This window comes from Denticeps clupeoides, chromosome 1 (assembly GCF_900700375.1).
Source record: "Denticeps clupeoides chromosome 1, fDenClu1.1, whole genome shotgun sequence".
Classification (NCBI taxonomy): Eukaryota; Metazoa; Chordata; class Actinopteri; order Clupeiformes; family Denticipitidae; genus Denticeps; species Denticeps clupeoides.
Genome location: NC_041707.1, coordinates 21,136,684 through 21,193,848, shown reverse-complemented (window position 1 = coordinate 21,193,848; position 57,165 = coordinate 21,136,684). Strand labels below are relative to the sequence as shown.

Sequence of the window (57,165 nt, the reverse complement as noted above, 5' to 3'; positions counted from 1 at the left end):
AATGGTTGTCATCTGTAAAAAGAACGTTTTTTTTTTTGTTTTTTTTTGTGGGCCTATTTGCTCCCTGTCCCAGTCGTGGGGCTCCCAGAGGCCCCTGGTCCTTCAGGATGCTGGGAGCGTACGCCACCCGCCTCATGGGCTTTTTCTCAGCACTTGCTCGTGTCCGTCTACCCGCCTCGCTCTTTGTGACGCCACCTTGTTTTTGCTGCGCCTTTTTGAGAGCGATACTTGGTGCTTAGAGGCGTGTTGTGTTCAGCCATTTTCACAACACCTACCCGGTTAAAACATTGTTACTGAGCATTTGAAATTGCTTATAGTGTTAGTAGCCTACTACATAGTGGTAGTAGCCTAGTGGCCTCTGAGTCTGAAGACCCAGGTTCAAATCCCACTTACTACCATTGTGTCCCTGAGCAAGACATTTAACCCTAAATTGCACCGGGGGGGGGGGACTGTCCCTGTAACTGCTGATTGTAAGTCGCTCTAAATAAGGGCGTCTGATAAATGCTGTAAATGAAAATGTTCTGTTATTTAAAAAAAAAAAAAAATTTTTTTGCATGGCATTTGCAGGCACCTTGATTCAACTCTTCAGGGAGAGTAATGAGTGATCTGTGGTCCACAACAATCTAATGTTATTTGTTGTGTAATTTTCATATTTTCTATATTTAATGTGCAGGCTTTGTAATTTAGGGAAAATAAATGATCTATGTGAAGTGTTCATTATATCCACTGCTGTAGTGTCTCACGGTTTCAGCATCGTCCAATACAACCCAGATAAGGGTAGCTAACTCGCAGTCCCATAATTTTGTCTGGATGATTGATTGATCTCATTTGAATGAAATGTGGTTACAGCTTAATAACGCTCCTGTGGAGAAACTGATAATTGCAACAGAAAAATGGATGAGCTATAGAACAAGCAAACACAGCAACACACAAACAGCCAGAGGTCCAGCCAATTTTTTTACAATCATACAAATATATTTGGTTTTATTTAATAATATCCAATAATATGTCTCCCTTTGACTTGTGTAAGATATAATAAGAAATAAATACAGATCCTATTTCAAATGCAGAAGCAAGTGTTAGGTAAATATCTGATGGCAATAGTTGTTAAATACTGACAAAGAGAAGAATCGCCTCCGTTTCATTTTTTTTCATTTAATGTGTCCAGTAAATGTTGCTGCATGCATGTATTCATTGTAGGCTCTGTCCATCCAACAGTCCATTAGTAACAATGCTGTTTTGTCCAGTTTGTGGTATTATTGGCATCTCTTTGTTAAATATTTGTCTTTCAATGGCCAACGGATGTACTTTGTGCAATGCGTCCATGACAAAGTGGAATAAGCCCTGTCACGTGTCCACAGAATCTGTCCAGTTTTATTTGTTGTACAAAAATAGTGTCATCATGTCATTGGCTGGAAGACTGCAACATTGTCTTAGCTTGGAAGACAGTTAAAAGGAACATGGAGAGTATTTTGGAAGACTTTGACCATCCATGCAGTGCATACAAAATTCAAGAGGACTCCTTTTCTCCAAGCAGACCCCCACTTTGGATGAAACCCAGAGCCTCATACGCCTGGCAATGAGCTGTACTTGAGGGTCTGTGTATGCGTGTGTTTGTTTGTGGGTGTGTGTCTCTTAGTGTCCAGTGTGTCCAGTGTCTTAGCAATCCACTTGCTGCAAGAGTTCCCCATGGATCAAAAGTCAGGGTCTTTTTTATAAGAAAAGGGGTCAGTCTGCCTTTTGATTGACAGCCCTTGGATGTGGATACCCCAGTGTTGGTGTCTAACTCCTTTTTCTGTCCTGTTGATTTTCATAAAGATTTACCACTCAATGCTGGCAAATGGTGTTAATCATGATAACACATGACAAAGCAGTTGTGGGATAACATAGACAGGGACATAGACAGACCCAACAATAAAAAAAACAATTTAAAAGTCAGAGACATTGTCACAGTTCCACTTACAGCTCGGACACCTCTTCACAACAAGAACTAGTCAGCAGGAGTATCAAGGGCAAACCAAACCCCAAACCCCAAGACACCCCACATCCACATGTAAAATGTACAATCTACAGAGACTGATCTTACCCTGGGCTACAGTGAACAGACACCACCACGCCAGTAAAATCCCAAAAGGAGCACAGTTCACAGGGCGCTACCTCCCCAAACTAAAGGTCACCTTAGCGAGGGAACTGCTGTGTGTGCATTGCAGATGTGTCCTCATCTGTGCCTGGAAAGCACTGCCTGTGTCGGGGTTGACAGGGTATCACTGTGGGGGCACAGTACCAGACAGGACTTCTCTCACCCACACATCTAGGCAGCTGAGAATCTGAATAACCTTGGAAGAGATCATTCCTTTTTCTTTTTTGTTGGGGAGGTTGAAATGTGCAAATTTTAATTTTTTTTTTTTTTTTTACTGCTGCATTGCAGATGTGGGAGGGGGACCTCCATCTGAATGTGATGCACACAGAAGCAGTTCTCTCAGGAAAAATGAGCATATTCACACAAACAATAAACACATTCATGTAAAGATTATTTGGACATTAAACACATTCCCCTGGTTTGACCTTGTGTGAAAACATGTATGCACATATTATTGCTTTCTCTCTGCGTGACATTACATTCATTTGGCTTCGTTTCAGCAGTATAGACCCACCCTAACAACACAGAGACAATAACACACTTTCACCACCACACACACCCACAGTATGAAGGAGCAGAAAGTGAAGTGTGGTAATGAGGACCTGCACTATCTAAAATCTACCTCCCTCTATCTCTTGGTTCTCTATGGACCCCAGACGACTGCAATTCTCTCTTGCTCAGCAAGCTGTAAGAGGTCTTAGTGGGGGGAAGCACAGGGCTCTAGGGAGCCCCAAGAAAATGGTGAATTTTAAAATTTATATCTGCCTCAAATCTTCAACACTTAACCCGGTTTATTATTCATAGTCCAACGTACAACTTTATCTCTCTCTGTCTCTCTCTGTTGCACACACACAAACAAGCAAATACTGCAGAATTATGCATAAGTTCAGAATAAGGCCAGAGTGATGATGCCTAAGCAAAAATGCCTTTTAAAATGAGCAATGCCTTGTAAAGACCAATTCTGGGACAGTAGAATGCAAACATGCCTTTGACTGTGTCAAAGGGACACTTTAAAATGAGTAGACAGTAAAATGCAGGTCTACTGTCACTGCAAAACACCCAACACAGCAAAATACACACTGCTTTTACACACTGGTTCATATTGCGTCACACCACACACAACTCATTATTTTAGTTTAAACTTCATAAATCTTTGAAATCTCTTAAGAAATAAGGTCATTGGAAAGCATCATGTCTTCCAAATTATTAGGTTTCTTGACTGAGAGCCTTTTTAAATATTACATCTTAAATTATCAACTTAAATATGTCATGACAACCAATGGCATTGTCATACACACACACACACACACACACACACAATAAACATATTTGTAAAGATGAGGATCCATTATGGTCCCGTATTATGCAATAATAATAATAATAAGTTTATCTCCACTTGTCACAGTGCCATTAATCATCTTTTACAACGGGAGAGCACAGGAAATACATCCAATGAATGGAAACAAAGGAAGAGGTTTTAAAACATGGCTTTTGAAATTTGGATGCAAACAATATTATACACACAGACAAAGACAAACGGTAAGTGTGGAGTCACACGTATTGTGGCAAAAACACAAAATGTGAAATAAGAATGATGTCACAAATTGCAAGAGCAAAGGTTACATTTTAGTGATATGTTAAAAGTAGAATACTTTTGAATTGCTTTGCATACAGTTGGTGTGCCCTGGAGTATCATTTGGCTTTAGTCAAAACAATTTTTGCACTGTCTGAACAAATAGTTTTAGCCCTTAGCTCTCCTGTCCAGGCATATGTTTTTATGGCTACAGAAAAAAAAATCCAAGTTTTATACAGCATATGCTACGCTTCGACCAAGATCTAACATGAGACTACCTTCATACATATATGAAACTCAGTCAGAACACACACACACAGACCCCCTACCACACCCAAAAAAAATGTATTAAGGTCACTAAGTTTATTTTTTTACTGCCCAACTCATCCAGTTTAATACAGAACAGAACAACTGGTTTTGCTGGTGACTTGCAAGAAACACACTGGACTATTATCAATTAAGTTCCAATTCAAATTATATGTAGTATAATTACATAATTAACATTTGAACACTTAATATTTTGCCTAGCATGCACTTACATCATGTATTTAAGCTTTATCCAGTAGGGTCACCAGCAAACCAGGACTAAGCTGCTCTATGTTGCACTATGATTAAATAAAATAAAGACTTTTTTTCATCTATTATTTGATCCTTTTAGCAGTTTACCATAATTAAGCTTTTCTGAAATTGGATTCCATGGAAAGGTAATATTGACTAACAAATAAATGGGTCATTGGATTTCTTTTACAAATTTACAAAAAATTGTTTGTGTGTCAGTGGTTTAATTGATTGACCAGGTAATGAATGACCAGCAATGAACTGGTTGAAATGCTCTAGGTTCTCTGTGGTCCTGGCATGGTTCAGATTTGGGGTGTGTGAATTGAGGTGGAGCTAAAATTGGACACATTTTGTCATTTAAAAGAATGCATAGATTCTGCAAATACCTATCTTAGGATCAATCACCAGGCACTGAAGTGCTGTAGCCAATGAGCCACAGAAGCGCTAATGGCAAATATCTCAGAGCCTTTTCTAATTGAAGGAATGCGGAACTAGCATGAATGCCAGCAGGAAGCAGTAACTTAAAATTGTAAAGTTCCTTTATACCAGAATGGGGGTTCTCTGTCTCCTGTGAGCTGAAGGAATACATTTGTAAATAAACAAATAAAAATAAATAAACAAATAAACTTAATTGAAGTAATTAGTCCAGACAGAAAATGTGTTAATCACAGTAAAGTCATAGCCTAGGAGGCCTTCAAATCCTTCCAGTGTGTTTAAGCCTAAGCTTGAACAAGCAGGCCACTCTCCGTCGGTCTGGGAGGGTCCGAGCAATCAAGCAGCTCAGCAAAGATGGAGCCATTGGGGTTTAGTGTAATTTTAGGTGATGGATTTTTACTGCAAGCTGCTTGGCATTGGTGATGTGAAATCATTACCTTCCGAGAGCGAGGAGAGGGAGATGGAGTGGTACGCCTCTTTTTCATTGTGTGTGCACGGATTACCCAGAATACTGAGGAAGAAAAGAACGAAAGACAGAAAGAAAGGAGTGGCTAGGGGATTTCCCCTCAGTGATGTCTTAATTTGCTGTTAAACTTTCCCTGCACCTTTTCCTGCTTCTCAAAGTGGCAATCACAGTGGTTTAGTATTTAGTTCCACTGTCAAAAAAAGAGAAATTAGTACAACTGTAATACCTAAATATTACTAAACATTTGAGGTTACAGGCTATTGCAGTAACATTGCTACTGCAGTTTGGCATCACTGAGCAGGTCCATTCCTTATTCCAAAAAACACAACAGCCCAATCACAGACACGGATCTTCATCAAATAAGGAGAAAAGACTCCAGAAAAGCCAATATTCTGGAGCTACCTCCACAATATTCTTTTATATTCTATATAAAAGAATTCGAGGCAATTTTTTTCATGCATGTATGGGTGTGGTCTGTGCACACTACCGACAAATCAGGACACTGCACTGAGAATGCTGCTGCATCTTGGTAGTTTCGGGTTATTATTGCATTGCCCCAAGTCAGGAGAAAACCTTCTCATTCAGGTGACAGTACCCAACTTCATACAGGCTTGTGGCCTTTGTGTTTGTAGCATTGCACTGTTGCACTGTTATGGTAGGCAGACTATAGTTACATCTGATTAAATAGTTTTAACTAAATAGATAGTTTTCTTTGCATATTAGATGAGTACTGCACTGCATACTGTACACACTAGTTCTCGGTTTGAGAATAAATAGGTGAGTTATTTTGAAGCATGCGAAACCCCATGCTAGGACACCACAGACATGTATACAGTACACAGGCATTGATTTCTGGATGTGGGTTACATGGTACAGCAAGCCTGCTCATCATCATATCTGACTTGGATGTAAAAAGCAATGAAAAAAGTAAGTGAGTAAGAGTTAATCATCTTTAATTCTGTCTGTGTTAGATGCCTTTTATAAGTGCCAATCAGAGCCAGTCATCAATGTTTGGTTGGTCCTTGTATACTGCATCCAAAATAGATTTTTAATGTGAAATAACATTATGGAAATCAGATCACAGCTGGTTTTACATTTATTTTTGCAGAATGCTGAAATGGAAACATTTTTATTGTTACTTTTCATTTGCCTTGGATGCTATATAAGTGGCATTTACAAAATTGCATCATAATTTGTTGTATGAAAACAATTATGAATGGACATCTTAACAAAACACACACACCCACAGAATGTAATAGCTGAAGTAACAATATCACATGAAATAAAAGATTTTACCTCTCGGGACCCAGGGAATCTACAACTATGAATAAATATTTTAGCATTTTTTCAGTTGTTTGGCACAGCCACTGCCAAGTGGCACTTATTTAAAGTCTCAGGCAAATAAAAAAGAAATGAACAGAAAAGTTTTCAGGTAAATAACCTGTTCCTAACATAATTAAAAATTCATTTCCGTATTCTGAAACTTAAAACTGTGATCTGATCTGGTGTTATGTCAGATTGAGAATTGATTGGATGCGGTACACATGGAACATGGTTCTACCTGGCACAGTGAAAAAAGGTTTCATTTGGACAGATCTTAGATGTATATTAACTCAGATGATGCTGCAACTAACCCCCCATTTGAAACAAAGTTATATGATACCATAAGAATGCACCACTGTACGCTGCTTATGATGGTGGTTGGTAGGAGAGGAAGAGTCACGTCCTGCATCGCATGTAGGCTTGAACACTTTCCCAGAGAACACTTATGGCATCAGAAGGAACGTTGACTCCAAAGCAAATTGAAATATTTGTGAAAAGGGATTTTTAAAATATGATTACCCTCAGAGGATTCTTCTGAAATGACAAGCTTCTCACAGGATCATGGCAGGATTTAGACGATTAAAAGTCATGTAGTGTTAGACGGTGTATCATCATGGACGGCAAGGGGCTGTGTGAAAAACCGTGGCTCACATTGGCCAAAAAAAGGATATAAAAAAAAAAAGATCAACATGTTTTGATAGAGTGACCAGGTTAATCTCACCCACCCCAACCCTTGTGTCATATTTTTATTGCTCTGAAATGCCAGGCTGACAAAAAAAAAGAGATGTGCTGGAGTTAAAGAGGAACACCTCAATTTTGGAGAGGTCAGGCTTCATGTCTTGCCAAGTAGGGTTGAGGGAGATCCCAGTGCAGTATGGGAAACAAAGTTCTTCAGGCCCACTCTCCTGTGTCCTACGGTGTATGCCCGCCTCCACTCATCTCCATGGGCTAGGAGGCACTAGCCTGGTCAGGCAGGTCTTTTTTGCCGTTCCGCAAAACGGGTGATTCTGAGGTCTTTGCTGTTTTCCGGGGCGGGCTTTGCTCAGCAATGTCGTGGAGTGAAGGCTCCCTGTACATGGCCACTGTGAGAGAGAATGAAAAAGAGAGAAGACTGAGAGAGACAAGCAAAATTTGACTGCTGCTATTGCTGTTACAGCTACAATTAAATGAAAACTTTGGTTATTTATGATTTACAGTTTGATGTCTACACTTTGGCACTGCATCTGCAGGATAATCTATCATGATAATAAAGCACCGTGAATCAGAGTGGGTGTGGCACAGGGTTAATCTCAAATGTCACCGGTAATGAACATCTACCCGGCCATTTGAAGGGACTGTTGGACACTGAAACGATTATACAAGAAAGAGGATGAGATGCTCCATTAGGTCTCTATACCTTCTATAAGTTTGGGTAGGAAGTGGGCCGCCCCCTTGGTTTTTTTGACTCGATTGCCTTTCATGACCTGACCGTCCCGGTTGATGCCGATGTACCAGGCTCGACCTGACTGGGTCTGCCGGTACAGGATGGAGGAGTAGGTGACGTAGTAGTTCTCAAACACACACTCCTTGAACTTGCACTCTGGCGTGAAGTGCTCCTGCAAGGCAAGTCAACAGACACACAAGCACACACACACACATTAGTTAGTTGCTCACTCACTCAGTCACTAATGGAGACAACTTTTTCTCTTTCAGACAGAACTAAATCTTTTCTCATAGGCCTTTAAGCATTCACACAACCTCTTCATCTCTCACACACACACAAACACAAACACACACACATGCAGAAGATTGGAGCCCATCAAAATACACAGATCACCAACTCTTCCTGTCTCTCTCTTTCTCACCCTCCCGCTCTCTCCATCATTTGGTAACCTTGTCAGTGTGCAGACCAATTTCCAGGATTGATTTGGTGCCATGGTGTGGCTGGTGAGCAGGAAAGAGGCTTGACTGAGGACCGTCCGTCTCTCAGCTCGCCGTTCGGGAGAACAGACATATATCTCGCAGCAAAGACTTTTTACACCCAAGAAAACTCACGCCGCAACACATTTGTTCTCCGGAGATAATTACAGCTCAATGACCAGTCTGACTCAATGCAAGGCCTGTCATAGAAAAAAACAACCCTGTCTCACGCTGGCCTCGTCAATTGATAGCCTACAGTATAAATCCTGAAGCGAAGTCTTGTGGCACACAGTCAGGCAAAAACACTTTCAGATTTCCCCAGCGTTCTCCACAAATTAACTGAAGAATGAACCTGATTTAATTAATGTTCCCGACAGGGCAAGAGAAGAACACAGGGAAACTCGAGAAGCTGCCCTATAGCTGCATTACAAGACCAGAGATCAGTTTATTTCAAGGCATGGAAACTTCTTTTTGCTGAGAAATCACAATGCACAACTGTTCTTACCCATGCAAGCAAGGCTTCTACAAGACATCAGAAGGTGTCCTGTAGAGAGACATTAGCAGGATACTGATCTGGGGAATTTGGAAACCAAGTCAACTACAAATCAACACATTCTCACGTTCTTCAAACCATTCATCATCTTGCAATGTGAGGGAGTGGCTGAAAGAGGAGTGCTGCAATCAGGGAAACATGGTCTAGAATAATTTTAAAGTCGTAGTGCATTACAAAGTGAATGAAGGTCCTATAACATCACACTGCCTCTACCAACCTGCCACCTTCACAGAGTGCATGCAGTCTCTTCCCAAGTGTACGCATGCACGCATCCAACCATCCACATCATTGTACTCTAGGTCAGCACATGAAAAAACAATAAGAATGTGATGTGTGTGTTATTTGTGAATGTCTTGAATTCACATCATTGCATCTTGCACATGCAGTCCACATGTGTATGTGTGAGTATGTTTACGTTCATAAACACAGTATTGCATTAAGACTCACATAAAGGGAATCCCCAGACCTCTTGGGACACACTTTAATATCTTCACATCCTCTTTAGTACCTTTCAATTAGCCCAGTATAATTAGGACCCCATCACATTGGCGTCTGTGCTGTGCCCGATCCTGTCCTTTTCTCCTCATTAAATAATGAAGACTCCAGGGTGGCATTTTACCCGGAGAGCCTCTCCAGGGGCCATCAATAAATATGAGCCACCTCAGCAGTGTGTGCAGTAGATGGGTAGAATACATAAACACTTAAGAGAAAGGAGAGAGAGAGAGAAATAGGGAGAGAGAGGGGGGTAGAAGGGATAGGATGTAGAAAAATTAAAGTGAGCGTTTGGGAGGGAAACAGAATGGGGAAGAGGTGGACGAATGGAGAACAACACAGGGACTGTGAATTTTAAGCAGTCTGCGGTGCCCTTCGTTTCGTACTGAAATGAATGGCTGTAGCACAGATGAACTCAACGCAGACTGGGGGGGGAGTCATTTGCCAAACCTGCGTGAAGTGAATTCTCAGGGCCACGAGAGAAGGTTTTATCATGCATGGCAGAACCCCGATCTCCCGCCTCCATCCGCTGTCTGACCCACCTTCTCCATCCAGCTATTCACTCCTCTCTCTCCCCATTGCTCAGTCTTTGATTGCATCAGCAACACCTAATGGGCTAATAACCCATGGCTGGCCATGATGCCACACCCACTTTATTATAAAGCCGCCAAATGCACAGAGGTAGGACTTGTAATTCATACACACACACACACACACACACACCTCTGCACACCTCTCTCAAAGTGATTCACAATATCATAGAAATAATTCTATGTGCTTATTTATTTAGGATTTAGCACCAGACAAACTCCCCACATCTCTAAATGTATACATAAACACTGCTTCATTATTGTGTTATTCCAGCCAGAGCAGCATTGGGGGGTTATCAGAATAACCCACCATTTGCTCCTCATAACGACAAGTTTGTGTACATGTCAGATCGTTGTGACTCGTTGCAGTTCTGTTCATGTGCAGCAGGGGTCGCACCAATCCTCTGGGCAGGGTCAGCAGCCCGAATTATAGCGGAATCTGATGATATAACATTACCTCACAGCTAATCTCAGCTTCCCCAGAGGTCTAGCCCATTTCATAACAAGCTACAAGCCACTGTGAACGTCTTCTGGTGGATTTAACTGCTGTTCCCCTGCCCTTCACCCACCACTTTTGCCCTCCTCTGTTGTAAAAACTGTGCTAGTAGAACATGTTAAGTCAGTGTTACATGCAAAGTCAGCTACCCTCAACTCTACTCAGACCCAGGAATCTCTAAAGCATTTGCAAGAACATAATTAGATATGAGTAAATTATGAAAAATAATTTATAATTGTTTTTAAATGTGTTGCAATAAGCATACATTTCAGTAAACTAATTACATGAGCCATGATTCTAATCTGTGATCTAAATGACTAAATATGTTCAAGAGCCAGAATTGATTCTGTGTGTCGATAAGCATTAACGCAAGAAAAACCCTGAAAATCACCTGAGTGGCCATAGAAGGCTAGCAGTGATGCATGAAAAGCCCCAAAAGTGCTTACAAGTCAATCTTGGGTTTACTCTCTGGTACTTATTGACTGTCCACAGGAGGACAAAGGCATTTTCAAGTGCTATAGGATGCATGTGAGAGTGTGCGCTGTACATCATACTGAAAGAACGTAGGGCTCAGATCATTTCCACACCCCAGTGTATGTCATAGATGTTTTATTCATCTGACCATCGCATGCAGGGAGTTATGATTAGCAATACCTGATATGAATGCAACACAGTGGACCTGAGAATTGGATTTTAACTGAGAAAGACTTCACATGATACCCCTGTAATACATTGAGCATCTTTCAAGCCCCACTTAACTACCATCATCTCCTCTTTTTCCAGGTAAGGAGGAATACCGGGTGAAAAACAGAAAATTTTCTTTCAGCAATGTTTGCCCTCACTGAAAGCTTTAAAATCGAATTTTTTTTTTTTTAAATATTCACCTTCCTGCAGCCATTTTGAATCAAACAAGGTGGCCAACAGGAACCTTTGCAATGAGACTTTAAGGAATGGAGCATGTGACCTCTTGTACTCAGGAGCAATGCCAGATCACCAAACATGCAGAGCAAATTACTCTTACATCACAAGACTTCACCTGATCTCAGAACAGCTGGACACATGCACCCTCCATCCTCTACCCTTCACCTCACCTGCCGGAGCCTGCGGCTGCTTTTTGGAGGTTTTCCAAAAGAGGCAGCGAATCGACCTCCAGTCACTTTTTTCACTCACGCTATTGTTCTCTTTTATCCTTATTTACCTGCAGAACAACTAATCTCCATACACCACCCCTCAAACTGTCTGGAGAACCACGTGTCGAATTGCCTTTGGTTGCGAAAAAGGTTAAAGCGTGAGTGATGGAGAGAGAAAATGAGATAAAATTAGAGACTTCAAAGGTTGGTGAAAATGCTGACTGCCTAAAAACGTTAAACAATTTTATCTCTTTCTTAACCAGGGTGTGGAAGGTCAAAAATGGTGTGTGGGGTCTGGTTTAGGTCATTAAGCTTACTGTTGGTTTTTAGGCACCAGTCATAAATTCACAGTTAATTACTTCATAAAAAAAGTAAAACCTTGGGTTAAGACCTCTGTTCAGGTCAGATCACCACATTTAACAGCATCAGCATAAAAATGACCCACCTAAAGTTGTGTAGGTCTTCCTTGTGCTGTCCCACATGATCCCCTGAGCTATCTTGCAACAAACCTTTTGAATGAGTTGACACCTTCATTGATTTCACTTTTTATTCCATAGATGCTCAACTAAGATCTTGAGAATTTAGATTCCAAGTCAACTATTTGGATGCATGGATCTTAAAGTGTGATAAGGTGCATAATCTTGTTGCAAGATGCCACTTCCAACAGGGAATACAGTTGCCATGAATGGTTCACAGCATAGTTTTTCCCACAGCATTAACAGACCCCGCTTTATCAAACCATGTCACCTTCTCACCTTTGATCTATGGTCCACCTTTTCATCATGACCAGTATTACAGTGTAAAAAAGACCATGTGGTGTGGTAGAAGAGAATAGAGTGTGTAGAAAAACTCTTTCTCTCTCCACACAAAGCACTGTATTCAACCACTCCAATTTGATGTTACCTGGCAGAAAGAGGCATGGCACAATAGAGGTTAAAAATGAACAGTTTCTAATTTATTAACACCGGTAAATAATTATTGTAGTTACATGTGAATATTGAATGTAAAAAGGTACCAAGGTTACAGAGAAGAAGAGAAGAGAGAAGAGAAAGAGAGGGGGAGAGAAAGGCTCAGAAGCCTTCCAGCTTCCGATGGAAAAACCTCTGAGCAAGAGAGCCCAGTTTTCACATGTGAGCAGACTTTTATACCCCTGGCCTACAGGAAGTTGTCACTGGCCTACAGGAAGTTGTCACTGACCAATCAGAACCTATTGTTTCTGATGTCACGCCCCCGGTGCCTCCCATTTGGGGAAGAAAAAGAGGGTGGGCGGTCCTGACGGCTGATACTTCACACGTTGCCGTCAGACAAAAGGCATGTAAAACAGAGGTGCCGAATCTTCACCCACAACCGTCGACGACAAAAGGCATGTAAAAACAGGGGTGCCGAATCTTCACCCACAACCGTCAACGACAAAAGGCATGTAAAAACAGGGGTGCCGAATCTTCACCCACAACCGTCGACACAGGAATGTCACACCTCCCCCTGCAGACATCTGTTATGCAAGGCAAAAGCAGGCTCCCGTGATGTCCATTCTTACAACAGCAGTTTGTGTTTTTCTACACAATAGGAGTTGAAACAGACTTGCTTCGATGAGACTATTGCCAGTTTATTAGTTGTCTCCCTCAGAGTTTTTGCTAGGTAAAAACCACTGCAAACTGGAAGCTCTCACGTCTATTTAGGAGAAAACCTTCACCAGCCTACTCTGCACTGGTCAGTTTTACACCTCAGTTAAAATGTTGTGCAGCACTCTACCTGCTGGGAAAAAAATATGTCCACTCACAAAGTCTATTGACAGATTACTGCAGGCTTTGGTATAATGTTAGCCGCAGCATATTTTAGTTGGAGGTGGAATCCTTTGGCTGTTTCCCTTGGTTTCCCCCTCTCTCCTTCTGGGGGATTGCGTGCGCAGAGGTGATCCCTATCTTGCAGGTAGTGCAACACTGAATCTCAATAAGGTCCCAGTAGACATAGAGAGAGAGAAAGAGAGAGAGAGTGGAAGGGACGATGGGAGGGAGAGACTGGCGTTGCATGACCCAGCGGGGTAGATCTCACAGCACGGTCAGCCATTCATCAGCACTGACCAACAGAGGGACAGAAGAGGGGAGACACACACAACACACACTCACACACAGACATGGACTTACACGGAAACACCCAGGTGCATGAACACATAGACTCAAAAGACAATACACAGCTGTACATATAATAACATGCATACGTTTCTTTAAAATCTCTGTTGCTGTGAATGGTTAAGTGAGCACTTTTGTACATTTGTATACATTTCAATTTCTTCCTTTGCAAAGACTTTCTTCACTTATCTTTCATGCACTAATCTTCGATGATTTTTAAACCATAGCAAAGCTTTCAGCTTGGCCTTCCTGGGGTATTCTATTGTAGCCGTGTCTTGGATTAATGTTGTAAAAAAATTGATTCTCGGATACTAATCAATATTAAGGTTTAGTATTGATTTCAATATCAACACTGCACTGGTAGTGATACTTAAATTCCAGTTTTGCAGATTTTCCCAAGAGCATCTGGCTGCAGCCACTGTGAGGTGTGGAGCTCCACAGTAGCTGGAAACACATCATCTTCAAAGTAAGCCGAAAACCCCACAGTACAAGGAAGCAGAGTACATGGTTAGGGTTAAGGTTTGGGATAGGTTTAGGTTAGTGGTTAGGTTTAGGTGTGGCTATTGTGAAGCTCCACACCTCACAGACCCTTCTTGAGTTTCTGGCAGACTACATTGCAGGCATTGCAGCGGGCAGTCGCTCCGGCGACCTGGAGGACCGAATGTTCACATGAGCGACACACTTTTCAAAGCTAAGAGCCCCGTCCCCGGGGGCATCACAGTGCGCACAATTTTAACACCCATAAACATAAACCAGTTTATACATATCGCATTTTGTTCATGTTCAGCCAATTTATTTTGCATGTTCTTTGAATGGGGAACATATTTTTATATATATGTGTGTGTGTGTGTGCGTGTGTGTGTGTGTGTGTGTGTGTGTGGAAAACTTTCAAAACACTATTAAAACAGATATAATTAGAATGAATAAGTACAGTCACAAGTCAGTAAAAATGTTTTATCGTTTGGTTTCTATATATATATATATATATGGTCCCAACCCCATTGATAAAGCAAGAAGTTCCACTAATTAATCCTGATAAGGCACACCTGTGAAGTGAAAAAAATCTTGAAGCTCATCGGCAGAATGCCAAGAGTGTGCAAAGCAGTAATCAGAGCAAAGGGTGGCTATTCCGAAGAAACTAGAATATAAAACATGTTTTCAGTTATTTCACCTCTTTTTGTTAAGTACATAACTCCACATGTGTTCATTTATAGTTTTGATGCCTTCAGTGAGAATCTACCAATGTAAATGGTCATGAAAATAATTAAAACACATTGAATGAGAAGGTGTGTCCAAAATTTTGGCCTGTACTGTATGTGTGTGTGTATGTATAGGTCTACTAGCCAGTGGCACAGGGAACAAGAGCTACCAGTTTAATGTTCCCTGTGCCACTGGCTAGTAGACCTATACAAAGCTTTTACCCATGCACAAATACATGCATCAAGGCATCAGGACCATCCTTTTTTGTAAAAATCCTTTTTTGTGAGGACATCTGGTCCTGTCTAAGATATAAATCTGTAAAATACACACACACACACACGCATGCACTCACACAGCAACTTACACAGTGAGCATTCCTGAGCAGAATCATTTGTCTTTTGTGGGATAGCCTCTGAATTGGGGATATTCCTTTAGTTAAATGAAGACAGAGTGCATTCAGGAGCTCATTGAGCCCCCTGGGGTCCTATTCTGCTTGTTATAGATAAGAAGCTCTTCTAACTACAGAGCACATACTTGTTCTTGTACTTATCCAGTCCTCTGGATAACTACCCCTTCGTTCCACATTTTTGAACTGTGTCATGAAAAAGCTGCCCAGTTCCCGGGTCTGAGCAGGTTCTGTCCCAATTCTGTCAGGCTACCTCCAGAATCAGTGTGTGTGTGTGTGTGTGTGTGTGTGTGTGTGTGTGCGTGCATGCATGCATGCATGGGTTTTGATACCTCCTCGCAAATAGTTTTCCTTTACACCCCCCCATCTCATTCCCCCAGAAGGAGTTCCCAGAACACACAGCTAATAAAGTGGGTCAGGACTCAGGCTGAACACTATTTTTATCAAAAAAGCAATTTCCTGTCACAACCCACAGGTACCGCAGGCCTCCAGCTATGGACCAATGACAAGGAGTTTCCCCTCACCATTAACCTCCCTGCATGGGGGAACGGAGCGAGGGTGAGAAGCAGGGATGTTAAGGAGAAATAGTTGGTTAAGGACTTTGACTTTTTTGGTCTCTCTTACTCTCTTGAAAAAAGTGATGCACATGTTTGTATTGGATGTTTTTTCAGGAGAAATATATGAAAGAGTACAAGAAACTTGGAAAATGAATACTACTAGTTTGTCACAATAGTAGTTCTACTAGTCTGTAACAATAGTTTGTTTGATTATCTAAAATAAATATGTCAGCTTCTAAGTGGAGTGTGACATATTAGTAATTATGGGGTTGTTGAGGGAGTTAAAGGGTAATGGAATGAGGGTTCTGAGGCCTGAAATTAAGCCTAAATGAAAGTCAAGGTCCTTAGGAAGCATGCCCACAGAGACATATTATTATTTATATTATTTATAAGATACACCCCGCTTACATAATTGTATGTTTTGTGGTCACTTATGACAGGACATGGAGTTTTATATTATTTATAGTCTGGGAAACCCTGTCTCAAATTAATCTCATCACAAGATAAAAAATGCAAGGCTAATTTCTACTCATCCCTTGAAGATCCCTTGAAGATGGTTTTAAGAATGTCCTTCCAAAAGCCTTCATAGAAATTGTGATACCAAGGTATTCCTTTGCTGCCAGTCACATACACACACATACAGCTGATGTTCATTTGGCGTGGGTTATTAGATCCCCTTATATGCTTGGTTTCTCCCTCACTTGTCCTGCATTAACATTGTTTTATGTGCTGTGCTTCCGTTTCTTTACTTTGTATGTTTCCAGCCATTGTGCTTTTTTCTGTTCATTCATTAAAACTCACGTTTGCACCTCATCCCTTTCACCCCTCCAAGGCATGACAGAAATGTGATTTTCAACATAATTAAAGAGCAATACACCAACCAATGCCTTCTCCCCATAACTACATCTTCTACACAAACTCCCTATTTGCATATTGGGGCTCCCTTTCGCGGCATTCTACCCTCAAACTCTCAGCATCTTATTCTTGGCTACTCCTTTGCCTGACTCCACATGAGAATTTCTATCTCTTTTATATTAATTAGTCACTTTCTATCACATCTGGTGGGTTCCAAGTGCTACACCAAAGCATGCATAGTGCTCTTAAGTACAAGGACTCTGCTCAGAATCAACAGTCTGAATAAAGAAGAAAGGTAATCTGGCTGGGGTGTGTCGCTGGGACTTGTGGCAGATGTGGTTGAAACTGTAACTGAAGCACAAGAAGAGCAGAAAGCGTTAGGCAGTGGTCATCTTTTAGAATTAGTTCTTTTGTAAAGATATGTACTATTCTGTATAACACAGTTAGTGCTTCAAAAACTTCAGCTGCTGGTTCAGTGTCATGACGAGGGCTGACGGGAATAATGGGATTTATTAAAGAAAGACAAAAAGAAATGGCACCAGGGCCAAAAACAAAGCAAACAAATGAAAACGGACCCGCAGGCGTGTGGCAATTGGCAGAAACTGAAAAACTTCACATCCATTAAGAACAGATCCGCATCAATATAGCCACGTCCTCCAGCGGCATACACTCTAGGGGCGTGGTGGCCTAGAGGTTAAGGAAGTGGCCCCGTAATCAGACGTTCAAATCACGATCCGCTGAGGTGCCACTGAGCAAAGCACCGTCCCCAGACACTGCTCCCCGGGCACCTATCATGGCTGCCCACTGCTCACCAAGGGTGATGGGTTAAAAGCAGAGGACACATTTCGTTGTGTCACCGGGTGCTGTGCTGCAGTGTTTCACAATCACTTCACTTTCACTCTCTCTTTATGGAGCCCTGACTGATCAGGATTATGCTGGATTATGCTCAGATGTGATCAATTAGGGTTCCCCAATAAGGTGACTGGATTCCTGATGACCCCATGACCTTGGGGTGTTACATTCAGACTACATCTTCTTACACTGTGCCTCAAGTTTGTTTTAATTATGTATACCTGAACACCTGAATAAATGTCATTTATAAATCATACTTCTTCAAAACATACTGTAAGTGTCATCACACTAACATATTAACCACTGATAAGGACATGTTTCCCATTAGCAATTTACATTGTTGAAAAGATGCAGGATGTCCATGGTTCACTGTTGTAATTAATTTCTTTTTTCCATCAGTGATTTGCAAGCTGCCGCTGGCCACAGGCAGCAAAACAGGCCCAAACCATGCTACCACCACATCTCACAGATGGAATGAGGTTTGCATTCATGCATGCACTGTCTCCAAGCAAAATGCACCTAATTTAAAGAGTTCATTTGGTGTCAACAAAAAGACACATAACAGCCTTCCAGTTTGTCCTCATGACAGTGGCTTCCTTCTTGCAGCCCTGCCATGCAGACCATTACATGCCATATACGGTTCTTTTGGTTGGTTAATCACGCCTTGGCAATGGTTTTAAATTGTTTCCATTTATACAATGAACTAGTATGAACTAAAGTATGAACTGGTGTCCTCCAATGATGCACTTTCGTAAATATTTCTGAAGATTACACTTTTATAGATGTCAGTTCTTTTAATAAAACACCTACTCACATCATTTTGGTGAAAAAACATTCACATTATTATCACAAATATGACTTAAAAACATTTTCAAAACACATACAATATACAAATCTTATCTGATTACTACACAAGTAACTACACAGGACTGCATGAATCTGAATTATCCATCATTTGGTCTGCCAGCACTGACGCCTCCCTCCTGAGTCCACATGTCAACGCACCTGTCAGAGCTCCACATATCAAAGTCACTAGACTCACTTTGAACCTCCTCACACTTCAGATGTGATTTTTCGCTGTCACACCAGCATTTGACATCCACCTGATTCTAAAACGCTCTCAACAGGAGGGTCTTCTACAGGGTAGAGCATGCAGACTGAGAACAGTTGGGACTATTCAATTTTGTCGTGGCCCAAAGTTTTGAGAATGAAAGAAATACTGGTTTTAACTATTGTTGCTGATTCAGTTATGTTACAATTTTTTATCAGTTGTTTCTGTGGTGTACTGAAGTACTGTATAATTACAAGCATTTTATAAGTTTCAAGGGCTTTTATTGACAATTACATCAAATTTATGCAAAGAGTCAATAATTGCAACGTTGACCCTTTTTTTCAAGACCTCTGCAATTCACCCTGGCATGCTGTCAATCAACTTCTGGGCCAAATCTTGACCGATGGAAACCCGTTCCTTCATAATCAGTGCTTGGAGTTTGTCAGAATTTGTGGGTTCTTGAGGATTGACCACAATTTCTAAATTGACCCCAAAATGTTTTGTTCCACAAGCCAAAAAGTTCTCACTTTGGCCTTATGGCATGGTGTTCCATCATGTTGGAAAAGGCATTGCTCTTCACCAAACTGTTCTTGGACTGTTGGGAGAAGTTGCTGCCGGAGGATGTTTTTGTAGCATTCTTTATTCATGGCTGTGTTCTTAGGCAAAGTTATGAGTGAGCCCACTCCCTTGGATGAGAAGCAGCTCCACACATGAATGGGCTCAGGATGCTTTACTGTTGGCATGAGACAGGACTGATGGTAGCTCCTACCTTTTCTTCTATGCAATAATTTTTTCCAGATGCCACAAACAATGGGAAAGGGGCTTCATCAGAGAAAATGACTTTACCCCAGTCCTCAGCAGTCCAATATCTGTACTTTTTACAGAATATCAGTCTGTCCTTTATGTCACTGGTGTCACCCCAATTCCCTAGCTGAATTGCTGGACTTTCTTGAGCATCCTGAAGCCTTCTTCAGAACACTTGGACTTTAAGTTTTTGAAGATCCAATAAATGGTTGATTTAGGTGCAATCTTAGTAGCAGCAATATCCTTGCCTGTGAAGCTCTTTTTATGGATCACAATGATGACATCACATGTTTCCTTGCAAGCAACCATGGTTAACAGAGGAAGAACAAGGATTCCAAGCATCACCCTCCTGTTAAAGCATCCAGTCTGCTATTCTAACTCAATCAACATGACAGAATGATCTGCAGCCTTGTGCTCGTCAACACTCTCATTTGTGTTATTGAGAGGATCACTGAAATGATCTGAGTTCATTTTCATGGCAAAGAGGGACTTTTCAATTTATCTGATTGCTCTTCATTACATTCTGGAGTATATGCAAATTGCCATAATAAAAATAGTAGCAGCAAACATTGTGAAAAACAGTGTTTGTGTGTCATTCTCAAAATTCAAAACAACTGTATATATTCACATGAAACATTGCTATAATAAGTTAATAAGTAAATATTAATAAGTTTTGTTGGGAGTCCATGTGATGGACTGTTCTTTTGTATGCATCCATAGATTGCTGGGATAGGCTCTGCCCCCAGTGCACACTCAACCCTGATTTCAATAAGTCAGGTATTGAATGGGTGTATGGAAGGATAGATAGATGGTTATCTTGATGATAGATAGATGGTTAAGAGCATTCATATTACAAACAATATAAATAATAACTAATGCATTGCTGGGATAGAAGAGTCAAAATGGAGAGTTTACTATTATTATTTCAATTATTTTTAGCAAAATTATGTGTACACTACTAGTCAAAAGTTTGGACACACCTAGTCCTTTAAATTATAGAATGAAATTGAATACATAGGACCATGAAATAACACACGTAAGGCAGAGAAGGGGGCTTGAGTTTCGTACTTGAGTCACACTTAAGTCACACAAACAATGACTTGACTTTAGACTCAACTCAGACTTGGATGTTGTGACTTGTGAGTCATAACTCATAAACAATGTTCATTTCATGGAATTATTTATGTAACCAATGCACGGGCAAAAAGAAACAAGTATATTTAGACCACCAACCCGCTCTCTCACAAGAGTACAAGCTACGGCAAGCCTTGAGGGGATAAAAGTACATTCCTACAAAGTACATTCCTCTGTAACATTTATTTTATTATTACATTCATTTCAGTGCAGGCAAACTAAAGCACAGACAGATAGATTTCCCCTCCCTGATAATACACGCCACCACATGCACGCGTGCAGTCATAGATTTCAAATCAAAACTGATGGTGATGGCAAGTTCACCTGTGCCCTCTGAGTCGATTGATGTCTAGCCAAAGAGGATATGTGGATTTTAGGGCTTTCTAAAAAAAATTATAGTGTATACTGACAGCTGGACAGCTGTTATTATTATTATTAAGGTTAAATATATTGCAGCAATGCAGTTAAAATATGATAACAGCAGTTTTTTATTTAATAACAATATTATTAGCTTTATCATCAATTAATTTCCATGTTCATAGCCCTCTGAAGTGCATGTTCTGAACAAAGCATGGAGCTTTTGCTGTGATGCAGCATTTCACACCCTTGGCATGAAGCAGCTTTTGATGCAGAAGATAATATATTGTGAAAAATAATGGATGAATATGTAAAATTGATTATTGGGCTGTGTGAAAGAAAATGATTATTGAGTTTTGAGAGCATGTGTGTTGAGTTCCTTCAGTTCTCCTCTATTATCCATTTCTCCTCCAACTATTTATGGGTCTGTCCTCCACACAGACCAGAAGCACAGAGGACAGAACAAGTTTCCATGTCTTACAAAGGAGTCTGAAATCAAGCAGAGTTCTGTAAGCTAAGTGATTTTAGGTGAACAATTGTTCACAGGACAGGAGAGTCATGGGGAAGTAAAGAGGACACTTCCTGTGTTTAAGGGGATTTACTCTGTGCAGGGTTTTTCTCATCCTCAGTGGATATTCCCTCTGAAATGGGTCACCTTTCTTCTGGGAGATGCCTGTGAAGCAAATCTTAACAGCTGTGCTCCCGACTAAATATGTGTGTCGCTATATGTGCATGTCCCTTTATACATTTTGCAGTAATGCCCCCTTTGTCTGTATGTGTGCATGTGTCTGCATATGACTATAAAGAGAATATAGGGTGAGAAGTTGTGTGAAAAATAGAAGCTGGCTGTTTTTTGGTGTGTGTACAGGTGTGTGTGTGTGTGTGTCCATGGATGTGTGGTGCCATTACTTCCACACCCACGCCATGTACGCCAGTCTACTAGAAAATCCTTGTTGTTTTCGCTGCCACAATGCAACTGCTGAATCAGGTGTTTCTCAGCAGCCTCCTACAGCACACATGTGAGCAAAGACTTTTCTTTGAAGTGACTGCCAAAGGATTGACTTCAACCCTTCTACAGAAGAGGTGAGGGTAAAAAAAATGAAAGCTCCTGTCTTTCTCCATGGCCTCGGCTCCGCATCATGTCCTCATTCTGTGCAGCTCAGCTCTGTTGTCTACAGTACTTGCCCGCTATCACAGAAATGTCCTTCCCCATAATTAGCACCTCGCTAGCAGTATCGACTGATATTAGTCTGAGGACCTTTGATTCAGATCAATCTTGATTAAAACCAAAGACAAAGTGGTCTGCAATGCAATCCATCAATATTACAATTGTTAATGGCAACAAATTGGTATCATCATACGAGAACTAAAGTCCCATTAGTATAAATGTGTACAGCAAAAGTGTATAATAATGAGTGAAAGGAGAACTGTTGACATACCGAGGTGTAGAGGTACCCCTCGCTGTTCATGCCGATGTAGAGCCCGGTCTTGGTGCTCTGAATGGCGACTATCCTCAGCCCCACAGGAATCAAGTTGAACAACACTGACAAAACCAGAGAACAGAAGCGGAATTATAATTAAGCCCACATTGCAGACATTAAGCAAAAAATAGTTTTTACTATATAATAGTTAGTTTAAGCTTCAGCAGGTGTCTGTGCGTTTTGTAGGCAGATTAAAAGTGACTAAACCCCCACCTTACATCCATTCCACTTCAGCTGAAGCACTAAACGCATTATGAAGAACTCATGTGGTAAATTATATAAATACTTACATTGGAAATAGAATATAAGTACTGTATGGGACACTGTGACATAGTCAAAATTTTCCATTACAAATAACATTAGTCTAATCCTGTGTGATAATGCCAATGAAGATGATGTCTTCATCATTACTCTCTCCTAACCCAGGGCTTCTTAATGTGTCATAATTATTTAAAGTAAGTTTTCCACAGGTCTGCCAATGCATGCAGTTGCACCCTTTATTACCAGATAAATAGTGAATTATATCCAGGAGCTGTCTGTGGTGCTGATTTGTGAAGTTCCATTAAAAATCAGGGTTAACAATAACCATGTTCCAGCCTACGAATTTACCTCTAACGTTATAATTGTTAAGGATATATTGTATTTTGTAAAATGTGCAATTGACCCCGTATTTGGTATTGATTTAGTTGTTAATTTTCTCTGTGCAGAATAATAGTCTTACGTGTACACATTTATTTGATTGGACCATTTGTAATGCACATCCTTAATCAAAAACATTTTTTTACACTTATATTTTAAAATTCACACATTGCGGTGTCCTTCGATGTTTGCATCAATGTTACAACATTCACTTGGCCAATAGAATTAATTCTGAATTAATTTCATATCACAATGCTTTCACAGAAACAGACCTGAGTCCCCAACTGCAAATTAGCCATAAATTACAAGGCGAGCAAAACAGCATTTTTGATGACACATGGACTAAAGTCTTCCCTTGCTGAAATTCCAAAAACCTATCCAGAACCTATTAAGAGCAGCAGGCATTATTTCACTAGTTACTTACCCTCTTCTTAACAAGCCAATGCACTGCAGACAATCTTAATCCTATAGGCACCTTAGCACTGACAGTCTGAGCAACTGGGATTTGAATCACTGAAAAATCTGCCACTTTTACTGTTAATGGAACAAGCCCAAATTAATGCTGTTCTCAAACAGTCAATGCCTTATTTAAACAGCACCACGTCGTTCTTTTACATTGTCTGCCAGCATAACGGAAACCTCAAACAAATTTGGTTTAAAAAAAGATCAGGAGGTAACGACCTCATTTGCTACCCCACTTAATTAGAGGACTTTAATTACCTTGCAGCTTTTGAAACAATACAAGCCTGACAGAACTGAGCTCCAGACTGTTATGCTTGTTTTGGTGTATCCTGCCCATGTAGATTAAAGAAAGACACATCTGAGCTGCAACTTCAATGATTCCCTGTTCTCCATTTCTCTCCTTCTCTTCAATTTTATTTGTACTATTGATCCTCAAATCTCAGCACCCTCATTCTGTAAATGAGAAGGCCTGAATTAAAGACTAAGGTGAAGACGCAGATGAATCAAAAAGAGAACACAGGCTGCTTGGGTGGGGTAGTGTGCATGCATGCTTGAGCCTGTATTCCTAAATTCTGAGAGCATTTGGAATTTCATACACGGCTCCTATCATTGTGCTAGCTCATATACTCTGCTTACTCCCTAGCTGTGTTATACTCTAGAATGTTGCAACCAAAATGCACACATAAAGCACCTAATATCTTGGATAACAGTATTGTATGGATAGCCTCAAAAGTTCCTGTCCTGAGGCCTAATTAAGGCTCATTCACGCACAACATTGACTTTGTCTGCCTAAGGCATGTGCATCCCATTGAAAATTAGCTACAAGCATCACTTTTAGGGTCCTAATGGCAAAAGTACCCTACATTGTGCGACCTAAATGAAGGGAACCTGGCTATCACTTTACAATCGAATATACATGTGTACTTAAATTGCATTTCACCAAAAGGACCACCAGGAGGACCATTATCGAAATAAAAAATAGTCCAGTTAAAAGGCTATTACAGTTCTGGAAAGTCTATCAGGCAAACGTTTTGGTCAGATTGTGGCATTCTGTTTCTCTGCCTTGTACTCACGCACCTTGTTGGTAATATGTTCAGGAAAGTTAAAAACATTTTTGAGTTCCATTTGGCCTTTGTGCCTTCCTTTCAGTTTAACATTTTAAGAATACATTTAAAAAAAATGTTATTCACTTTCATTTTGTCATACGTTTAAAAAACATGAGACAGAGATTGCTCACATACCCATGTTGTCATCTCTCTGTCTCCATCTCTCTGTCTCCATCTCTTTGTCTTGTTATTCCCAAATTATCTCTATCACTTGTTTCTCTGTACTGGTTGTATCCTGTCCAGTCACCATGAGATTAGCAATACTGAGTACATTGGGTACATATAACCACAGTAAATCCATTTCATCTGTACAGCTCTGGAACCTTGACTGACATTTGGCTCCAAAGATGCTTGTTTGGCTTGGGATGCCTAGGGCTCAGAGGCAAAGTCCTAGCTCTCCAAAACAAAAATCCCCCCCCACAAAACAAAAATCAAAGCCCAGTCGCTTATCGCCTGGATTACACAGCTTTGCGTCCTGAGAGTAGGTCAGCTTGTTTCCCTCTCCCTCACTCTGTCTTGACTCCCCTTACATCTTTTTTTTTGAGAGATGCTTCTATCGAGCACAGAGGAATTGCCTGATTAAAGCCTTTTGATTGAGAGATAGATTAAGAGCGTGAGACACAGATGTGGCGATTGAAAGAAATAGACAAGGGCTTTGTGGAATCAATTCAGCGCTAATGCAAGGCTTTGCTATCATCTCAATAATAAATAAAAGAGTAGGAGGAGAGGCAGGAATAGTGGTGGTAAAAAGGACAGGCGGACCATGGGAAGAGGGCAGAATTTTTGGATGTGGGTGGATGTTGCTTGATGTCACTGCCGCAGGCTTCTAAGGAGGAGCAAGAGGCAAAGTCACATGCAAACACACACACACACACACACACACACACAGAATATGTAAATAAAAATGAATGAAAGCCTGTGTTCCATCAGTTGGTGGTCTGGCAGATGGCCTCATGTACAGCATGATGGTAAGGGGGTGTAAACTGGCATTGCTTTAACCCCACTGCTGCATTGTGTTTTAAGTTACAGGCTCATCTGCCTGTCAGTCAACTTTGCTCACAGCTGTGGAGATCCCTCGAGAGGTGTGACAACCTTCTGGCCAGGGCTTACTCACATTCCATCTGTGCCCAGGAGTGTGTGAGATGGATGAGGGTGAGCATGATCGCGTATGTGTGTAAGGACCATGGTAGGGGTTGTTCAAAGCAGGTCAAAGCATCAAAGTCAGATGGTGTGCTATCTATCCTTGCTGTCTCTTTTTTTTACACCCTTCTCCTTTTCCCATCCTCATATCCCTCTGTCCTGTGGCTTAAGATGTTTACTTCTTTTTGTTTTCTCTTTCCTTGAATTTATTACTGCTTGTCAAATCATAATTTTTGATTTAGATATATCTTTCTTACTTTGATGTTGACTGCAATTAAATTTCCATGGACAACTTTGCTTTACATTTAATGACAATGGAACATAAGTGTAATTAAATGCATGTAAGAGTTTTCCTATCTTCCTAAAAAAAAGCTTGATCTAAAGCTCCCATCAACAACCTGATGTTCACCAGATATAATGTTTGATATTAAAACCTCAGAATCTCATTTCTTATGGTTGAGACGTCTTTGTCAAATGTCCAGTTGGCTAAGAATTGGGACAATTGCTGATGGTCAGAATGTGTTTTCCTTTTGACAACTTCTGATGTCACGTCGGAGAGTAAGCATGAGGCACAAGTTGACATAATGACATAATGACATTTTATTGAAGGAAATCAGAAAAGTCAATGGCTTGGTGGGGGGAAACATATACAAGGAAGTGAAATCTTAGGAAAGGACCACACTGTATGCAAGGCCAAACATAAGACCTTTGCGGAACTAGCACTGAGGTCATCAAGGTCCTCCTCCGCTGGCTGGGAGTGAACAGTCAGACCCAGGAGCTCGGAGGCCTTCTCTCCAATCGTCCAGTCAGGAAGACAGTTTTGCAGCCTCTTCGATCATCTCTCCTTTCGTCTTTGACTGTGAATACACCATCCTGCCTTGTCCAGGCTTTAGATTGTTGAGTCCACTCCACTATCCTCCATGGTGAAGTCATTGTGAAGCAGTTGGCAGCCATGACAGGCGCCTGGGGAGCAGTGTGTGGGGACGATGCTTTGCCCAGTGGTACCTTGGAGTCTCAGGAATCGAACCGGCAACCTTTCAATTCCAATGAATCCACACCCACATACATCGCCCATGTTTCTCCCACATACAGATAATACATGACTTTATAAATACAGTCCTTAAGTGTTTATTATTATTATGTTTATTTATAAAATGTTGTCAAATTTCAATATTTTTCAACAATATTTCACCATGCATAATTTTCAGTTTGTGTATTGCATAATGTCCTGTCATTGTCTGGATGCAAGGAAGACCAAGTTAAAATGGACAACCCCATTTCTCTCCCTCTCTCTCTGCAGTGAGTCATTTTCCCTTTCCAGTAGGGCTCATTTGAATGACAGGTTCTCTTGCTCTCTTGGCCACCATCCACTCAGAGGGAAGACTATGCCACAGGTCTGAGGCAGAACCATGTGGTCAGGGGCTGATTCCACTGACACACACACACTTTACAGCAGTCTCATTACCACCATTGCATAACGCCCTGTCATACTGAGGATGGAAGAAAGAACCAGTGAAATTGGACAACCACATCTCTCTCTCTCTCTCCCTCTCCCTCCATTTCACCCAGGCTGTGTGAAAATGGCTGAGGGGAGGGTTGATGATTGAGTACTCATGCGCTCCAGCCCAGCTGTTCTTTTGGCATGGTGGACCCTCTCTTCCTTGCCCTCTGTAGTCTGGAGCCAATCACTGAATCACCTGGCAAGGCAAAGTAGGCAGCAATTTCTGAGTGTTGAATCATGAAAGAGAAGCATATTTGCTGCTGGGAGGGAACTGGTCATTGCCCGTCCAACTGGTTTACCTGCTTTGGCTGCTTGCTTGTGGTGTGTCTCAGTGTTGGGGACAGGGGGGGGCCCAAGGTCTTGCCTAAGGGCCATAGGGATCAATGCAACAGGACAGCTTTAGTAAAATGAGCAATTAACTGGCAGCAAAGCCCAGCCGCAGTGTGTAATATGACTGGCCTCCATCCAAACCCAAGAGGCCTCTGCCAGCAACAGCCTCTCAACTTAATTGTCAGACAGAGCATGGGAGAGAGAGAAATGAGAGACAGGACACAGTGAGGGAGTCTTATTCTGGTGTCCTTTGAAAAACTTCAGCGGTCGGTTGCACTTTTGAAAGAGTTTGAAGCTGAAGACATATTCAGCAACATCTTGAAAATTAAACATACTTTCATGTATTAAAATCTACAGTTAGAAAGCAAGAAGTGCAAAACTGCTGTCTAGTGTAGTTTTGTTTTGTATGTGTCTGCAAATGTACTAATTTCTCTATGTTCTTCAGTATAATTAATATATTATTGTGTTTACTTTAATAGAAGCACAATAATTTGTGCTAATACTTTATAGTGTATATTAAGTGCTTTAAGTCCAAATACAATTTTGATTTCTAATTAAGCATTTTTAAAATTTTAAAATGTCCTAAAAATAAACTAGTTACAACTACATTTCTACCACAGTAGCACTCCATCCATCTTAAACCTAATGCACTAATTAACACAAATATTTTTCAGGCAACATGAAATAAACCTCATGAATCATAAACTTCAACAAGTCAGAATAGCATGTCACCTCACTTTTAAAACCGAGGGGTGCGTGATCTACGGTGGATTGTAACAGTGAACAGTATAAAGTACGTATGTTTGTATGTAAAAAATAAAAACATGAAAATGTCAGTAATATTTAATGGTTTATCCTAATTAATATTTAGAATAAAAATCTAAACTAGGATCCTGGACCAAGCTTGCACAATTCTTCCAAACCCTGAACACACCTGCTGTCTTATGGCAATGTGCGTGCAGAAATGTACAGAACCACCGGTATACAGTGCAAGGGGAGGTGGAAAGACACGCCTTAGTTCATCAATTGCAGTGGGAAAAGCATATAGTGATCAAGTCTGTCCAAGTGTAATTGATCGCAATAAGCACAGATTCATTATAATCACTAGTTGTCACTGTCTTTATTTATCCAATTTTTATCTAATTGACATAACTATATGATTATTGCACAGGTATAGAAAGACAAAACAGTGCTGCTATTTTGTAGATTTTATTAACACATTAAATTAATCGCAGCTGCTTCAGTTTTCAGATGAAGGTTCAACCTGTCTGGATATCAGTGTGTGCAGAAATATCATCAGAAAGCTAGCTGGAACCAGACAGGTGAGCAGACAAATAGAAGGCTAATTAAATGTATACATCTAAAACTTAATAATGCAATCAGACTTCTTCATTAATATAAGCAAAAAGTTAGAAGTGTAAAAAATATATAATTATTCAAACATGGCGGAAAGAAGCGTAGAACAAGTGAGATGATTAGAGGTGACAAAATGAACAGCTGAAGAGAGAAACAACAGAAACCTATTACTTAAGAGATACATAAGAGATATTAAAACAGAATGAGCTGAGGGACAAAGAAAGATGACACACAATCTGACAGGTGGTTTGTGGGCAAATGGTGGTGGTATGAGGGTTAGCGGAACACTGCCTAAAATAGAGAGCATGTAAGGGGTGAGGAATCACAGATGTCTTCTACCTCTCCAGCTGAGAGCCAGAGCTCATGACATGAACCTCCCCATTGTCTCTTTAATTATTCATCCAGCAGACTTTCTGAGGGGCTGCACTAAATCATAAGACGCAGTCAGCAGCATAACTGATCACAGTCTGATCACACCTCATCTCTCTCACACACACACACATTACTGCATTTCATATGATGTCAGTGGAACCAGGTACAAGAAGAACTGGACTTCACACTGTAGGCAACAGCTTGTAGGCTGTAGTATAACAACAACAACAGAGTGTGCGCGTGCGTGTATGTCTGTGACATACCTCACATTAGGCAATATGTGCAGGATGTGGCTGCTGCAGAAAATTGTAGATTTGCAGCAGGACACGATGACAAACATTCTTAACTCTTTGCCTTCATGGTACGGTGGTAGAAGGAGCCGTAAATACAAAACACATAACTACTTGGGGCATATTACTCAACAGCATGCGCTGTGCTTCCATAAAACATCCCATTTACAGGAGCTATGAACCATTAATGAAGCACAGCACCTCATAACTAAGGCTCATTTTCTCTACTAGTGTGATGGATGAATTGATTAAATGAAAACATTTATCCTTAGGGGGCCTTCCTCTTAAGGTATCAGCTGACATCCTAGCAAAAACTATGCTAAATCAGTACTAAAGTGAGTTGCAGCAGTGATTTGCACATGCTAAAAGACTTTAATAAGTACATACATTAATGGCAAGGATGTGGTTAAATTCACTTTGAAATATTATTAGCATGAAAGATTTGCTTATTGATAGTAGTAAAGACAATTAAGTTCATTTGTTAACTTAAGTTAAACTTGTCTTTGGTTAATATGATTAATATAAATATGATGATCAGTGGCACCTTGGTGGACTGGGATTCGAACCGGCAACCTTCTGATTACGGAGCCACTTCCTTAGTCGCTTCCTTAACCGCTAGGCCACCACTGTCCTCCCCCTGTCCTCATCAGCCAACTCTGCTCTGTACCACTAAAGGCATTACAGACCCTAAAGCATTTAATATCCCTCCAATTTTTTTTTTTTATTCCAGTTTTGTTTTAAAACTTTATTAGTTATTTACATCAATATAGTTACCAATGTACCAAACAATGTACCAAAACAAGATTAAAGATTGTTCAGAATTGTAATTGTGCCATTTGTGTAGTTTCTCATACTATATTTTTTAGAGCCAATGGATGAATATAGTGATGACATTAAAATTATGTATTTGTCAAACTATGTATTGAAGAACTGCATTTAAGCCTATTAGTCATTGTTGTTCTAAGCTTCCAGTAAACTGTCTTACAACTTCCGATCCTCTAAGTTCTACTTCAGTACAATATAAAGAGTTAATGCTCTTAGTTTCACTGTGTTTTTCAATTCCAAGTGGGAAGCTTCCTTTTTATTTTTTTGGATAAGTGCATCTCCGCCTGGACAATTTGCACAAGTGAAACTCAGAGCTCTGAAGGCTTCATATATGTCCTGCTGGCTAAGGATTTGGTGCATCATCTTATTCTTGGCAGGCTTCAAGGAGGTGTACTAAAATAGCTTTTCAAAATCATGAGCATAAACTTTCACATACTTTATGTGGAAATAACTAATTGGAGCCAAAGTCATTTAATTTGCTAATGATTTCGTTTTTTATTGTCCCCAGTGATTTTCACCATGTTAAAGATTTGAGTATGAAACAGTCTTACAGATATTTACGCATTTAATGCAGACACAAAAGTCTCAAAAGTACACATACTTCCCATAAGACAAGCACTCTGGTAAAAGTACTTACTCAACCTATTTAAGGAAGTTATAGTAGAAAATGTATGGATTATGAAACTTATTCAGCTTCAAAAAATTAATTAACAGAGAGCAAACAGAAAAAAAACTATAAGTCATTGCCTCCCTTAAACGTGATGGTTATTCTATGCACAAACACATCAGGCAAAAACCTGTTGCATGCTTCCATCCGTTTACTGCCTGTTTTCATGTTGTACAGTATGCACAATGATGAATATAACCGATATCACAGGGCGCAGTGGAACAAGGCTAAAAGAGGATATGATGAAATGACGGTACTAGATTTATAAAAAAAAAAAAATGGACACAATCAAGGTAAATCATCACGAGACAAAGTGAACACAAAATGTCCAGAACATGACAGCACTGTTCTCTTTCAAACATTTGCTTGGTATCTCGCTATGGTAACACGATCAGTCATGCTGAGGCCATGAGATACCAGACTCATTTTTATCAGAGAACCAGGTTTACATTGAGTAACCTCACGTTTTTATTTTTTTTTATCTTTATAAGTATTTTGTTACTTCCCATCTCTGCCCAGAAAACTTACAGAAGGAGCTGTTTTCGTCCTTTGTGCCGTCCATGGTGCCATCTGGAAGCATCTGGAGGTAGAAGCCGTGACGGCAGTATAGACGGGTGACAATGCCTTTCAGCTGAGGCTCTGTGAAGGAAAAGGAAGAGTTTAACCACTTGATCTCTTCTTTTGCAAATACAGTATATAGAGGTCAGGAGAAGAACCAGTCCTCTTACAAATTTCTCCTCTCTCACTACCCTCATATAACCTTCTTATCACTTCCACACTGCATCGTTTGGTACAGTTTGCTCCAAGGTGTCTGTGAGTTTCATACTCCTAGAGTAAAAGTAAAGGTGTGGTTAATACTTTTTAAAAGGTGAGATGATGGAATAAAGGTTCCTGCAGGATGAAACCTTCTTCTACATAACTGCTCAGCTCCTTGCACAACTGCACTGTTGTACTGTAATTTCCTGTATTACAGTTAATATTTATTTAAATTTGCACAACACTTATTTATAGTAATGCTCTTATTTATATTAAACTCATCATAACTTGGCATTTATATGTGTGTACATCAAAGAAAACATTTCATTGTACAGAGAAATGTAAATTCTTCCCTACACATGACAATAAACGCTTTGAATCCTTGAATAACAGAGGTAGAATTTTTTCTCTTTATCTGCTTCTTTCATTCTGTGTGTGTGTGTGTGTGTGTGTGTGTGTGTGTGTGTGTGTGTGTGTGTGTGTGTGTGTGTGTGTGTGTGTTTGTCTAATACTGTGAAGACATTGCAAGATGGATCACTTGTGAAAGTTTGTGCTTGGCTTTGCAGAAGGGCATCTGAGAATACACAAAATGATACAATTGCAATTTTTTGTTTAATGGCAAAATAACCCCGCCCTGCCCCTCCCCCCAACTAGCATCAGACATAACAATCTCTTGTGGGGTGAGTTGTTAATAAAATGGAGCGATGGTGAAAACATTGTAGTTTCTGGTTTGCCAAGTTTAAGGACAAGTCTGGAACTTTGGGTTTTGGCTGTAGCTGGGAAGAGTGGGAAAAGCTAATAAAACCAGTGGGAAAGCTAATAAAAGAACTGTGCAATAAAGTTTTCATGAAATCAATGAAAAAGAAATGAGGCCAGGATCTTATGGGGCATTTGGTAAACATATATAATTTTTTTGGTTTGTGACTGTTAGCACAAAAAGAAATAAAGAAAGAAAGAAAAGCAGAGGTGACAGTCCTTTTAACAGAAACAAGTTGCCATCGCTTTTAATTGTTACTGTTTCTTCTGCTCCCTGAAAACACTGCTGCCAGTATGTTTTGTGCATCCTGAGAAGTTATCAGGAAAAACGACTGAGTGCATTCATTGATTGTGTTATATCAATGTCTGTGACATGTATTACACCAAAATGAGAGCAGGTTATAAGTAATTCATAAACTGTAATGAATGCCTGTGAAGGGGAAGGCTTATGATATTCTTAATTCAGCGCACATTAAAGGTTCAACGCAAAGATAGCCTGAGGCGTTTAGACCTTGAGAAGAACGTTTTTGTAACATTTGCTTCTTTATGATGTCATGTTCTCATACATATTTTAACTGTATGGAACCTGTTACAGAATACACACACACATTCACTCAAAGAAACCCAAGGATAAGAACATCAGTCAGACAAAGGAAGTACGAGTGTAGATCAGATTTGGCTCCTGATGCAGGGATGTCATTGGGTAAATAAGAATGGCATTAAAAGTCAACTTTCTTTCTTTCTTTATTTCAGAATGGCCCTGACTCTGCTAGCTATGCAGAGCACTGCAGCATATGCTGGGTCCCTCCAGGGTCCGCAAAGCATGGCCCATCGATCGGCCTGGGTCAGGACCTCAGGGGCCTCCGGCCAGATTTAACATTCTGCCCATGCAGTGCTACACCAGGCCATTCCCACTGCTTACATGGCGGAGGGGAAGGGGACGTAGAGTGAGAAAGAGGGAGACAAATGTACCAGACGCGAAACAAGGAACAAAACAAATTAATGGTGGGGGTTTCACTTGAGGTCAGGTATGCTCTCAACAGAATGCTGAGTGTTTTTTTTTCCATTCAGACTGAATAAATGGGCGGGAATCTGATATATAGATAGATCAACGCAAACATACCGACCCACCGGGGGATTTGCAACTTTCTGAATAACACAATATATCAACCAATCAGCAGGGGATACCGAGTCAGTAAAATCAGAAGTGGGGGTCTGGCAGGGTGTGGCAGAAAAGTGTGAGGAGGTATTAATATTTGTTAGTTTATTATAAAAGTTTCAAACCCCCTTTAATTTGGAGGCAACTTAAGCTTTACACAAACCTGTCAGTAAATATGAATTTCCTGCAGTCATAACTTTTTTCAGAAGACATCTTAATCATTTACTAAGCAAAAGGAATTAGACATGCCTCAGCAATACTGATTAATAAATTGTCAAACCAGTTGGTCTGTGCTGTTTTTTTTTTTGTCTCAAATAACAATCTGGGGATAGGGAGGATCAGGAACAATTTGCATCTGTTAAATAAAAGAAAGCATTATGAATGCACTATAAAACCTTCTGTTACTGTAAGAGGGAGGTTTATTATGTTGGGGAATCACAATGAGGGCTGCTGTGCTGCAGTCATTCACTGCTACATTAACTCATTTACATTCACAACACTCTCAGCTTTAATGACAGTAGTGCCAACGATAGCTATAATTGCAATAAAAAATGGTTTCCTTGCAGAAGCGGCATGCCCATCCATTCATCCCTGTACCGACAAAAAGAGCTGTCAGGACAGAGGAAGCTGGAAATCTTCATTTGAAATGGTCTAAACAAACACAATGAGCTATTTTGGTATAAATATTAATATGTTATTTATTTCAGAATGATGTATAGAACAAGCAGCAATGAATGTCATTGTGGTGTCCGCTTAGGACAGAATAAACCACATTCCCTGACTGTCATGCCATTTAATACCCCAGGTGCTGAACAGAGAAGGGGACTTCAGTCACTTGGACGTTTACATTTATATTTATGGCAATTATTAAATGCCCTTATCCAGAGCGACCTACAATCAATAGTTACATTGACAGTTCCCCTGTCACTCAGGGTTAAGTGTCTTACTCAGGGACACAATGGTATTAAGTGGGATTTGAACCTTTTACTTTGTGGCCTTGTGGTTCATAGGCCAGTCTGTTACCCACTAGGCTACTACCCCACAACCTCCACAATAACAAAAATCTAAATGAAATTGTAAGGCAGGAAATTCCAGGTCCATCATTGTGGGGCAGTGGTGGCCTAGTGGTTAGGGAAGCGTCCCTGAAATTAGAAGCTGACCTGTTTAAATCCCCATCCGCCAAGGTGCCACTGAGGTGCCCCTGAACAAATGGTGATATTTAAAAGCAGAGGACACATTTTGTTGTGTCACTGCATGCTGTGCTGTGTATCACAATTACAATCAATTCACTTTGAGTTAATTTAGACCTTGTAACATTGATGTCATTTTACATAGAAAATTTCCACGTAACTGCAATTATAATGTACCTGTATTAATAAATTAACAGTTTTCCCCCCACAGCTTCTGTGCTATGTCTCTGTATGTCTAGGTAATTATCAGAATAATTAATGGAGTCAGATTAACAAAGTCAACGCAATCTCTGATGTCCACCCTTCACTGCCGAGTTGAATTGCGTTTTAACAAAACAAATATGTGTGATCTGTGCGAGAGGAAATCTAAGGTTAACTACATTAAATTAAGCTAAAAGTACATTTCTGGTGGTCTAAATCAAAAATTGACAAAAAGACAGAATGGGCAGTTTTAACAGCTTGACCTACTTAATGTTTGTCATTGTCAGATGTCCAGTTAAGCCCAAAAAAACACCGTCTACAAGTATATGATGGCTTTCAGCAGGGAACCTTTTACATAATCCTTGAGCTGTCAGCAAACCAGTGTCCGAAAAGCACAAAGGTTAAGCAGCATGGGAGTTCCCACAAACACAGCAAGCCTTCTGTTCAGTATGCGTAGGAAGCTCACTTTCCCACTAAGGCTGACACACAGCTACTACAGCCACAACTTTATCTGCTATAGGCGCAGGGGTGCCTAAAAACTCCCAAGTTCTTGGTCACTAGATTTGATGACGCGTGAGACGATAAGAGGAGCTTCATCAGATTTAAATTGCTTGTTACCGATGTGGATAAAGATCAAGTTCATGGGCACAATGTACATTCTTTAATTCCAACAGGGAACAAGTCATGTCTCTATTTCCCCTGAAAATTGGTACTTGTCATCCCGCCATTGATGTGCCTCTCCTACGCGTGTGTGTTTAAGCACCCGCCCACCATTGCCTCTTGTTGGCTTATGAAGCCATGAAGTTTAGCTCAGCCAAAGGCGGCGACAGACAGTTAAGTCAGGTTCATCTTTTGAGTGTACATTTACAGTATTTGGAGTTGCCTCATATGGAGACATACCTTATAAGGGTGGTAGTGGCCTAGTGGGTAACACACTCGACTATGAACCAGAAGACCCAGGTTCAAATCCCACTTACTACCATTGTGTCCCTGAGCAAGACACTTAACACTAAGTCCCCGACTGTCCCTGTAACTACTGATTGTAAGTCGCTCTGGATAAGGCCATCTGAAAAATGCTGCAAATGTAAATGTAAATGAGACATATGGTCGGGAGAAACACACTACTTTTTAAATGCACAGAGAGTGGAAATATACACAGTACCATGTGACAAGCAGTTTATGCAGTATATATATACTTTTTTGACCAGATCATCTCCCCATCACTGACCAGTCTCTTTCAAACATTTGTCTCTCTGTAATAGTTTATAATTCATTGCAAAATGTGCACTTAATTGGTTAATTCTTTTTTATTGACAGCCCTATTTGTTTAAGGTTTATCTTGTTCATTGTTTTATATGCTGGTCTATTATTTTTCTTTTTCGTGTTGTATTGTATTGCGTGAGAGACACCAATAACTGTAGCCAAATGTCTTGTGCCTGCCGGTACTGATGCTGATGTTAAATTTGACCATCTCGATGTTACACCGCTGAGCTGTGTTTTCATATTCGAGCTAAGTGTCGCTAAATTGCATAAAATTACAATGGGCTGCTCCTTCTGGTCAGTCTGACAAAGAGTAATGGGAGCGCCAGGGAGGGAGAGCCCACTTGGTAATGGCGATATTTAACGGGACAATCAATCATCTTCCCCACCCTTGGAAAACCCTCATGCCTTATAAGTGGTCAAGTACACCACATTTAAAGAAAACTCAGCTTTTCACTGCACAGTCAAAACACAGTTTTGTTTAGGAGAATCAATAATGATTTATCATGTCACTGCAGACCAGGATTGCTTTATGCACTGTCTAGTAACTCTTTAACCGGTGAGAAAGGGCTTAAACTTTTAGGGAATTCAATTTGGTTTCTGTTTGATTGGTGTAACAAATACCCATGGTCATGGCTGGATTTGTCATCTGAGGCCAAACAACCTGTGAGTCTTGGGTGGTATTTTGACGGACTGGACTTGAACTGGGAATCTGTCATTCTGCAGTGGTTTTACATCTTATGGATGGGAGAGGCCTTGGGGAAAGTGTTTCGGACTGCACACTCAGAGAAAGATGGAGTGGGCACTTTGCAGGCTTGTTTTGACTCTTTCTGAACTGTTCTTCTTAATATTCCTGAGCTGGGAAATGAATGAACTCAGAGGAGGAAGCCATATCCATCTTTTTCATATCTCCTCACTAGAGACTACCAATATAAATCCTTAGATAAATATAAACCACAGGTACATATCACAAAAACATACTTACGGACTAATTCATGAAGAACCCATTTTTAAAAATGATAAAATCTGGGAATTACATTAAGAAACATGTGATTGCTCACATTTGGGCTGCCCTGCTGACACAAGGACATGTGTGAGAGTCATAAGGAGTATTTTCTCTTCATCCACCCCTCTCCTGCATGCAGCATTCTAAGTCCCCTGGTCTACTGAGCTGGGACATTGTCTTTCCCATGGGCCAGTTGGCTTGTGGTTCGTGACACAGCAGACTGAACAGGGGCTATTCAACCATGTTAGGTACAATTCCAAACCACAGGGAGTTAAACCGTTCAGTTTAAAGGGAACTATACAGTGAACAGCATTTTGTCACTTCACTGAAGGCACAATTAACCCCAGACATTAGATTGTTGCAAAAAAGATTCCATGATCTGACATTCCCTTTGCTTATTTTGCTCCTAGTTTTAATAGAATAAAATTGCTTTTCTTAAACTGCATTTGTTCTGCTGCTCTGGTCAGAGTCAATCGGAGCAGAAGTGGGGCATGTCTTTATAACATACGTCCATCATACATCTCAAGAAGCAATTAATGATCTATCAAGCCAGCTCTCAGTCCCATCACAGATTAACAAAGTCACCACTTCTTCTTCTAGTTTAACCTCTTGTCAATCATGTTAAATGTACCACCCTCTGGCCATTAACAGGGAGTCAGTTCCTCATCCTCTGGACATACTAAGCAGGGCCATTTCTAGGAACTTTGGTGGCCCCAGGCAAAAGAGATCTGGTGGCCCCTGCATTGAACCAAATCAGGAGCAGCTCCAGCACTGGTTATTTCAATAATATTGATTTGACTTCTAATGCACTTAAAATTATGCATTAAATAAACATGGTCGAACAGATTAATAGATTTATTTGAATTGTTTAGCATTTGCAGAATTTCATTGTTTCAGTATTTCTGTCTTTCTTTTTTAGTGATAATTTTATACAATTAATCAGCTTGCAGGTTTGTCAGTTAAAACAGCAAATGCAAAGTTTAATACAGATTATTGTTAGTAATGTAGACACATCATGAGCCATTCTTTAGGTGGCTGCAACATTCATGCAACATAAAGCTGTATATAAAATACAGGCTTAGCCACAATTAAATTAATATATATATGACATGTTTCCTAGTTATGCAACACAACACAAAGTAGAGCTTTATCTCAAACTCGTATCACTTTACATTGAATAATTACACTGGGTGCCGGGATATCCCGGTTTAATAGGAAGGAGATTTTAGTGTGTAAGAAACTGTAAGAAGACACTCAAACAAACTCCCTTCAACATTACTGTTCTGTACAGAGCATAGACAACAAACACATGGACACGTAGAGGTCAAAGCCAAGTAGTGAGATGAGATGGGGGTGCATTTCAAGATTAATTAAGGTGTTCTTTTTTCTTCTTGCCTGTAAAACCTAATGATTTGTGGCAAAGGGAATGAGGGATGATTAAGGCAAGCCGATAGAGGGAGTAGGAACAAGGGAGATGAGGAAGGGTGGGATGCAGTCATCCTAAGAAAAAGACTCCAAGATGGCTTGAACAAAACAGATGAGAGTTAAAGATAAAGTGAAGAGGCCAGGGAAGGACAGAGAAAAAGATGGACAGAGGGCGATGGCTTTGCCATTTGCTGTGATAAGAGAGATGTGTCCCTTGGGGTGCTGATTGGAGTGGAGAATGCAAAGCTTGGACAAAAATGCAGTGTGGTCTGTTCCAGTGTCGATGTTAATTACCTTAAGGATCCTGCACACCCAAAGGCCCAATCTGCCCAGGAACATGACAACATTATGGTCTGTGTGTGACAGAGATGGCGAAGGTGGTTACAAATGCATGAATAATTGTGTAACTGCAAATAAGAACAGGTAGGGGAAAAGAGTTGGAGGTCCTTTGAAATTTGAAGTGAAAGTAATTGTTTTGTCGTTGTGATACACAGCAGATCACAGCACATGGTGCACACAGGGAGACGAGCGCATGTAGGTAGAAATAATAAACCGCAGTGCAGGCTGGCAAATTTCCACCGTAAACACGAACTGGCACAACATTCACAGATGTTGATGTTTGCGTGAAAACATCAAGACACAAATAGGGCAGGAAACAGGTAGGTGAACAACAAACAGGAACAGTCTTAATTGGAAGATGATGATCGGCTGAGTCTTTACGCAGGGATCAGCAATAATGACTGAGCAATGATCGACGAGTCGCATCGCCTCATTTCCATGTTGCTCCCGGATGGAATCACGTGAAAGTTATTTTATTGGTATTTTAAGTTTAGTTTAATTTTTGTGTTATTTTTGAAAAATTCATAATTTCTATTCTTTTTATATTTTATAGAAATGCACTATGGGTGGGGGTTCTGTCTGAAACATAATTTCAAGATACTGTGTCAAATATAACAATCAATATAACAATGAAATCAAAATGTGCAAACTTTCAGATAAAATGGCCAGATAAGCTAAAAGGCTCACCATTTTAATCAAAGAAAAGAGACAAATTACAGGACAATGCAACAAAATATTGTTAATGGTTGCTTCTTTGATTACATGTGTTCCTATTTCACACACAAAAAAAGTTCCATGACAAAAACATATGTGAACGCGTGACTCTTAATAGGAATATAAAACTGTAGGATTCGGCACAAAAGACAGCGCTCCTTTGTTATTCAGTAACTACTGTAGGCAATGGGTCCATGTACAAAGTGGTTTCAACCGTTTTTGTTTAATATCTTCTTATTTTAAAATGGTTTTGCTCCAAAAACAAATTATATGGAACAATTTTGCCATATGCTCCAAAGTGGCCTAAACCAGGGCAAATGCTCCCTCACTATTTTTCTCATGCTTTTCTCCATCAAAAAAATCTGAGAACTCACCTTGTATTACTTATGACACACCCTCATACATCACCATACAATGATAATCCTCACTGCTCAAACTTCTGAAAAATGTTTTCATAAACCCCACTTTTTGATAAATGAAGCCTTATTAAGCCTTTTGGCGGCTGTATCTTTGACCATGTTCATAATTACATTTAAAAAGCATGCACTGTTGGGAAGAACAGTGGTTCTCTTAACAATTAGAAATATACTTATTCTTGTGGTATTCAGTTTAATATTTGCCGGTATGAATTTTAGTTTATACCCATACATTAATTACATAATAAATTTTTCTATATCACTAAAAAATTAGAGGATAAAAGTCATAGATTGAAAGCTTTGTACATGAATTAGCCGTCATCAGTTAAAATTCATAATGTAATTTTCTTCATTTGGACCTGTAGGGAAAATACCTTTTTCATCACATTCAGTACAGATTCAGTATAACTGCTGTTTCACCTAGAATGATATGTGCATGTAATTTCAGAGAAGAACGTCCTGGTTGTGCACACACTCTGGCACACAGCATGAAATAAATTGAATGATGGTGTGAGGGTTTGGCAAGGGACAGGTGTGTTTACATCAAAGCCCACATGGTCCAGTGACCTCCTCAGCTTCGGACAATAACACACAATATATTAGTTAATTACAGCGTGCGTGTACTGAAGTTGAGATTCCTGTTAAACATCATACCAAGTATAAGAAGCAAACCAGACAGAAAAAAAGCATCACGCCTCCAAATTTGTATAAAAATATTTTAAATATTGTCCTCACTGTTCGGCTGAACATATTCTTATTAACTACAACCTTCTCAACCGCTCGTCTTCACCGGTGACCTGCTGAAATCCAGTCCACTTTACCATTTCATATGATCTCAGATGGGAGGAAAACACTGACTCGTTCTAAAAAAAAAAATAAAAAATAAAAAAATCCTCACAGCCACAGACCCGAAAAAGACACAGATATAGCCCTCTGTCAAACACCCCAAACCAGATCCACACTCATTTTAATTACTAGCTAGACCCTAACCGGATGCGTCCTTGAGTTTTTTTAGAATTATTGTCCACACTACCACCTACCAGAGCATGTGAGAAGAGCGGGGAGCTGGGTGTGTGGAATTTGGTCAGAGCAGGAGAGTGGTGTTTTAGAGACGCATTCACCAAAAATTTCACAAAGGACACTCAAAGGTCATACAAGTGTTGTCACATAAATGAATAGATGACAATAACGTAGAGATCCCGACAGAAAACGTCGTCAAAGTGAGTAATTTCTTAACCTTAAAAGACACCTTTCTATTTCTTAATCATTAGAATATGTTTTAAGGTGACAATCGCTTATCTCTTCCCCTGGAGCGATTCAACAGCCGCAGAGTGGGCAAAGTCAACAGTCTTTATTCAAATTGCATTAATGCACTTAATTTAATGTGAATAAATATATAGAGAGAGAAGAAAGAAAAACAAGAGATGAAAGCCCTGACAGTAGATCTTGTTGGACTATCATGGCATTAAGCTTCAGCAAAGTGAACAAGACAGACAGAAAATGAATGTGGCAAGAGGCGTGTGTGTGTGTAAGGGTAAGTGTGTCCCCATGTCTGCAATCCCTCCTTTCAACCAGGTTTGAACTCTCCCTCACTCCCTTTCTCTCTCTCCTCCACCCTGGCCCCTGTGAAAATGCTGAGCTGACACTTCTGGCACTTTCCCTTTCTCCCTCTTCTCGCCCTCCACCCCCCTCGTGGTGAGCCGGAGTCACGGCAGTGGGACATGGACACAATGCTAATCAGGTCTCTTGGAGAACATCTCTCTCTCTCTCTTTCTCTCTCTGAGCAAAGGGTAGAAAAACACACTCCTCTAAATGGTGTCAGGAGCCATAAATGCAGCAAAGAGACGTTCACACACTCTCTTTACTTTACTGCTCTTTTTCACTCGTTTCACTTGTCTCGCTGAGTCTCCCTTTAAACCCAAACATACTGCACACGGACGTGAGACATATTCCCACTTGTATATCTGCCAGTCACAGGAGCCATCTTTTCCTTTTTTTATTCAAACCCCCAACGGCATCTCTGCACCCGTCCCTCACACGGGGTTACACTCGGCTCTGCTGAGCTTTTTTAAAGTGGAAAATAACAGGCTTCCTCTAGAGCCTGATAATAGCCCCCTGCCACATTGTTCTGACTCAGTCCGAGTGTTTGTTGGTGTGTGATGGCAAATGCAGATACGATTGCAACTCTTTGTCTCGTCACTGAGCCGAGGCTCCCAATTAGAGCTTGCAGGATGTCCAGACCGTGTGGCTGTAAATGTCGAAATCTGACATCTCTGCAGAGGCGACCCATTCTGCAAGCCGACAACAATGATGCAGGAAAGCCACCCAGTCTTGGTGATCAGGGACACCAGCATTAAACAGGAGAAACCCACGACCTGTCACTCTCACTTTAATTCTCCCCGACCCCCCCCCTCTCTCTCTCTCTCTCGGTGCTCTCGGCCCCTCAGTTTCTTTAACACTGTGATCATATCTTTTACACAATAGGTTCCCAATCTAATCTCATGCATCAATACTCCCTAATTAATCTGATTTGAGTTTTTTCTTTTTTTTTCACCCCCCGCCTGCTCGCCATTTTGAGCGCAACTCTCTTTACAATAACCCTCCGACCCAGTCGTTCCTGCATCCTGTCAAGTGCGGCCCAATCAGCTCAAATGCCAAGGCACCAGAGTGTGACCACTGCTTCTTATTTCCAAAGATGTAATAGGACCGTGGAAGCAAAGAAAACAATCACCCATGGGCCCCTGTCTGCATACCATTTCTGGGACAAGTGAATATTGGTGAGCTGATAAAAAGCATACTTACTCACACACTCTCACACACACACACATATACACACACACTCACTATCCACAACAACTGAATCCTAAGCAGGAACCCATTCCACAGGGCGCAAACATAGATACCATCCACCCACTCACCCCTACTTACAGACAATTCACCTAGTCTGCATTTTCAAAAATGACAACACGCAAAATAAGGTCATCACAATATTCCCCTCCCACATGTAGCACAGCATTTACATAGTAAAACATAATAATAATGTTTAAACAAAGAAAGTGATCAATGCCAACCGCATGCAAACCATGTCCACCATGCCATAAAACTTGTTAATAAAGCTGCATGACTGGCTGGAACAGAAGAAAGAAAGAAAGAAAGAAAGAAATAACATATTTCAACATTTGACAGGTAAATGTTTGTTCCTCTGTTCTGTAGTGGGAGGGTAGAGGCGTGTACTGTAATTATCATCCAAACTGTTTCTAACAATTTGTTCCGATCAACAGAAAAATGAGTGTTTGTTGACTACAGTAAGCCAGGCTGCCAGGTGGGCTTGCCAGCCCCTGCCTTTCCAGGTATGGTCCCTGAAGCGATGGGCTTCAGCAGGGATTACCCAGGAGCAATTGGCAGCCTTGTTTGGAGGGCGCCATCCTATGTAGATGATGAGGACTGTCACTGCAATAATTGCAATAATGTGCATCTGTGCAAAAACCAGCTAATTGCTCCCCGTTCTCTCCCGAGGGTTTCGTTAGTGTACATAAAAGCTGTGTTTCTCCTGAGAGAATGGCTGTGAGAGTTCTTTTTCCGAAATAATGTGATCAGCTTCCGATTCAGATTCCCAGCTGTGGACAGTAGAGAAGGCCTTTCCGATTGCACTCTTTTTGTTCTTGTGTAATTGGACCAATTCTTTCTGAGCTCTGCATGCTGTGATGTGCAAAACTCTGCAAGTTGTTATGTAGTACTAAGGAAAGTGAGGAAGGACAGAATCTTTGATTTTTGCTGTAGCCTATGTGATCTCAGTGAAATATCCACTAGAACAGGTCTTATTCAGGCACATTTTGTCTTTCTTCTGAAAGTGAAAGTTGAAAGTGATTAGTTGCCACATGTGACAGCACCCAGTGCACACAGTGGAATGTGGTCTCTGTATTTAAACCATCACCCTTGGTAAGCAGTGGGCAGCCATGACAGGGAAGCAGTATGTGGGGACGGTACTTTAAAAAATCTGAAAGTCCTGCTATTCTGGTGATATGATATATCTTTACAGACCAGGGCTCATGCCTACATTAACAACTTGTGTAATTGTAAGAATGTGATACGGCAAATGGGGCCCCGTAACGTGTGCCCTGAACCCCAAGCAGGGAAGCCGACCTCCCTCTCCACTCTTCTCCTTTTACAAATGCTTTCATTAATAGGTTCATTACCTCTCTCTTAATTACTGCTGCTTATCCAAATCTACATGGGGAAATGGGGGGGGGGGGGGGGGGTCTCATTCAAAGTACAGCCCTGTTCATGCATGCAAACGTGCCCATGATTTGTCTTTTATCCCTTTCACCACTCTTGCTTTGTGCTGACAAGGAGGTGCCTGAAAATGTGTGCCAAGAACATGCAAAGCAGTCTCCTCTTCCCCATGGTGTGAACATCACCAGGGGCCAAACACAATTAGTATAATGTAGACGAGGAAGAAGACGGTTGTACAAAAAAAAAAAAAAAACTCCACAGTAATCAAACTATACGCAGGTTCCAAAGGCCCAGTGCAGCCTCACTTCTGTCAGCAGTAACTAATCTCCCGGACATTTTCCCATTCTACTTCTCTCTGCAAAGTAACATGATTTGCATCTGTTAATTATTTAATGTGTTCATGACATGAAGAGAGAGCAGACATGATCTAGTTCCTGGTGTTGGGGTTAAAGCATCTAAGAGCTAAATGGGTTCAGAGCAGTCAGCAGTCAGTTTAATGGCAACTGCATGAGTCTTTGCATTGGCTTGCATGGTAGGGCCCAGACGTTTTAGTTTCAATTGTCTTAACACTTAGCCCAGGGCACAGCACCTCTTTATCGTTCTACTTCAGACGCGTGAAACAGAGGCAAGGTGTTGAGATCCATGTGTGTGCTATGCATGCAGGATTCCACCTGGAACATCCCAAGTCTCATTCTAGTTGTACTATCCCGGAATGGTTCCTGCTGGCCTTTAACCCTGTATCAGTAATTCGAAATGTTTTTGCTAAATTAATAAAATAATAGTTATTTTTTAAGATGTGCTATATATGTTGATGAGGTTGAGGATCTAGATAGCTGGACGGTTTGTGTAGGATGTCTAGACACCATTAGGTTAAAACAGAGTATTTTGTGTGCCATGTGAATTTTTTTGCCCGCTACAGCACTTTCACACCATAGGTTCTTTTTTTTTTTTTCGCCACGAAACTGTACTCCACACAGTGCTCCGGACCCAGCAGGTGAAGCTGTACTTTACTTTATTAGTCCTCTTAACTACGTACACCTGTTTCTAGTTACCTTCCCCATTTGTTTAAATGCTTCTGCCCTGATTCCAGTCAAAGCCTTGCTCACAAACAAGTGTTTCTATGGCATAAATATTAAAAATAACACAGGTTTTGTATGCACATTCATTTAAATGTAATAACTTAATGTAATAAGCTGAGTGCAGCCGATTTAATGGTTTCAATTAAATGGTATTAAGAACATGGGTCCATCCAGAGCAATTTAATATTGTTACTGCAAGACAGAAACCCCCCATCAGCCATGCACAAACACACAGAGATTCTGGATTAATAAACCCATCGGCATATTTTTCTCTGGTGATGCAGAAACTCCTTTTCTACTGTACCCTATTGCATTTCTCTCTCTCCTTCCCTCCCTTTCTCTCTTACCTCTCCATGGAGGTCAGACTCGGTCCGTCCTTGTCGGCTTTAATCAAAGCATCTACAAATTCCATTTCAGCTATGGAGTGAGAGAGCAGGCTGTTAACGCATTCATTAACTAGGAATCCCACACGCTTAAGACACAACCCCACCTTAAATAATCTCCTTCCTCTATCTCTACACTTTCTGTCTTCACAGTAAATAAGACTTCTTCTGCAACAGACCTCTTTTGTAAAGCCGTAATGCACAAGCATAATGAGTTTGTAGCCTTTGATAAACAAATCCTGCCACTGTAGCAGTCCAGCATGGCCCATCAATTCAATTTTTGACAGTGAACTCATTCGAACATATCTTTAAGCCCAAATGGAATGCAAGGGTGGGTTGTATCTGCACTGTTTGGGATGTGGTTTTGCATTCTGTTTGTTTGTCGTTGGGCAGGGTGATCTCTAATCCCTAATCTAATGGGGGTCTGCTGTGGAGGCTTGCTTTCTGTCGAGGCAGGCTTTTTGTCAGCTGTTCTGCCAAGGTCACTCAAATCTCCTGATTGGATTTAGAGTGTTGATCACTTCAAAAGCTTCTGTTTCTGTCACATTAAGACATGTTTTTCACTCCAAAGCACAGCGTATTTCATCCTTCGCTTTCTTCCCCTTTTTTTCAACGTTATAGATTTTTTTTTTCCTTCATGCTTGAATTGTTCAGTCTTAATAAGTTTATATATCAATTATTTTATATTAAAATAGCATGGTGAAAAAACAGTAAACGTATTCTAGGAAATTATGGTTGAAGGCTTGAATGTATAGTTAATCTAAAAAATCTGCCAGTATAGTTAATCTAAAAAATATATATCTTTATAGGCCCCACAGTTGAAATGTCTATTTCCATCTGATCTATTCAGCTAAATGGTAACATATTTGACTTATATTTAATCGAATTTTAAATTCCATGTTGTGTTTCTGCACACTGTACCCTTGTGAGAGGTGTTGGGCAGGTGGGTGATGCGCAGTCTGAGATGTGGCAGAGCACTCAACAGACAGCATTATATATATGCAAAAACAGAGCCACACAGAATCACATAGTACATGCAATAAAAACATAATGATCTTTCACACAGGGACAAATCCATAAATAAACTCATCCACATGTAAAAAGGCTTTAAATGCATGGTGCATCACATCCTGAGAATCACAAGAATCACAGCCTGTAAATGTCTGAATGCAAGCACAAATGTGTACAAGCAACCCACACACACACACTCACGGTAAATGATTGAAATCCACAGTGATGTTGAGCTCTATAGCCAGAAGGGGTTCAAAGCACACAGTGCACAAATCATGTGTATAAATATATGCATGCAGTACAAGTTTCTGCACTTAGGCTTTTACAGGCCTACAGAGAACCTATGAACCATGCCACCAACAGTAACATACACACGCACACACACTCACTTAGGGGATCCATGCAAATTGTATAGACACATATACACATATATACAAATGACCTCTGAGTGCTTCATGTCCTACACCTGAGCAACACACATTTGCGTAAAGTAAGAGTAAGCATCCGGTTGACAACTGTTCTCAATGTTATATCACTTACAAATTTTTAACAAAAAGTCAATTTCACAGAATAATATTTCAAATGATCTTCAATGTTCTCCTATGTGCACTTTGACCACACGATCAGCCATTTTCCATCAAGATGAATCGTCCCAGCTGTGGTGAGGACCTGGGGAGGTCAACCATTGTTCTTTTGATCTTCCACCAATTGCCAATCAATCACAAGATCTGAAGGGATGGGGTGGCAAAGGGCAGTTTGGGATCAACTGGTGCTCAGGTAAGAGTTAGAATTGATGAAAGACTTAAAGCAGATAGTTTGTTTGATCACACACTTTTAGGCATGTCATCACACTGGTTTTGTTGCAGAAGGTCCTCAGAACAGTTCATGCACAAGCTCATCTACTATTTGTTTTTACATTGACACATATATTTTTTTCCTTAAACATATATATGTATTCACCTAGATATAATTTTTGATCAAATTTTACAGACCTAACTAATTTCATAATTTTTAGTGGTCACTCAATGGCACCTTCTCTGGGTTGCAGCTGCCATCTCAGAAACTGTGCACAGGGCAGGTACTCACACAGCGCGCACAAACCATTCACTCACACACTTACACCTATGGCCAATTCAGTCCCCAGTTCACCTAGTGTAAATGCCTTTGGATGGTGGGAGAAAACTGGTTAACCCAGACAAAACACGTAAAGCATGTAAACACTGTGATACAAACCCACGGTGAGGTGTAGGAGGTGTGAAACCATGTAGCTGCCGTGCATCTCCAATCAATTGACTTCAGAGTTGAATTAAGTGTTCAAGGTAGCAAGCACCAATAAACTTTGATTGATGTTCACCTTGCATACATTATCTCTATTTTTATATATTGCTAAATTAGCCTAAAACCTTTCATGTGGGTCAGAGGACTCAATGGTGCCTAAAAAAACTTCCAGTGGTCAGAGAGAAGACTGCAGCCAGTCCTAATAGAAAGCTGTCAGGCAGAAATAACTCTTAAGAGTTGACATATGGGCCAACTGTAACACAGCCAACAAACGAAGAAGGGTAATACTTCAAACCAGAGCATGGGTGGGATGAAAAAAAAGGTTCTCTGGCTGCCTAATGAATAACATATATTTGATTTAATTTTCCTGTCAGTGAATTTTTAAAACACTCAACCAAATAAAAGCGTTATGGGGCATGCTGATAAACAGCCAAATTAACAAAACTTAATTCGACACGTCTGCATCACTGAGGATTATGGTATAATTTGATAGGGTAGTATGCAGACTATAACCTTGAGCAAGAACACCACATTTTGTAAAACATCACTTCTGATTGGTGAACCTATTTGACAATCAGAGAATGAATCTGCCCACTGGTGTCTCTTGAAGTATTTAGGACAGCAGATTGGTTTACAGAATGCATTCTGCATTGAGGACAACTGTGTTGCATTACAGAGTTAAGCTCTCAGTTCTCGGATAGGGTTTTACTGGACAGTTGATCTCATGTTGCAGTTTTTTTCTTTCCCTTCATTGTAGGTATCACAGTCGTGCAAAGCTCTATTAGACTGTAAGACTGAAGGGATCAACACTGTTCTGGCTGAGAAAAATACAGATTGACTGATTTGCAATTGTGTAAAAATGTAACTCCAGATTAAGAAAGACGTGAGTAATACACACTTGTAGTGATGGAAGAAGACAGGCTCTTAATTGGGTTAAACACACAGAGCCTCTGTATGCCCCATAAGGTCATCCATTCTCTTCATCACTAGAATCCTTTCATTCTTTTGGGAATTCACACCTGCTGAGCTATTAATCCCTGTAACTGTGTGTGTGTGGGTTTGTGTTTGTGTGTCTGCATGTGTGAGTCTATGCTCTTGACTAAGCTGGTTAGAGGTTATGTTAGGGAAATATTATAGTAGACAAAACAGGTGTGTGTGTTTGTGTTGCATTGAGTGATGGACATACAGAGAGAGTGTGAAAGGCAACACAAGATCAGAGTGAGAAAAGTATGCCATCCACTGCATCAAACCACAAGGTTAGCAAGTATGCCATCCACTGCATAGTGCTTTTAGTGCAGTCGTGCCTCTGAGGAAGTAACATGTTGAAAAACTCCATGCAGAAGTCACACACACATAAACACACTATCACGCTGTACATGGACCAGCGCAGATCACACAGAACAGAGATCATGGTGATGGTTCATAGCGGACTGTTCATAGGATGCCAGATCCGCCACACATTCATCTCTGTTGTCCTGACAATGACATGCAGAAATACTTACAACCATCTTTGTAATCCAAAATGCCATGAACCTTACATTTGCAGTCTTTCCACAATGTATAAAAAGCATTTGCTAATGCATGGAATGGTAATGGTGTTTCCATTGTTCATACTCTTCTCATTGTAATGAATCTAATGTAACTCTATTTCACTCCCTTCCTTGCATGTCTCCTTTTTTAATTAATTTCCTAATAAATTCATACAGAATTTGCTCACATCATGTCACATCCTTCCTTTGCATTGGCAATCATCCAAGATTCATCTCTGTGTCGTTAGCCTATGTTCTTTTTCAGTCGTTTCATGCAGACATCATTAAAGCTCTGAGAAGGACTCAAATTAACAGATTTAAAAAATTTACCCATTAGCCACCCAAGAATTTAGGCAAGATGCACTTTTGATTGCTTCAGTAGGATTCTTTTTTTTTTTGTGTGGAAGAAAGAGAACACAAACTGAAAGAAAGTTTGGATCTCACACTCTCTGCTTTTATTTACTATGAAATGACTGCTCAGCTGCACATGCATTTTGGAAACAGATGCTTTTTAAAAGTTTGCATATTGCATATTCAGATTCTAAATTGGACAAACCTGCTGAATAAACATAATATATTTGAATACATGTAAAGAAAACATCAGGAAAATGCATATATCAGCATGTTTGATTATTCACTAAATTTGACTGAGCAGAGCTGCTTTACCAGTCTTCCCCATTTTATCTGGCAACTGGAATAAAATGAATTCATATTCATGTGGTATTTACAGAAACGCCAAAAAACTTCTGCAAAAGCTTGGTAATGTGCCATACCAAGTCATAGAAGTAAAGTAGGTTACTGACTGGTGCATAACAGAGAAAATTAGAGTTCATGAAAATCTACTAAAAAAATTCAAATCCACAATATTTTGTGTAGATGTACATGCTCTGTTATCTGCAAATTATGAAAACAAAAATATCCATCTAATTTGCGATAAAATATTGTGCATTTAGCAACATAGTGCAATGATTTCCAGTAATAATATCACATAATTGCATGTGTCACTATACCTGGAAAACATGTAATATGTGCAATGTAAAATTGCACTGTATTCTGGTTGTGGTAGGTAAAAGTTGCATTTTGGGTGTTGCCTCTGAGACACAGCACCCCAATAAACACTGACACAGAATGCGTGTGTATTTCTGTAACTAGTAAAGAAAGAAAAACAGTGAGTATGTGTGTATGTGTGTGTGTGTTTTGGTTTTGGTTTCAAAGGTATCAGAGAGAAACGAGTGTTATCTTCCAATTATTTTGCAACGGTGTGCGCAAACATATGTATCAACAGGACGTGGAGCACTAATGCGCTGTAAAAAGGCCCATCAACACTGTACCAAAATGGCTACCTGAAGCACAATGCACACTCACATACACACGTACACACACACACACACACACACAACTCCTGAGAAATCCCCTTTATTGCTGTTACACTACCCTCACAAGTAAGGCCAAGTCTGCCAGCCACTGTACAAGCCTAAAAGAAACACACCAGCAGAGAGAAGGGTGGGCTAAAATGCCCATGTCCTTTAGAAATGAGCAGAATTGCCAGATGAAGAGAATAGCTGTTTGTGGACACAATCTAATACACACCTTCAGAAATAACAATAAATCCCACAGCTCCTACTGACCGTTGAACACACCTCTGGAGGACATTATTGATGAGGCATTATCTTCCCAAACCAATCACAAAAGAAAACAATGAAGTCTTCCAACACATCTTACATTTTTAGAATTTAAGCATGCGTACACCCTCACACACACACACGCACGGACAAATCGGGGGACTGGTCCTGAAGACAGATTAGCACAGAGCGTTCCTTTCTGATCAGGCAAAACAGTAAATTCATTGTTGTGTTCTTGCAGTTGCCTTCAAATGGAAAGATTAAAATCATGGCACGCTGATTAAAAATTTGACCCCACAAGCACACTTTGGCTTCACACATATACACTCACACACCCAAATCCTGCTAATTCTTGTGCTTTAAGAGTCGTCTTTTGGACGTTTGTTGAGTAACAGGGGGGCGGAGTGACCTTGGTAACAGCTGAGTGGGCTGTTGTTATGGGCTGTCATTAGCAGGGTTGGGGGGACAGAGCAGGTCGTCCGGCTGCCTGACGGAGCAGCACGTGGAGGTCAGGGAGGGACGCACCACTGCCCCTCATCTGTCAAACACACGACAGCTGAACAGCAATTACAAGATGGAGGTGTGCACGCACACATGCACGCACACCTGTGCAAAACACACAGCGTGCCGCACACAAACACACTAACACCGGCCCGGATGTTGGACCTGGTCTGACACACGTCTGTACACATGCACACATATCTACACACATGTGGAATAAAACCCATTCCAGTTCACATACAAAGGCACGTAGACCGTGCACACACAGAAAACTGATCGTGCTCCCAAGACACACACACACCGAGTTGGTTTAGCATAGCTTTCATCAGGGCACTGTCAACCTGCCTCTGAAATCCACTGTAATTGGCTTAAGCCCCCCCCCCCCCCCCCCCCCCCGGAAGCTTGCAGAATACATGACGGCTTCATTCATTCACTCAAAAATAAATAAATAAATAACAAGAGGCAGAGAGAGGTCAAGACATGGCAGGGTGCCCATCTGCTGTAAAGCCATCTCAAATTCAGGGAGCATTTTATTCATTTAACTGAAACAAAACAGTAAAAAAAAAATCAATCTGTCTTTCAGGTATTTAATTGAACTTTACATTGGCTGGGATCCACAAGTCAAAATTTATTAGCTATTATTTATCGATCTGTATTGTATCTGTATCCCTTCCACCACAAGGATTCTGTGCCCACATGTTCCCTCATGCTCTAAAAAATGACCCTCATCATGTCACACTGGTACATGGATGCACTGGATTTACAGCACAGCATGATAAAGTTGTTTTGGCATTAGCACTGAGGGGGTCCTGCGCCCTATACTCTATAGCTGGGGGGGGGGGGTTCAATCCCAGCTGCTTCCGGCCGGTGGTCCGTTAAAGCATGATTGGCTTGTTCCTTGCTACAGTGACTCCTGCCATTAAATGTGGTGCCTCATATTATGGAGCAGCCCATTATGCTCCCCAGGTAACACTTGAGTGAAAAATAACAGCTGCCTGGTACATGCTGGAAGAGGCTTGAGATTCTCGGGATATAACAATAGAAAAAAATACGTTGTCTGGGGCACACCCAGAACAGTGGGCAGTGGGTACTGAAGAGAAACATGCGGTGGAAGCCGGGCCCGTGTACCAGGTTCCTCTGCTCAGCCGTCCTCCCTCTGTGTTTTATGGTGGTAATTACCGGCCGGTGCTAGCTCCCTGCCACACCAGATGCTGTGTTTTTCCAGGGATACGGCTTCCTTGACAATTGCCATGATGAATTTGGCACAAGAGACAGAGATTCTGTCAGGTCTCTGGTGGCCAGCAGAGGTTGAGAAGCTCTAGAGAGCAGTTTTGGCCCACACGCGCACACACACACTCACACACACTTGTGTGGGTCATGTGTAACATGCTAATCAATATGTAATTAGAAAATCCGATGCTTAAACCTAATATTACTGATAATAAATTTAACCAGAGAAAACTAAAGCAAGCATTTTTTTACGCATAATAATACATTTTTCACCATTGGCTCACAAACAACACAGCATATTTGTGGATACACAGCACAATATGTGTCTACAAACACTCTCCTGCTGTGACATACACACATCCTCACAGGTTGGGAAAAGTGGGAAACTTTTCATTAGAGAATACTTTTTTTTTTACCATTAAACCTTGACTCAACACTGAGTTCCCATACTTCCCTTGCTCCCATAGACTTGTATGACGCTCAAGCTACAGCTATTTATTTTTCAATCTTATGAGAAGGCAACAATGTGTTGGTCTTTTTGCTGCAATGAGTTGCGCTCGTCTTCTTGTCCTCTCAAAATGTCATGAAAGAAAGCCTTCAGGTATTTTGAAGCTGTGTGGCCCTTGTGATAGAAGTGGATCTTGCAGGAAAGTAAAGCTTTCAGTGATTTATGGTGACAGACTGCATGTGGCATTGAGGTTTATAATGGAAACACCCAGGCACAGCAGCCCTCAGTCTCAACCATTCATACATCCTCTCAACACCAAAATGGCTCTTACCCTCCTGCTTGTGAACTGCTTGGAGATCTGGCTCTATGTACTCTAAGTACTCTATGGTATTCGTAGCAGGATCTAAAGAATCTAATGATTCTTTGTGAAACATGTGACACAGCAATGATATCATGCAACGAAACCCACAGTCACCTGGGACTGTGAAGGCCAGTTCACATCAAGAGGAATATTGGCCTTCATGGTTCAGACATTTTACCAGGTCATTAAAGTGTGAGTGAACGTCATCATTCCAGGAAAAAGCAGACGCTTGTCAGTGGTGTCACAGTGTTTGTTTCTTTTTTGAAGGTGTTTTTTTTTTACTTTATCAATGCAGCTACAATACAAAACTATGAAAGAACCTGAGACCACAGAACCAGTCTCACAAAAACCAAATCCAAGTGCTAAGCAGCAAATATGAAAGTTCCCCTTACCTGGTCTTTTCTCGAGTTTTCTGCCTCGACTTCCACATAGCCGGACTTTGGAGATGAGGATGAGGATCTGTTTCTGGCAGAGTGACTTGTTGCTCTTGGGGCAGGGTTTTCGCTTGCTGGCAATCTGCCGGTTGGCTTGTGGGTCCTTGACTTCCCTGCGCTGTCGGATAAGGGAGCTGGCGAGCGCGGCCATCTTCCCGTGCCCCGCTCAGTCGGGGGGCGCGGAGAGCTTCAGTTGGCCGCCCCCGTGCCCGGCTGCCCAGGGCGACGACAGCAGAGGAACCACTGCTGGGAAATTGAAGGCCTGTCAGAGTGAGAGCAGGGTCGCCCACGGCAGTTGAGATTGGGGAGCTGAACAAGCCAATGAAAAAAAAGGGAGGGGTCAATGGGTGGAGTTCACAATTTGTCCAGTAGTGCCGCAGTTATTCTTGTAGTGCCCGTCTTTGTAGTCGGAGTTCAAACTTTCCAATTAGGTGCCAATTAGGTCCCTCTCCAAAGTGCAACAAGAGGAAATGAAGGCATTCATGCTGTCAGCTGAAGAAACACGAGTACCATGAGGATCCAGTAGATGTGTGAAAAATGAGGATCTAGTGGCCAGTTCACAAGAAGTGTAAAAAATATCCACAAAAAGTCTAAAAAATAAATAAGCAAAGGTTATGGTGTTGGTGCACATTTGAAGTCTAGCATTACCTTCTTAAGAATTTTGAATAAAAATAATACACTAAAAATTTCCAGGATGCAGTTTTCCCGACTTCCCTTCAAATCCTTTGACCTTTTGAACAATGGGAAAATAAAACAAATAATAACCAACGATTTACTGGGAAGATGCAGGTGCATTCTAAGTATTTTGTTTTTTTAAATAATCATTCAGCTGTATTTACTGGATCCCAAACTTTGCCAGTATAATTAAAGTCATGCTTTACAAAAAAGTATTAAGTTCTGCAACCACCAACCCGGGATCTATTGTCCGGAATGGGTGAGCGGAGGAGAGACAATGGAGGAGAGGTTTGTCATCTTCTTTCCCCTTAAACGTCCCTGGCAAACGTCCCCCGACTTCAAGTCGTCTCCCTCTTGCCCGTCCTGAGACAGCGACAATTCCAGACAGTGGCAATGACAGCGGTGACATTCATAAAAAAAAGAAATAGAAAGGAAGGAGAGACAGTGGGACGGTTCCTGTTGGGTTCCTCCCCTGATCCAGTGTACCCAGCAGGCAGCAACTCTCCAGAGTGCTGCCTCATTCACACAAGCGAGTGCAGATGCAAACCGGTTGTCCTTCACAGCAGAGGGAGACCGGGCTGGGAGGAGGTGGAGATGGAGGTGATGGAAGTCGGTGTCGGTAGTTGTCCCTTACGAAGTGCCAGGAGAACACTGCAGGGCGTCTTGGTGCGTCGGACCATCCCTCCTGGAGGCTGGATTAGGTCTGGACTGAGACATCCTCTGCTTGGACTCTTCCTGTTTCCCCATCAGATTGCCCCGGTGCCAGCCTCTCTCACTCATTCACTGGGTAAGTGTGTGTATGTCTCGCTCTGATTCACTCCATGTCCAATCCAAGGCAGCACTCTGGTTCTTGGCGCACATGTGAGAAGGTGTGAGTGTGAGGTGCGCGACTGTGTGTGTGTGTATGAGTGAGAGAGGGGTGTGTGTGTTTGAGACTCCCTCCCAGTCTCTCTTTTTCTCTCTCTCTCTCTGTCGCTCTCTTCCAGACTCACAGTGCATCACTGAGCCAAGACTAGGCAACACGCTGTACGCTCTCTCTCTTTCTGTCTCTCTCTCTCGCTCTCTTTTTCTTTAAACGTTCCTCCCTCCCTCCGTCCCTTTTCTCCTCCCCCTCTGTCACCAAGAGCCCTCCCTCTTTCTCTTTAACTCAGAAACACTCCTTTTGAATGTCCTCACTGCCAAGCCCCTCTCATTCTTCTCCGCGCTCCCCCACCCGCACACCCTCTCCACGCACGAAAGCAGCGAGCCGGAGCACCCCTCCCTCAAGCCGCTAAAAAATTAAACCGTCCTGATGTTGTCTTAAAGTGACAGGCAGAAACAGGCTGTTGCTGGCCAATCCACACACTTGTCTTGGGAGAGCACATGTAAATCACACACATTTACAGACACTCTCGCTCACTGAGGGACAGGCTGGGCCAGAGCAAAGCCACTTGGCAGATTTGTACTCCTGGACTCTAGTGGAGATGTCAAGGGACAAATACTCTTGCCCCGCTGTCATAAATATCAGACAGGATATGTGGCATTTTTCACGCCATTAACTCAAATGTTTCCATCTGTTTTATCTATTGCCTGACACTGGAGAATAGATAGGGGTAAAGCAGCAATGGAGTCTGCATGCATTATGACAAAAAAACAAAACAAACAAAAGTCCCATCTGCACATTACCAACTAGACACTTAGTACATAATTTAAGGCAATTTGACCGCTGTTGGTCCACTACACCTCACTGGCCAGGAGCAGTGGTGGCCTAGAGCATAAGATAGTGGACTCATAATCAAAGGGTTACAAGTTTAAATCTTGAACCATCAAGGTGCCACTGAGGTCCCCTTGAGCAAGGTACTGTCTCCATTACTGCCCCCCGGCCGTCTTTCATGGCTTCCCACTGCTCACAAGGTGATTGGTTAAATGCAGAGGACATATTATGTTGTAATGATAGCAAATTTTGATTAAGTTGTTACAAAGAAGAAGAGATTAAATCGCCCTAGTCACT

General features: G+C 41.0%; 1 protein-coding gene across 1 annotated transcript; it reads right to left on the bottom strand.

The window, feature by feature from the left end:
* Positions 1-959: 959 nt before the first annotated feature.
* On the bottom strand, positions 960-56,198 carry fgf11a (fibroblast growth factor 11a). Its single transcript, XM_028987154.1, has 5 exons — positions 54,459-56,198; positions 31,698-31,808; positions 22,440-22,543; positions 7,892-8,090; positions 960-7,577 (listed from the first exon to the last, which is right to left on the bottom strand). Exons 1-5 carry the CDS (start codon positions 54,649-54,651, stop codon positions 7,444-7,446), a joined length of 741 nt encoding a protein of 246 aa, XP_028842987.1. The 5' UTR covers positions 54,652-56,198; the 3' UTR covers positions 960-7,443.
* Between the last annotated feature and the right edge of the window lie 967 nt (positions 56,199-57,165).

What these genes read in the sequence shown, in the direction of transcription:
- fgf11a (XM_028987154.1), bottom strand. Translation starts at nt 54,651, where the DNA reads ATGGCCGCGCTCGCCAGCTCCCTTATCCGACAGCGCAGGGAAGTCAAG. An exon ending in AAAACTCGAGAAAAGACCAG is followed by an intron (nt 31,809 to 54,458) that starts GTAAGGGGAACT and finishes TTTCCTTCACAG; the next exon opens with AGCCTCAGCTGAAAGGCATT. An exon ending in GGACGAAAACAGCTCCTTCT is followed by an intron (nt 22,544 to 31,697) that starts GTAAGTTTTCTG and finishes TGGTTTTGTCAG; the next exon opens with TGTTGTTCAACTTGATTCCT.